At 42.7% G+C, this 71,875-nt stretch overlaps 3 protein-coding genes across 13 annotated transcripts in view; all 3 read left to right on the top strand.

The window, feature by feature from the left end:
- LOC309377677 (C-type lectin domain family 4 member G-like) overlaps positions 1-12,435 on the top strand; it is a 69,740-nt gene extending 57,305 nt beyond the window's left edge. For 8 of the 11 annotated variants that reach the window (XM_081925296.1, XM_081925299.1, XM_081925298.1 and 5 more), the window contains exons 6-9: positions 5,355-5,474; positions 8,728-8,885; positions 9,945-10,054; positions 12,064-12,435. In XM_081925296.1, coding sequence (XP_081781422.1) covers positions 5,355-5,474; positions 8,728-8,885; positions 9,945-10,054; positions 12,064-12,214 — 539 coding nt within the window. In that variant the 3' untranslated portion in view covers positions 12,215-12,435. Of the gene's footprint in view, positions 1-1,339; positions 1,482-2,177; positions 2,289-3,491; positions 3,591-5,354; positions 5,475-8,727; positions 8,886-9,944; positions 10,055-12,063 lie in introns of those variants that run through there. The other 3 variants (XM_081925292.1, XM_081925300.1, XM_081925291.1) reach the window with 3 other exon arrangements.
- LOC309377675 (uncharacterized protein) overlaps positions 1-33,061 on the top strand; it is a 36,070-nt gene extending 3,009 nt beyond the window's left edge. The window contains exons 2-9 of the mRNA XM_081925288.1: positions 18,485-18,631; positions 19,089-19,199; positions 19,850-19,960; positions 21,060-21,158; positions 22,788-22,907; positions 26,495-26,646; positions 27,724-27,833; positions 32,690-33,061. Of these exons, the coding sequence (XP_081781414.1) occupies positions 18,514-18,631; positions 19,089-19,199; positions 19,850-19,960; positions 21,060-21,158; positions 22,788-22,907; positions 26,495-26,646; positions 27,724-27,833; positions 32,690-32,840 (972 nt within the window). The 5' untranslated portion in view covers positions 18,485-18,513 and the 3' untranslated portion in view covers positions 32,841-33,061. The remainder of the gene's footprint in view (positions 1-18,484; positions 18,632-19,088; positions 19,200-19,849; positions 19,961-21,059; positions 21,159-22,787; positions 22,908-26,494; positions 26,647-27,723; positions 27,834-32,689) is intronic.
- A 7,251-nt stretch (positions 33,062-40,312) lies between these two features.
- On the top strand, positions 40,313-69,263 carry LOC309377700 (CD209 antigen-like protein D). Its single transcript, XM_081925368.1, has 9 exons — positions 40,313-40,336; positions 41,258-41,341; positions 45,983-46,060; positions 46,898-47,008; positions 48,121-48,219; positions 49,091-49,177; positions 64,943-65,094; positions 66,136-66,245; positions 68,892-69,263. The coding sequence occupies exons 2-9, from the start codon at positions 41,287-41,289 to the stop codon at positions 69,040-69,042; spliced, it is 843 nt and encodes a 280-aa protein (XP_081781494.1). The 5' UTR covers positions 40,313-40,336; positions 41,258-41,286; the 3' UTR covers positions 69,043-69,263.
- Positions 69,264-71,875: the final 2,612 nt, after the last annotated feature.

The raw sequence follows: 71,875 nt of genomic DNA, 5'->3' as shown, positions 1-71,875 counted from the left end.
GCCCATTTGCCTTCCATATTTTTCTTTTTAACAGATAGTACTTCTAATGGTGATATTCACCATGGTGTTTTGGGCTCTAACAGTCTTCAATGTCTTTCCCAGACTTTAGATAATGACCTTCTAATTACATGGTTTAAAAATTATTTGTGTACAGCTACTTTGTGATAAGCTAAATAGGCATTCCAGCCAAATCTATTATTCCATCCCTCCAGGTCCAAAACATCAGTGTTTTCTAGCATGATCCATTCTCTGATCCAACACAAACCTGCAGCTTCGTAATAAATTCTCAAATCAGGGAGCCCAAACCCACCTCTTTCTTATCTGTTAACAGTTTGTATTTGTTGCATGGCTTTTTGCCCTGCCATATAAATTTCATCAAGTCTGATTTCCATATGTTGAAACATTATAGTTTGCCTATTATGGGAATCATTTAAAACAGAAATAGTAGTTTTGGTAGGCTATTCATTTTTATTACTGATATTCTACCCCATAGTGTTAATTGCAATTTTGACCAAATTTCCATATCTCTTTTTACTTCAGTCCAGATTTTTTTATAATTATCCTCAAACAGGTTTATGTTTTTCATTGTGATCTCTATTCTCAAATAAACGTTTTATTACTATTTCGAAGCCAAATTTTCTTACTATTTGTTTTCTCCTGATTTCCCATACTCTTAACCATTATCTTTGTTTTGTCTTTATTAAGCTTAAATCCAGATACTTGACCAAAATTTAACTTTTCCCCCAGTATAATCTCATATAATCTCAATACTTTCTATTGGGTTCTCAACCATTGAGACGAGATCGTCTGCATACAGCACAATCATATGGGCTGAGGTTTCTCATAAAGTAGAGGAATGCACCGGAAAAGCACAGCTTCCGTCTGATTCTTTTCCAGGTCCAACTCATGGTCTCCAAAGTGGTGGTAGTTATAAATTTATTTAGTTTTTCAAATTAAATTTTTACAATCACATATGCAGCACTATTATGAATAGGAAAAGAGTGCTGGAGATACTTAACCAAGACATAAGAATGGATCAAAATATAAAAAGACTTCCCTCCTCCCCTTTGTGGGTCCTGTTATTAGTCATGGATGTTCTAATACTGATAGACGCCAAAGTGTAATGTTGGAAATGCCTCATTGAGTCATATTTTTGGCCTGATGTTTTTGACCATTTCAACTTTATTCCAATGAAATCCTTGAAATTTGTAGATGTGCATCTACTTTAAAAATTATGTTTCTGTAATAGGGAGATTAAGTGCAGGACAACAAAAGTGAATTCTGTGAACTTTCATGCTTGACGAGAGACTTATACTCCAACCAATGTGTTCATAGTCTTATTCTCCATGTTAAAATGGCTTGCTGTTTCACAGACAAAACTAAGAGGATGGAAAAGCCAAGACCTGCAAAGAGAGCAAAGTCCATAAATAATGAAGCATCCAGAAAGGATTCAGCAGCAGCAACAGCAAATGAAACTGGTGGTCTGTATCACAGTCATATTGGACGAGGTCTCTCATAAAGTAGAGGAATGCATGGGAAAGGGAAGTTGATGGAGAGACAGGCAGGGAGTGGAACCAGTCATGTTGTGCTTGGGAGGAGTGCAAAGAGTAGCACACACAGCTCTTTGGGTGCCAGAGATCCACGAAGCCCCATAGAAACCCCAGGATTCAGCCCACTCTTTGCTGCTGGCTGTTGTGTTCCTTTACTGTATGGAGTCCAGAATGGCTCTACCATTAGGCAGAATGAGGCAGTTGACTCAGGTAGCAGGTGCTGTGGTGGGCAGAGATATGTAGACCACTCAAGCTGCGCTGCACCTCCTCAGTTACTCTGCTGTCCCATCAGCAGCATCGAAATAAGAGCCAATGGCCAGTCCAGCTCAACTTCTGTATGTGGCGTTTTATGTACAGAGGGAGCATCTTGTCATTTGTTTGGGGAGCAGAAAGTCATTTAGTATCAGGCACTATTGTTTTCTGATCCAGACATTGGTCAGAAAAGTTCCCTCAAGCAGCAAGCCATCTCGCTTTGCTTCCTCCACCTACTTATGCTCCCAAGTGCCCACCCCCTGAATAATTGACTGTCTCTGGCTGATGGCTGCCACAGCATATGGAACCCCTTTTCCTGGGCTGGGAATGGTATGTTGGCTCCTGATGGTTAAAGCAGAATTTTCTTTCTTCAAGCATCTGGTTTTCAGAACGTGGTTGCTTTCATCACATCTCCAACGGGTGAAAGATTTGTCATACTTGAGATTTTCATCCTCACTTCCATGACACTTCTGATTTTCCTTCTATGTAAGTACATAATTAGCATACTTTGCAACTAATGTCACGGGCTTTCCTTCAATGCCAATAGCATTTCCAAAAAGAGATGGCAGGATCCACCTTCCATTTATCCCTTTCATCCCTCTTTGATTTCACGGAGGGAGTTACAGCTGTCACCCAGTGAGAGCAATGACACTGTTTTGTTCTCCCTGAATAAGTGAGTTCCAGCACTTCGAACAGAAGCACAGGCTAACACAAGTCTCTGGGACACCCTGGACAATTCCCTTTCCCAGTTGCCATTCTCTGCTCCTTTCCCAACTAATCCTCATTTGCTGGAGGAGAGCCCCCATTAATGGTCCTCACCACCCTGCCCTCTGCCAGGGCTCCAGTCCCCTGAAGGAAAGTGTTGGGGAAAACAGGCTGCAGAGGATAAGGCCATGGCCAAAGTGGGTGGGTCCAGAGCCTACCTAAATATCGAGATATATGCAGGGCCTTTTTCAGCCGGAATTCATCAGTTCCAGCCCCTCTCCGGTGGGCTCCGTTGCCAGTCTAAGAGAAGAAGGGAGGCCTTCATGCTGAGTTCCAGTGCCTCTTTTTCTAGAAAAATAGCACTGGATACATGAAGAAATTGCCTATTTTCATAACTAATTCATTTTTAAAGGGCACTCCAAAATAAGCAAAGCTCAGGGGGGAGGAAACCAAATGATCCAAGAATTTACATATTCTGACCCCCTCCTCTGGCAACCTGCACAGAAGTTTGCTTGATGGTTGCCATTAATTTGATTTTAATTAATTTTATAATGAATGTTTTTAGAATGTTGAATTATTTTGATTGTTGTTAGCCGCCCTGAGCCCAGCTTCGGCTGGGGAGGGCGGGATATAAATAAAATTTATTATTATTATTATTATTTAAGCATACGGCAGGGCATGAGGCAGCTTGGCAAATGGAAGTGTGTAGGACAAAGAGGACAGGTGCATCTAGACAACCAAAAATCTAAAGCTCTCAAAGGAAGGCCAACCATCTGATGAAAGTAGCAACAGCCGCCTGAACAGGACTTCAGAGCACCAGGGCAGCCACAATCAAGGCATAGGAAACCAATATAAGGGCTGGGAGCAGAAAATATAAAAAGTATTAAAAGCAGTTTGGAACCAAATATCCCCTCCCCTAGCTCATCAGACTAGTGAGCTAGAACACAATTTCTTCATTTTTTTTTCTACCTACCTCCTCCTTAGACCAGAAGGAAATGAAAAAGAGAGGGGAGATTCAGGAGGCAATGAATATGATTCGGAACTTTGTTGTTGGAATTGAACCATTCTATCTGGAGAAGGATGGTAAGCATTTTATTTCCACATCCTGACTTTTGCTAGAACATGTTTAATTTATAGAGACTGCAATTCCTGTAGTTCAATTTGGGATTCGTATTTTGTGAGCAATACATATATTCAGTGAAACTCATCACTTTTTTCCCATTGCTCAGCAGGAAGAAAAGCACATGGTTGTGATTCTCACATCTCCCCACTAGAAATGCTGTCCTTCCCCATCAAACTGTAATTCACAATGTTTGTGCTAGTGCAAGATTTGTGCTACTGCAAGCTTTTAGCACTAGCACAAGGGAACTTTGCCCCCTCCCCCTTCTCCCTGCATGCCATCACGAAAGCTGCTCTGCAGGGTGGGGAAAAACTTTGGGTTCCTGTATTTTTTATATCTGACAAAGCATAATTGAAAACTGCAAAGTATTCTTTGTATATTTGGCTTTACTGTGTGACTCAGTGGGAAATTGGTTTGTAACTTTGTGATTCCCAACAGAAAAGGAGGACATAGGAGGGGAACATAAGAGATACTTCATGAGTCACTTTCAATATCATCATCTTATCTGTATGCCGCCTTTCCACAGTTAAAAAACAATTCTCAAGCAGCATAATGCTCAGTGCCTACAGCATAACAAGATTTACATAATTAAAATAGTCATAAACAAATAAACCACATAAAAATACACAACCAAATGGGAAACAATTTCCACATAAATCAAAGTCTAAAACTATGAATATAGCATTCATATCACAGTTTAAAATGACATAGGTAAAAAATAACAGCAGTTTAAAGAAAAAAACAAAACGGAGTCCTCTCTGCCCAGCAGCAGCAGAGGCAGCCGTCCTTTAGACAGCATATCAGACCCTGCCCTAGGCCAGGAGGTGAGTGGCAGGTCTGGAGCCCTCAGGAGCAGTGATTAGGAGAGTGGATTGCAGCGGCGTAGCGTGGGTTGTCAGCACCCGGGGCAAGGCTAGTAATTTGCGCCCCCTAACCCAGGGCAAGGCAAGTAATTTGCGCCCCCTAACCCAGGGCAAGGCAAGTAATTTGCGCCCCCTAACCCAGGGCAAGGCAAGTAATTTGCGCCCCCTAACCCAGGGCAAGGCAAGTAATTTGCGCCCCCTAACCTGCCGCCGCTGCCAGCTTCTTCTTGCTGCTGCCTGGGCTGGGGTATTTATGGTAAGGTAGCCACGGCGGCGGGTCCGTGTCAGGTGATCTGAGGCGAGTTTCCGCTGGCGCTGGCGCTGAAACAACGCTGCTTGCCCGGAGGAGGAGGGCAGAGAGGCAAGGAAAATGCAACATGGCCCAGCAGCTGCAGCAGCGGTGGTGGCGGCGGGGCTGCGAGGAGGGGCTGCCTGGCGCGCCCTCCGCGGCCCTGACGTGCGGGGACCGTGGCGAGTGCTGAGAGCCGCTGCCTGCCGGACGCCTTCAGCCCGGACACGCGCACAGCTCGTCGGTTCCGCAAGACATGGGGCTCTGCTACAGCCTGCGCCCGAGGCTCTTCGACGACTCCGGAGGCGGTGAGCGCGCCCCCCCAGATGTTGCGCCCGGTGCGGCCAGCCCCCCTGCACCCCCACCCTACGCCACTGGTGGATTGCATGGCTGTTTGGTCTGATCCAGCTGCAGGATTCTTCTGAGGCTTTTCATTGGTGATCTCAGCCACGGAGAATCAAGTCTGCCCTCATATTCATAAGAACCCCATCCTGGAGCTCTGCTTCTTGTTTCAGGCTAGATTGTTTGAAAATGTTTGAAAATGGTTTCTTAATATTCGCAGATTGTTATTTCAGATACTCCTGCCTTAAACTGTTTCAAACCTTTAGACTTCCAAATACTCGCTGCAGCTCAAAACTTATCAGAGAAAGTGCGGTATCTTGAAAACAGAAATGATCAACTGCAAAAGGAAATTGGTAAGCTACCCTATGATGCTGAAGAATTGTAGCACAGTGAGAACCTGCACTGAGTCTGCGCCAGTTGAATGCCCCTCCTCTAGCTGAATACTCTTAGAGCCAGAGCAGAGTGCTGCCTTTCTTTGCACCCAGCCAACCTAGGGAAACATCAGAGATATTCGGTTCAGCTATCCTGATCTGCTGAAATGATTTAGCTTCTATGGTGAGGAAAGAAAAGACTTCATCATTTTTGCTGTAGCAGAGACAATCAAAACAAGTCAGCTAAAAGACCTGTCCTTTATTATATTCACCCATGGGAGAGAGATTCTTGAATAGCACTTCCGAGGCAACTTCCACCAACTTGGTCAGAGAGACTGCTGAGCAGTGGGGTGGTTGGTGCAACAGCAAAATCTTTCTCCTGTTTCACAACCCATCATCAGAAAGGAGCCCTCAAGCCCCCTCACATAGTGAATTGGCCCATTGACATATGGGTTTAAATACTTGTGGACCATAGCAACCCTCTCTCTACCCGCGGGCCTGTTCTGGTGCCACAGCAAGTACCCAGACCACAAAGCTAGGTCACAATAGGGTCCTCCATTTATCTGCACAGGTCTCTAAGGTGGGCTCTCCTTCACTGGAAACACTTCCTAAATAGGTAATGAATTTTAGGTGGGTTCCCACCAAGCAAGACCCAGTGATAACAGCAAGAACCTTTATTGAACTAATGGAACTGGACAACAGGGGCAAAGCAAATGCTTACAGACATTTCTGAAGGCCTAGGCCACTCCTACTCTCATTGTGCTTGTCTGCCTAAACTCCCAAGCTGAGAATCATAAATGAGAGTTTAAGGGGCAATGGCAATAGCCCAAATCCTGAAATGCCCTGTGATTAGATATCATGTATCTAATCAGAACCCAGGGGTTCGCAATCCTTAGTGCAGACTCAAGCTCAGGCAAACACAGACCACTGGATACATAACACCCCTCCCTCTTAGGCACAAAACCACATCCCGGTCAACACACCTAGCCATAAAGGGGAGAGGGCAGTGCCTCACCTTCTGGGAGTGGTGAAGCTCGTTGCTAAAAACATGGTAGAGGAAGGGGAAAAAAATATTTACAACAGAAAACAGATTTTGTTATACATAAAAAAAGGAAAATATCTAGGAGTTTTGTTAACAGCTAAGAATATTAATTTATATACTGCCAAGAATGTTGTTCTTATTTCAATCAGTCCCGGTAATAGGCAGTGTTGGATGCTTTGAGCAATGGCAAAAGGACATTTCCAGGTTTATCTGGCAGGGGAAGAAACCAAGGATAAAATATAAATTACTAACAGATGCAAGAAAGAGAGGTAATTTCTCCTTGCCGGATCTGAAATTCTATTACGAAGCATCCTGTTTCTGCTGGCTCCAGGATGCTGGATCACGCTGAAAAGTGCAGACATTCTAGATGTAGAGTTATTATCTATTCTAGATAATAGATTTGGATGGCATGCTTACATATGGTACGAAAAAGCAAAGGTACATAAAGCATTTCAGAATCATATGATAAGAAAATTGATTTTCAGCATATAGGAAAAAGTATAAAAATCTCTATTTGAGGGGGTGGGACCCCTGGTGGATTTTCCCTTTGGAAGCAATATCTTTGAGAAAAGTGAACATAAGAGGTATAGATACTATTAACTGAAGTAGAAAATCGGTTATTTTTTTTAAAAAAATAAGAGATAAGAGAACTAGCAACAGATTGCCTACAGAATTTTCAGTTGAATGGTATCTTCAAGATAGACACAAAGAGAGCTTTTAGTCATGAGATATCAAGATTCCAAAAAGAACTTTTGGAAAATAGTACTAAAACATCTTTCCAAAATGTATAACCTGCTCCTAGAATGGCATACAAAGGATGAACAGGTTAAATCGGTTATGATAAACTGGGCAAAGGACTTAGGACATAACATACAAATAGCAGATTGGGAGAGGCTATGGAAAACAGATTTGAAATTCACAGCATGTTGTACGCTGTAAGAAAATTAAATGAAAATGATGTATTGGTGGTATCTAACTCCTACTAAGTTATCCAAAATGGATAGAACAACCTCTAAAATTTGTTGGAAATGTAAAGAGAAGGAGGGTAGCTTTTATCATATGTGGTGGTCATGCAAGATAACAAAGTCTTTCTGGGAATTAATAAATAATGAATTGAAAAAAATGTTTAAAGTTACATTTGTTAGAAAACCAGAAGCATTTCTGTTAGGAATCTGTTAGGAATCACAGGTTCTGATATTCCAAAAGACCAGAAAGGACTGTTTATGTATGCGACAACTGCTGCAAGGATGCTACTAGCCCAGAGATGGAAAGAAGCAACAATTCCGAGCAAGGAAGAATCACAAACTATGCTGGACTATCCTGAAAAGGCAAAAGTGACTGGCAGACTCAGGAATCAAGATGACAGTGACTTTAAAAAAGCTCTCCCCTCGCTGCTAGTTTGTATCAGCCACAAGGGGCAGGGGCCAGAGTGCAAGAGGTTTTCCTGACCGATCCAACGAATTATTTTATGATTTATATACAATTGTGTACAATTGTGATTTAATTTGTTGGAAGCCACCCAGAGTGGCTTGGGGAAACATAAATAAGAGAATATAGATAAAGTATTATGTTGTTGTTGTTGTTGTTGTTGTTGTTGTTGTTGTTGTTGTTGTTGTTGTAGTTGTTGTAGAGCTTGGCCAAAGCTCAGCAGGAGCACCTGTCATATTAGCTGGAATATCCCCCAGAGCCATTTCGAAGCCCACTGGATTCATCCTGTCAGCTCAGGCAGGGAGACTGCTTGGCAGCAAAGTGGGTGGTAAACCAGCAGAATCCCTCATCTGTCCCAGTTGCCCTATGCCAGGAACCTACATTCTAGATTCCCCTCTCCCCTCCACAACTCAACAGAGGGCCTGGAAAGAGAAAGAGAATTTTGATGAACCACAACTACTCCCCCTTCCCAACCTTCAAGTCTGCCCTGATTCTGCCCTAAGTATCCAGGTGGAAACAAGTAGGTGAGGTTCTTCTGTGCTCCCTGTTCCACCTATGCCCACCCAGGGCATCAACATGGGTTGAAGAGTTAATGTTTTTCTTGTTTCAAGATTTCTGAGCTTCCTAGATGAATATATGTTATCATGTGGTGACAGAAATGAACTTAACAAAAATAATTGAAATCTGCACAGACGTACAAGGTGTCTCCCCTTAAATTTCCTATCTTGTTTTCTTTTTCTCTTCTTCCTCTGGCTTGACTCAAAGACATCCTCACTAGAAACTTGAAAGATGGTTGGATTATATTTTCAAGTTCGTTCTATCTGTTTTCTCCTGAGCTACGCTCATGGGTGGATTCCAAGGACAAGTGTGAGAGGGAAGGTGCCCAGCTTGTTTCTGCAGATACAGATACAGAAGAAGAACAGGTGAGCATCAAAGCCGAGTATCTCCTTGAGTCAAAGGGTTCTTATCATCACTATCCATTTAAGAAGGTCCTAACCACCTGCATGCAACCAAGGCAGCAACTCCATCAGTCAAGCCAAGGGGTGGGTGGGGCAGGGAGCAGCTGCTACCATCTGGGACTCAATGAGGTTTGTTAAAGCCGCTGAACTTGAATAGCCTGAAACTGGCAGTCATGAAGGAGGTCTTGGAGGAGGAGGAGCAGTAGGAGGAGTAGATACTTGAGGGGAATCTATCCCTTGGATTTCCTGTAGATTCTTCCTCTGCTCTTTGAGATGTATTGAGTGCTTAGAAAAAAGGTTTCCCTCACCACCCTAACCCTTTGGCATGAGAGTATCATAGGAGCTTGCAAGGTATATCCTTCTCCCAGCCCCTTAGCCCGGGTAGAGGAGCTACTGGGGTGCTGCAGGGCACAGACATGGGTGAGACCCCATCAATCATACCACAACCAGATTGATTGCAGTGTCTCTGGAACCAACAAACAAGCATAGATACAGAAAATGGAGTATTTGCTACACAGGTCACTGTCCCGCTAGATGGTTCCAAGATGAACTGTTTTATGGCACAGTCATTTATAGTATCTGGGAATTTTAACTCTGTGTCATGACTGGAACACATATGTAAACAGTCTCGGTGAGGGCAGGTGAAGTTACCCTTCATTGCAATATTTCCTAATTGGGATTCTTCCTTGATTCCAATGATCATCACCCATCATCATCATAATTTGGATCAGGGGGACAATATCATATCCTCAGCACACAATTATTCTTGGTGCTTGATGCAACCATACATGGAATAGTGTATATTATTTTGACCACTGCTTTCCAAGACAATGTGGATTGGATCTTCAATGGTGACACCTCCTCCTTTTGAAATGTTTTTGTTTTATGCCAATTGAATGTCTGTAAAGGGTTATTGTCTCCCCGAGAAAGGGACATTGTCAAGAAAGGCTTTGAGAGAAGTGCCTTGCTCCTCATCCCTACTGAAGATTTTCCGTTTTTTCTTTCTCTCCACCCCCACCATAGTTTTTTATAGACCAGCAAGTAAAAGATCGTAGAAAGTTTTTTTGGATTGGACTCTTTAAAGACAAGGAAGGGAACTGGAAATGGGTGTCAGGGAGGCTACCTGAAGCAGAGTAAGTTTTTGAAGTAACATATGTTAATGGCATTAATTACAAAAACTTGCAGATTCTGTTTACATAATTGATACTTTCCCTCTCCAAATATATTTTGCCATGCAATTTTCTCTACTACCAAAGATCTACATATATACCCCTCCATGTAATTGTCCAGGTGAGTGACTGCTGCTTCTCACTAGATTGGAAAGGCAGAAAGGCTTATCTAACCTAGTGAATGTGGTGATTTGGAAGAGGATGAAGGCATCCTTTTAAATGGTTTGTGGTGATTAGCTCAGCTTCAATAGGACTTGCAGGGACCTAAAGCTGAGCAACACTGTCTTTAGGAAAGTATTTCTACAGTTATCTGCTAAGCAATCTGAATAACCAGCAATCTCTAACCTAAAATGATAGCAGCAGATGAAGTAAGTGTGTAAGAGAGGGTAGTTCATGTCACTCTCTTGGATAGAATCATAGACACACAGAAATTTAGAGTTGGATGAGACACCAAGGGTCATCTAGTCCAACCTCCTGCAAAGCAGGAATCACAACTGAAGAATCCTTGACAGATTCCTAATAGTTTTTGCTGTCAGCTGGCAGTTTAAGACAGTTCATGGTTCCCTTTAAGTATCTAACAACTCTTTTCAGCTTGTGTGGATGGATGTACAAGGTCAGAGTAAGATCTCACTCATCCACAGCTTGGTAGTAGAACAGAGAACTGGACTGGCATTTATTACCAAGGCTGCATTAACAGAGGGCTGCTTTCAATTTTGCAAGGTCTCCTGCAACAAAATCCAATGACATTCATCTCTGTTGATGCACCCGATACCAACCACGAATCCTTTTTGACAAAGGTATTGAGTAAACTTTACAAACGGACAGTGGGGTTGTATAATACTAGCTGGGAACTTAAATGCTGTATGCCAGCGGTTCCCAGTTAGCTAACTACTGCAGACCCCTTGTTTTTCAAAAGCCAAGCCAAAAGCCAATTGGGAACCACTTCTGTATGTGAACTTAGACTTTATCAAAGGTCAGATCCAACCAGAGGTGGAGCTAGGTGCTCCGGCATCTGGAGTGGTGTGTACCTGGGGGCGGGGCGAGTGTCCCAGGGGACTGGGCGCATGTCTCGGGGGGGGGCACCGGCTGCTGTGAGCCTCCTTGCAGGTGCAGCCTGTGACGAGTGTTGGGGGCAGCGCAGCAATGCCACACCCCCTCAGGGATGGCACCCAGGGCAAGCTGCACCCACCCCATTCAACTTTTTCTGCCTCTGGATGCAACCCAAACATCTCATGGAAGTAAAAAGGACCCATTTCACCATTGTTACTAGTATCAATAGATTCATGGAGAGCTAAAAATGAGTTATACAATACATTTACAACATTTTTGTGTACTGTGTAGTTCAACTTGATTGAATATAAAATGGACACTGAAGAATGTAAGGCCTTATTGTTAGTTTACAAGCCCCCTCCATAGAGGCTGGCCCCTCTCACTGTCCTCGGAGCTTGCTTACCAGTAACCTCCTCTGGCTGATATCTCGGACAGACCAGGGAGATTTTGATAGGCGACATTTTCCCAAGCGTGGGTAAAATGCACAACCCCTCTTTCCTGCTTCCGCAGGGGAAAGAAAATAAGTCAGAAATCTATTTACATGATGTTTATTTCTGACATTACAGCACTAGAGAAAAACACGTCCTTTCAGTTCAGTTCTTCTAGCAAGTCTGACAAACTTCCTGAACATGCACACACAGAAGGTTTCAAGTTACACTCTTCACAAAGACTTATCCAGCCTGTGAACGTCCTGGGAAATTCTTCTTTCCCACAGATAGGCACATCACGTGATGTCAGCAATCTGTCTGTCTGCAGCGGTGATGTTTCCATATACTGACACTTATCAGAAGTGACGATAAACGGGATGGATGTTAAGACAGAAATAACTAAGCATATTTTTAATGGTAGAAGGCACGGGGAGCAGGTGAGGAAATAGACCTCCAATCTTGATTGATCAGTGCTGCTCTTTCTTTTCTTTTCAGGTACTGGAATTTCTATGAGCCAAATATTGAAAGGCACCACGACTGCGCTGCAGCTACCTTTGATTGCTACAAAGGTTGCTGGATAGCATTAGAATGTCATCTACAAATACCATATATTTGTAAGAAGGTGCCTGATGATGCTTGGCTCTAAGAAGACACTTTAAGATGAATGAAACTGGATCTCATGATCACTACACAAAAGCAAAACCAAGAGATCGTCCCACCCTGCTGTTTTAATGCACAATCAACACTCTGCCATCTAGATTATGGGACTCTCTGGCATCAGCCCTCAAAAACACCTTGAAAAGACCTTCTTCCGAAAGCTCAGATGTAGATGGCTACAAAAATAGAGAATGGAAGGGTCCAATCATATTCTGTTTTCTGTTTAATGTATTTATTTGCAATGCATACCAATATCTCTCTCCTTACTCTGTGTGTTTGATGCCCCATTGCCCCTTCTGATCTCCATCGCCACTACCTTACAAAGTACATAAGGACAACCCTGCATGCCAGGCAATGAGCATGGGGGCCACCCAGCTCCTGGTGTCTCATTCTACCAGACTAATCACAAATACAACTTTGGCTTCATCACTGGGAAATTCTGATGCCCTTATTCTCATGTAGAGTTAACATTGGGCAACAAACACAGTGAACTGCTCTCGATTTCTTCAGAACTTGGCAGGGGGCAAGACTGGGGCCTACACCAGTGTGGGCACAGCACTGGCAGCATGTGCTGCTCTTTTCATGGCGTTCATATGGCAGGGGTGCCAACTTGAATAAAATATTGGGGGTGGAGCAGGTAAGCTCCCCCCTGCATAATCGATCACAAGACAGTGCACTCACAACATTTGAATGGCAATGCCCATGAACTTGGGGGAGGGGGCCCCCTAAAATATTTTATTGGGTCCTCTACCCCTAGTAGGTGGCTCCTATGCAAAGTGTCCTTCAACTGAGTTAAGTAACCAATTAGATTCTGCTGTTCAGAATCACACCTTTACAAGGTGTAAATAGCTTGGTCTATGCTGAGGACTAGCATCCCAGGAGCCAAGCCAGGGACCTCTCCTGCCACGTCTTGCATGACTGATGGCTGGAAGTGGTTGTGGTTGCTTCAATCTGTCCTGCATATCCAACCAAGGAGAACTGATATTTTAATCATTTATTGACAAAAGGATAGCACCTTTGTGGTATATATGATACTTGTGCCATGTATCCTTGTTCCTAACTCTGAAAGAGAAAGTCGTGGGGGTGTTTCATGAGGGAAGAACTGAAGCCGGCTTTCAGAACTTCTGGGTGGATTCCATCCTGTCTTGTGTCTTTACCACATGCTTGAGGGTTAGAATCACTGAATCATGGGATTGTAGAGTTGGATGGGACTCACAGGGACATCTAGTCCAACCCGCTGCAATGCAGGAATCTCAAACTGAAGCCTCCATGACAGATTGCCATCTAACTTCTGCTTTAAAAGCTCCATTAAAGGAGTCCACAACCTCCTGAGGGAGACTGTTCCACTGTTGAACCGCTCCTAGTGTCAGAAGGATGTTTAGTTGGAATCTCCTTTCTTGTAATTTGAAACCATGGGTCTGGACTTCTGGGTGCCATAGGAATGGCAGTTGGAGTGCAAGCTTGATTGTTGCAACAGGCTCGGTCTTCGCGAGGGGTTAGGGGAAGTACTAAGGCTATGTGCACCCCTAAAAAACCTAAAGAGATCTCTTTAGGCTCTGAAACGTGAGCGCTCTCTCTCTCTCCTGAGTTGCTTTGAAAGGAGCGGGGGGGGGGGAGATTGAGTCGCTGAGTAAGTGCTCCAACTCAACCCAGCAAAGAAAAGCCTAAAGTTCCAGCTGACAGTGTTTACTTTTCCAAAAAAACTACAAAGCTGAAGAAATTCTTTGAACTCATTTGGATTGATCTGGCGATCTGATGCAAGGTAGAAACAGAACTCCATCCCAACTGCAGATGATTTTACTCTGAATGGGAATATTCTACAAGTGTAAGAAGATGTCTTTTTTCTTGCTTTCCTGCTTATGACTGCTTATGACTAAATACCAAAGGATTATATTCCTAAGAAAACTTGCATAGAATATTTTATTTTGACGTTATTTAACATATGCCAGGAATTTTGGTGGCCAAGAATGCAGGAAGAAATCAAGGAATATGTCAAGGCGTGAGAAGTTTGCCAGTGAATCAAGAGGCCCTGGGAATCACCAGCAGGGTTGCTTCAACCACTTCCCATCCTCCCAAGGGCCATGGGAAGCAATATCGATGGACTTTATCGCCTGCCTACCAGAGTCACGGAAACAGACAGTCATATGGGTAGTGTTCTCTAAGATGGGGCACTTCATGCCCTCCAAGAAACTGCCACTGATGCAGGGGACGGTGCAACTCTTTGTAGAGCATGTGTACGAGCTGCATGGGTTGCTGCAAAGGATCATATCGGATAGGGGAACGCAATTTACCTCCCAGTTCTGGAGGAAACTGATGCAACTACTGAAGGTAGAAGTATGTCTTTCATCGGCTAGGCACCCACAGAGAAACGGAGAGCCAGAGAGAATGAATGCCACCTTACAACAGTACCTATGCTGCTATATGAATTAACAGCAAGATGACTGGGTGGAGAAATTGGCACTCGCCAAGTTTGCCTTCAACAACACAGTACACTTGTCTACACAACAGACTCTGTTCTTTGCCATTAGAACCCTGCTGGATCAAGCCAAAGGCCTATCTAGTTCAGCATTCTGTTCTCACAGTGCCCAGCCAAGTGCCTAATTTTATGGTCCTTGTGAGGTTATCCAACAGCCATAGGTTTTTGTGGACTTTCCTCTCCATGAACACCTTGTTGCATCTGCAGGAACTTTAGCCGCTGTCCTTCCTTTGAGGTAAAAGGGATATAAAGGAACAGGTCAGGGGATGGTGAGATAGAACAAGCTAAATCTCTATCTCTATCTGTATCTCTATATCTATCTATCTATCTATCTATCTATCTATCTATCTATCTATCTATCTATCTATCTCTATCATCTATCTACCTATCTATCTATCTATCTATCATCTATCTATCTATATCTATCTATCATCTATCTATCTATCTCTATCTCTATCTCTATCTCTATCTCTATCTCTATCTCTATCATCTATCTATCTATCTATCTATCTATCTATCTATCTATCACCTATCTATCATCTATCTATCTATCATCTATCTATCTATCTATCTCTCTCTTATCTATCTATATCATCTATATCTATCTATCACTGAGACTTGGGATCCTCTTGATCCAAAAAAAATTCCCTTCTTCCAACACACCGATTCTACAATCATATCAATGGGAGGCTTAAAAAAAAATGCCTATGGGTGCCTTCCAGCAGAATATAAAAATATAATAAAAGTCAAGTGTTAAAAACTTCCTGATACAGGATGTCTTCTTTTGTAGTATGCCAGCATGAATGGCATACGGAGGACCGTGACGAGTGCCAGAGCACACGGAAACACCATTTACCTTCCAGCCACAGCGGAACCTATTTATCTATTTGCACTGGCATGATTTTGAACTGCTAGATTGGCAGGAGCTAGGACAGAGCAATGGGAGCTCACCCCATCACAGGGGTTCAAGCCACTGACCTTCTGATCAGCAAGCCCAAGAGGCTCAAACAAAAAACACAACAAACAACAAAAGAAACAAGTGTACGTAGTTATGAGGGGTTTCTAGCATATGAAGCTTATCAGAGTCCAATTCAGAGTTTGTGCAGATCTAGCTTTCTTTCCAAATACAGTTCTCGATGAGTTGCCATTGGTTGAAGGTCAGTTGCATGCAGGGCTTTTTTGCATCTGGAACTCACTGGAACTCAGTTCTGACACCTCACAGGTGGACACCATTGTAAGAGAGCAAGGGAGGTGTTCATGGTAGGTTGCAGTACCTTTTGAATGTGGAAAAATAGTACTGGTGGCATGTATGTATTGATGATGATACATTCAATAAATATAGACCAAACATATTGAAATTTGACTGCTTCTGTTCCTTGTCTTTGTGCTTTAACTTTTCAAATGAAGATTTACACTAAAGCGCTTTGCCATGTTTCCTGGTACAAGTGTTGAGACAGGAAGCTTTCCAATATTACTAGCAGAGTTTATGAGGAGTAAGGATTCTTTTGGGGGATATAAAAAGTAAAGGTAAAGTATGTACCTGGCCTAAATAAAAAATAAAACTAATAACTGGGGGGGGGGAGTAGGATATCAACTCTGAAACCAACATTTGGCTGGGTTTATGCTTTATGTGGAATGCTGATTGGATAAAATGAGCAGCCAATCAGGAAATGGTATAGCCTAAAGGGGAAGAGTTCTGGAATGCCTGACATCACAAGGGAGGTGGTTCTTAGCCAGTGGGAGGATGAAAAACCCTTAGGAAGAAATTAGAGAAAAGATTGTTTCATGACAACACCAAGGTATCCAAACAGAAAGAGGTCTGAGGGGTGGAACACTTTACTTACAAGCTTTGATTTTTGCAGGACCGAAAGGTCACCAAGAGGGAAAATGATAGGGAGCGCTTATAAACTACAGGTGGTCTTTCTCTTTTAAATACTAGAACACAGGGTCATCCAATGAAACAGAGTGGTGGAACATTCGAGGGCTGTGTACAGGTGCTGTATTACCAGTTGTATTACTGTTTTACTGGCTGTTTGGCCAATAGCAACCACCAGGCAAACAAGAGGTCCTTTGCATTCCACTGGACGGAGACTCTTTTTTATATATAAATATTTTTTATTATTTTCCAACACAAATATACAATTCTGTCAAATTTTCACAAATTTTCACAAATTTGATTCTTTTTAGACTTCCTTCGGCTTCTCTGACAATCATCCATAAATGTATATTTTAACATCTTTTTCATTTTGTTATAGATCATCTCCCAGAAGCCCTTCACTTTCTTACATTCCCACCACGTATGATAAAACGTACCTTCTTTTTCTTTACATTTCCAACATTTGTTACACGTCTTATACATTTTTGATAATTTTACCGGTGTAATGTACCATCTGTAAAACATTTTCATGACGTTTTCGTACTGGACGGAGACTCTTAGGTAGGGAAAACGTCAATTAATTGGTAAACATTAGCAAAAAAATTGATCAGCAACGTAGAATAGAGTCTAATATAAAGCCAACAGTGACTGGAATAAACTATAAAGCTAGCAATATAACCAATAAGCAGAATGTCTTAGGCAACAATAATGATATTACAGATAGCATAGGTTCAGTTCTTTGTGTCTCCCCAGCCAATGGAGATCTGGAAGGCTTATCTGGGACACTTCAGACTGGCAGGTGGTCATTCTCTTCACATTCCGGCATGGAGTATAGAACAATGTATCAAGATCTCCCTCTCCCCTTCAGCTGCTGGCCCTTATATAGTCCAGAGTGTAGGTCTCATGCCAAGCTGACAACAGATGTAATTCATGATGTTAATTCCATTCTCATCCTCCCGGCCTGGGAGTCAACACACGTGATCATGATAGCCTTCATTTGCATTCTTTATCTCTGTGGTTCGGTCAAAATAAGGTTACTTTCCTTGTTCCAGACAACTGCTTCCTCCTTCCTTCCCCTATGTAGTCAAGTGTTTGATAGCTGGCTAAGCCATGAAGTTCCTTTCACTTCTTCTCCAACAGCCATGTTCCTTATATTAAAGCTCCAGCTACATTGCAAAACAGGAGCACCACATTCTTTTCCAGGTCCAACTCATGGTCTCCAAAGTCTTGCTAGATTCAGTTGGATTTATAGGCATCCGACTGAGACCAGATCTAGTACTCCATCTTTTCTGATGATCAGGAGGTAGTTATATAATTAAATGCATACACCTTACATCAAGGATGGGGAGCATGTTATTGGTCTACAACTTCTGTCATCCCCAACCATTGACCATGATGCCTGTGATGGAGGGAATTGGCACCCAGGAACATCTGAAGATCTCAAATGATAATGATAATGATAACAATTTACTATTTGTACCCCGCCCATCTGGCTGGGCTTCCCCAGCAACTTTCTGGGTGGCTGCCAGGAGATTAAAAACAAAATAAACAAAATAAAACACCAAAAATAAAAACTTCCCTAATAGATCCCACACTATCTATTAAATGGTGAACATCTTACTGGAGCCCTGTAAACTAGATGTCCAGGAGTTTAGAGAGGAATAGGATGCAAAATGAGAATGTGCTATATTACTTTTTAAAAAAATTAAAATGCCTTGGAATCCAGGTGGAACATTCTTTTGGTTTAAAACTGAGATTGATCCAGCAAAAAGAAAAGAGAGAGACAATTCAATTATGTTGGACTCAACAATTCCTTTATGGGAAAGGATAGTCTAATACTGATAGAGGCCGCTTTCTACCTAATGTGCTCATAGACTTATTCTCCATTTGTTTTTATCTGATTCTAGATTGTTGCTTCACAGACAAAACTGAGAGGATGGAGAAGCCAGCACCCGCGAAGTCTGCGAAGCCCACAAAGCCCAAAAAATCCACAAAGCGTACAGCACCAGCAGAAGCCCCAGCAGAGGCAGAACAACCTGCAACTATAACTGATGGTCTGTATACAGCACATTCATATGGGATGAGGTTTCTCATAAAGTAGAGGAATGCGCAAGAAATGCACAGCTTCCGTCTGCTTCTTTTCCAGGTCCAACTTGTGGTCTCCAAAGTCTTTTTGGGGTTTTTAAAAATTTATTTATTTGGTTTTGCAAATTATAATTTTACAGTCAACATACAATATAAAAACAAGATTCCAGAGAATTTCCTGGACTTTCCCCTCCCCTTTGTGGGTCCTATTGTTGGTCATTTCCTCCTGCGTCTTTTATAATATTGCAAACATTTACATTTCTACATGTGTATCTACTTTAAAAATTATGTTCTTGTAATAGGGAGATTAAGTGCAGGACAACAAAAGTGAATTCTGTGAACTCTCATTCTTGACAAGAGACTTATACTCCAACCAATGGGTTCATAGACTTATCCTCCATGTTATAATGGCTTCTTGTTTCGCAGAAAAAGCTGAAAGGGTGGAGACGCCAGCATCTGAAAAGCGTGCAGAGTCCATAGATAATGAAGCACCCAGAAAGGATTCAGCAACAGCAGCAACAGCAGATGAAACTGGTGGTCTGTATACAGCACAGTCATATGGAATGAGGTTTCTCATAAAGTAGAGGAATGCATGGGAAAGGGAAGTTGATGGAGAGACAGGCAGGGAGTGGAACCAGTCATGTTGTGCTAGGGAGGAGTGCAGAGAAAAGCCCACACAGCTCTTTGGGTGCCGGAGATCCTTTAATCCCCACAGAAACCCCAGGATTCAGCCCACTCTTTGCTTAGGCAGAATGAGGCAGTTGCCTCAGGTAGCAGGTGCTGGGGTGGGCAGAGATGGGTAGACCACACAAGCTGCGCTGCACCTCCTCAGTTAATCTGCTGCCCCAATAGCCACATCCAAATAAGAACCAATGTCTAGTCCAGCCCAGCTTTTGTATGTGGAATTATGTGTACAGAGGGAGCATCTTGTCATTTGTTTGGGGAGCAGAAAGTCATTTAGTAACAAAGGCTCCTGTTTTCTGATCCAGAAATTGGTCAGAAAAGTTCCCTCAAGCAGCAAGGCATCTCGCTTTGCTTCCTCCAACTACTTATCCTCCCAAGTGCCCACCCCCTGAATAATTGACTGTCTCTAGCTGATGGTTGCCACAGCATATGGAAACCCTTTTCCTGGGCTGGGAATGGTATGTTGGCTCCTGATGGCTAAAGTAGAATTGTCTTTCTTCAAGCATCTGGTCTTCAGAGCATGGTTGCTTTCATCACATCTCCAACGGGTGAAAGATTTGTCATACTTGAGATTTTCATCCTCACTGCCATGACACTGCTGATTTTCCTTCTATGTAAGTACATAATTAGCATACTTTGAAATTAATATCACGGGCTTTCCTTCAATGCCAACAGCATTTCCAAAAAGAGATGGCAGGATCCACCTTCATCCCTCTTTGATTTCACGGAGGGAGTTACAGCTGTCACCCAGTGAGAGCAATGACACTGTTTTGTTCTCCCTGAATAAGTGAGTTCCAGCACTTGGAACAGAAGCATAGGCTAACACAAGTCCCTGGAACACCCTGGGCAATTCGTTTTCCCAGTTGCAATTCTCTCCTCCTTTCCCAACTACCGGTAATCCTCATTTGCTGAGGGAGATCCCCCGTTCCTGATCCTCTCCACCCTGCCCTCTGCCAGGGCTCCAGTTCCTTGAAGGAAAGTGCTTGGGGAAAACAGGCTGCAGAGGATAAGGCCATGGCCAAAGTGGGTGGGTCCAGAGCCTACCTAAATATCTATGCAGCTGAAATTCATCAGGACTCAGTTCCAGCCCCTCTCAGGTGGGCTCTGTTGTTCTCTGTCTAAGAGAACAAGGGAGGCATTCAAGGTGAGTTTGCCACCTCTTTCTCCAGAAAAACAGCACTGGATAAATGAACACCTGACCTATTTGCCAAGCTAATTCATTTTTGAAGGGCACTCCAAAGTAAGCAAAGCTCGGAGCGGAGTGAACCAAATTATCTAAGAATTTGCATATTTTGAGCATATGGCAGGGCATGAGGCAGCTTGTCGAATGCAAGTGTGTAGGACAAAGAGGACAGGTGTATCTAGAAAACAAAAAAATCTAAAGCTTTCAATGGAAGGCCAACCATCAGATGACAGAAGCAACAGGCCAAATAGAAACAGGACTTCAGACCAGTAGGGCAGCCACAATCAAGGCATAGGAAACACCACTATAAGGGCTGTGAGCAGAAAATATTAATAGAACTCGGATTTATGTTTTTGTTGATTTGATTTTTTATTTAGCCTTCGCCCTAAGGTCCTGGAACATGTTACAAGTCAGTATTTAAAATTCAATATTAAAAGCAGTTTGATACCAAGTATCCCCTCCCCCAGCTCATCAGACTAGTAAGCTAGAAAACAGTTTCTTCATTTTGTTTCTACCTACCTCCTCCTTAGATCAGAAGGAAATGAAAAAAAGAATGGAGATTGAAATGGCAATGAACATGATTCGAAACATTGTTGTTGGGATTGATTCAAACTATAAGGACAAGGATGGTAAGCATTTTATATACAAATCCTCACTTTTGCTAGAACATGTTTAGTTTAAACAAACTTCAATTCCTTTAGAATCATAGAATCATAGAGTTGGAAGAGACCACAAGGGCCATCGAGTCCAATCCCCTGCCAAGCAGGAAACACCATCAGAGCACTCCTGACATATGGTTGTCAAGCCTCTGCTTCAAGACCTCCAAAGAAGGAGACTCCACCACACTCCCTGACAGCAAATTCCACTGTCAAACAGCTCTTACTGTCAGGAAGTTCTTCCTAATGTTTAGGTGGAATCTTCTTTCTTGTAGTTTGGATCCATTGCTCCATGTCCGCTTCTCTGGAGCAGCAGAAAACAACCTTTCTCCCTCCTCTATGTGACATCCGTTTATATATTGGAACATGGCTATCATATCACCCCTTAACCTCCTCTTCTCCAGGCTAAACATGCCCAGCTCCCTTAGCCGTTCCTCATAAGGCATCGTTTCCAGGCCTTTGACCATTTTGGTTGCCCTCCTCTGGACACGTTCCAGTTTGTCAGTGTCCTTCTTGAACTGTGGTGCCCAGAACTGGACACAGTACTCCAGGTGAGGTCTGACCAGAGCAGAATACAGTGGCACTATTACTTCCCTTGATCTAGATGCTATACTCCTATTGATGCAGCCCAGAATTGCATTGGCTGCCGCGTCACTTTAGTTCACTTTGGGATTCATATTGTGTGAGCAAAACACATATTCAATGAAACTCATCACGCAATAGAGTTTATCACGGTTTCATTGCTCAGCAGGAAGAAAAGCAGATGGTTGTGATTCTCACATCCCCCCACTAGAAATGCTGTCTTCCCCCATCACACTGTAATTCACAATGTTTGTGCTAGTGCTAGATTTTAGCACTGGCACAAGGGAACTTTGCCCCTACTTCTCCCTGCATGACATCACCAAAGCTGCTCCCCAGGGTGGGGAGAAACTTCAGAACAGATGCGAAGAGAGGGAAAGGGACTGAAGATTGCATTGCACAAGGAGAAATCCCTGCAGTGACATAACATCCTGCTTAGTTCTCTGTGGAATGCAATCCAATATTCATCAGGAAAAGAGTGGGTGCCTGCATTTTCTTAGATTTCATAAAGCATAACTGAAAACCGTAAAGTAATCTTTGTATATTTGGTTTTACTGTGGGACTCGAGGCGGGAATAATAATAATAATAATAATAATAATAATAATAATAATAATAATAACAACAACAACAACAACAACAACAACAACAACAACAACAAGAATTTATTATTTATACCCCGCCCATCTGGCTGAGTCTCCCCAGCCACTCTGGGCGGCTCCAGCCCGGAGTTTTGGAATTGTTTTGTGACCCTGTGATTCCCAACAGAAAAGGAGGACAAAGGAGGGGAATATAAAAGATACTTCATGAGCCACTTTTAATGTAAGAGTATAGGAGAGTGGATTGCATGGGTCTTTGGTCTGATCCAGCTGCAGGGGTCTTCTGAGGCTTTCCATTGGTGATCTCAGCCAAAGAGAATCAAGTCTGTCCTCATATTCATAAGAACCCAATCCTGGAGCTCTGCTTCTTGATTCAGGCTAGAGTGTTCCAAAATGTTTCTTAATATTTGCAGATTGTTATTTCAGATACTCCTGCCTTAAACTGTTTCAAACCTTTAGACTTCCAAATACTCGCTGCAGCTCAAAACCTATCACAGGAAGTGCGGTATCTTGCCAACAGAAATGATCGACTGCAAAAGGAAATTGGTAAGCTACCCTATGATGCTGAAGAATTGTAGCACAGTGAGAACCTGCCCTGAGTCTGCACCAGCTGAAAGTGGTGAAAACTCTTACTACCAGAGCAGAGTGCTGCCCTCCTTGGCACCCAGCCACCCTAGGGAAACACCAGAGAAATTCAGTTCAACTCTCCTGATCTGCTGAATTGATTTAGCTTCTATGGTGAGGAAAGAAAAGACTGCCATTCTTTGCTACAGAAGAGACAATCAAAACAGGTCATCTAAAAGACCTGTCCTTTATTATATTCACCCATGGGAGAGAGATTCTTGAATAGCACTGCTGGGCAGTGGGGTGGTTGGTGCAACAGCAAAATCTCTCTCCTGTTTCACAACCCATCATCAGAAAGGAGCCCTCAAGCCCCCTCACATAGTCAATTGGCTCATTGGCATATGGGTTAGAATACCTGTGGACAATAGCAACCCTCTCTCTACCCACGGGCCTGATCTGTTGCCACAGCAAGTACCCAGACCACAAAGCTAGGTCACAATAGGGTCCTCCATTTATCTGCACAGGTCTCTAAGGTGGGCTCTCCTTCACTGGAAACACTTCCTAAATAGGTAATGAATTTTAGGTGGGTTCCCACCAAGCAAGACCCAGTGATCACAGCAAGAACCTTTTATTGAACTAACAGAACTGGACAACAGGGGCTAAGCAAATGCTTACAGACATTTCTGAAGTCCTGGACCACTTTCACTCTCAATATGATTGGCTGTCTGAACTCCCAAGCTGAGAATCATAACTGAGAGTTTAAGGGCCAATGGCAATAGCCCAAATCCTGAAATTTCCTGTGATTGGATATCATGTATCAAATCAGAACACAGGGGTTCAGAATCCTTAGTCCAGACTCAAGTTCATGCAAACACAGACCACTGGATACATAACACCCCTCCCTCTTAGGCACAAAACCACATCCCCGTCAACACACATAGTCATCAAAGTGGTGAGGGCAGTGCCTCACCCTCTGGGAGTGGTGAAGCTCGTTGCCTTGGGTCCTTGGGGATGCCCATGGAGCTGCAGCTGGTGTCATGGGTGTCACTGGTGTCATTGACTCTGCACTGTCTGGTTTTGCAGTGTTGGGGCCCCATTCTTCAGCCTTACCCTGGGCCGCAGGGTTCTCATCGGGTGCATCAGTCTGTGAGCCAGGCTGATCGTTCACCTTGTCCCTGTTCTTGGGTGTGGTAGCAGTGACTGGAGCTGGGGCATCAAACAGACGGTGGGGTGTTTGGTCCACATGCCGACAGTGGACCTGAACATCTGGTATGGCAGCCTTGTAGGAGCCTAGCCCAGTGCCCTGGTAACAGAGGTGGAGAGCAAGGCAGGACAATTCTGGATGTGGACAGGGTCATCAGAGGCGAAGGAACTGGGGGCCACTGGAGCCTCCCAGCCAAGAGGTCAATCAGATGCCAGATTAGGGTGCAACCAGTCCAGGAGTAATGCCAGTTTCCAGTTCATAAGGAGCTCTGCTGGGCTTCAACTAGTGGCAGTGCAGAGTTTGAATATGCTGCTGTAGCAGGAAATCCACTAGGCAATTGTTCCAGCCCCTTGGGCTCCATGATCACTGCAGATGGTGACAGCAGTAATGAAATTAAAAGATGCCTGCTTCTTAGGAGAAAAGGAATGACAAACCTAGACAACATCTTAGAAAGCAGAGACATCACGTTGCCAACAAAGTTCCGTATAGTTATAGCTACGGTTTTCCCAGTAGCGATGTATGGAAGTGAGAGCTGGACCACAAAGAAGGCTGATCGCCAAAGAATTGATGCTTTTGAATTATGGTGCTGGAGGAGACTCTTGAGAGTCCCATGGACTGCAAGAAGATCAAACCTATCTGTAATGGTTCTAGGGGTTGCTCGTGCGTAAATCGTGGCCGCACCTGGCTGGGCTACCTGGGTGATCCCTTTCTGTCTGGACAGCCACTCACCCGTGGCTGTCTCAATCACTGGCAGAATCCGTCAGTGGGCATTTCTTGAACTTCTTCCAGCAAAGAAGCTCTTTGACGCCTAGTTGCCGCCTACTCCCCCTGCGTGGAAGCCTTCTGCGCAGGGAGGGTGTGGGCAGCAGAGGACCCGTGCTCTCCCCGCTGGTCTCTGGCGAGGAGTCATGGAGCCACCTCGCCGCTTCCCCCATCTGCCCCCCTTCTCCACTGGTGCTATGCTGAATTCCTTCCCCAGGAGATGGGCTGCTTCTCTCCCTCCCAGGAGGCTCTTCGGAACCCCTCTGGAGCCCTCCCTCTCCCTCTGGCTCCAATTGTAGTTCCTTGACACTATCCATTCTGAACGAAATCAGCCCTGAGTGCTCACTGGAAGGAGAGATCCTGAAGCTGAGACTCCAATACTTTGGCCACCTCAAGAGAAGAGAAGACTCCCTGGAAAAGACCCTGATGTTGGGAGAGATGGAGGGCACAAGGAGAAGGGGACGACAGAGGACGAGATGGTTGGACAGTGTTCTCGAAGCTACGAACATGTGTTTGACCAAACTGCGGGAGGCACATGACTAAACGACTAAACAAAAACAACCACAGTAGTAGTAGTAGTAGTAGCAGCAGTAGTAGTAGTCAGTTGTGCCAGAGCTTGGGCAAAGCTCACCAGGAGCCCCAGTCATATCAGCTGGAAAATCCACCAGAGCCATTTGGAAGCTCACTGGAATAAACCTGCAAGCTCAGGCAGGGAGACAGCTAGGCAGAAAAGCGGGTGGTAAAGCAGCAGAATTCCTCATCTGTCCCAGTTGCCCAATGCCAGGAATACACACTCTAGATTCCCCTCCCCACCTCCGCAACTGGACAGTTAGCCTGGAGAATGAAAGAGAATTTTGACAAACCACAGCTACTCCCTCTTCCCAACCTTCACGTTTGCCCTGATGTTGCCCTAGGTATCCAGGTGGAAGCAAGTAGGTGAGGCCCCTGGGGTTCAGATAAGGCCTGTGAGGGGACTTGCATCTTTTGTCTATTCCCTCAAATAAAAGGTTCTTGACTGTGCTCCCTGTTCCAACTATGCGCCCCTCCCCCTGCATGAAGGGGTTGAAGAGTTAATGTTGTTCTTATTTTAATCTTTTTGAGCTTCCTAGATGAATATATGTTATCAGGTGGTCGCAGAAATGAACTTAACAAAAATAATTGAAATCTGCACAGAAATACAGTGGTGCCTCGCAAGACGAAAAGAATCCATTCCGCGATTCTCTTCGTCTAGCGGTTTTTTCGTCTTGCAAAGCAAGACCATTGACAGCTTAGTGGATTAGCACTACAGCGGTCTAGCGGCTTCTAGCGATCAGCTGTTAAGCGGCTTATCAGCGGATCAGCTGTTAAGCGGCTTAGCGGCTTAGGAAAAGGGCGGAAAAAGCGGGGGGAAACTGCGGGGACTCGCAATATTTTTTCGTCTTGCGAAGCAACCCCATAGGGAAATTCATTTTGCGAAGCGCCTCCAAAACGGAAAACCGTTTCGTCTAGCGGGTTTTCCGTCTTGCGAGGCGTTCGTCTTGCGGGGCACCACTGTACAAGTTTGTTCCCCTTAAATTCCCTATCTTGTTTTCTTTTTCTCTTCTCCCTCTGCCTTGACTCAAAGACATCCTTACTAGAAACTTGAAAGAAGGTTGGGTTATATTTTCAAATGCTTTCTATCTGTTTTCTGCTGAGCTACGCTCATGGATGGATTCACAAAAAAAGTGTGAGAGGGAAGGCGCCAAACTCATTTCTGTAGAAACAGTGGAAGAACAGGTGAGCATCAAAGCCGAGTATTGAAAAAGGTAGGGGATCTTCTTGAGTCAAAGTGCTCCTATCATCACTATCCAATTAAGAAGTTCCAATCCACCTATATGGAGCCAAGACAGTAATGCCATCAGTCAAGCTAAGGGGTGGGTGGGGCAGGGACCAGCTGCTACCATCTGGGGCTAACTAAGGTTTCTTAGAGCCGCTGAACTCTCATAGCTTGAACCTGGCATTCAGGAAGGAGGCCTTGAAGGAGGAGGAGGAGATACCTGAGGGGAATCTATCCCTTGGATTTCCTGTAGATTCTTCCTCTGCTCTTTGAGATATACTGAGTGCTTAGGAAAAAGGCTTCCCTCACCACTCTAACCTTCTGACATGAGAGTATCATGGAAATTACAAGAGCTTGCAAGGTATCTCCCTCTCCCAGCCCCTTAGCCCAGGCAGAGGGGCTACTGGGGTGCTGCAGAGCACAGACATGGCTGAGCCCCCACCATCAGCCCACTAAGCATACCACAACTAGACTGATTCCAGTGTCTCTGGAACCAACAAACAAGCATGAGTCCCAAAATTAGAGTAATTGCTACACAGGTCACCACTGTCGCGCTGGTTTCAAGACCAACTGTTCTATGGCAAAGTCATTTATAGTATCTGGAAATTTTAACTCTGTGTCATGACTGGAAGACATATGTAGCCAGTCTTGGTGAGGGCAGGTGAAGTTACCCTTCACTACAATATTTCATCTTTGGAATACATCCTTGATTTCATCATCATCAATCATAAGCATCATCATAATTTGGATCAGGGGGACAATAGCACATCCTCCATACGAAATTATTCTTGGTGCTTGATGCAACCATACTTGGAATACTATGTATAATTTTGATCATTGTTTCCCAAAAAAATATGAATTGGGTCTTCAGTTGTGACACCTGCTCCTTTTGAAATGTATTTGTTCTATGTCTGTTCAATGTCTGCAAAGGATTATAGTCTCTCCAAGAAAGGGAAATTGTCTAGAAAGGTTTTGGGATGATCCTCATTCCTACTGAAGATTTTCTGTTTTTTTCTTTCTCTCCACCCCTACCATAGTTTTTTATAAACCATCAAGTAAAAAGCCGTAGAAAGTTTTTTTGGATTGGACTCTTTAAAGACAAGAATATGGAATGGAAATGGCTGTCAGGGAGGCTACCTGAAGACGAGTAAGTTTTTGAAGAAATATTTGCTAATGGCATGCATTCCCAAAAGTTGCAGATTCTGTTTATGTAATTGATCCTTTCCCTCTCCAAATATATTATGTCATGTAATATTCTCTACTACCAAAGATCTGCATATGTACTCCTCCACATCATTGTCCAGGTGAGTGACTGCTGCTTCTCACTAGGTTGGAGAGGCGGGAAGGCTCCTCTTCCTGCTTCTCTAACCTAATGAATGTGGTAATTCAGAAGAGGATGAAGGCATTTTTTAAACTGGTTTGTGCTGATTAGCTCAGCTTCAAAAGGACTTGTAGGGACCTAAAGCTGAGCTACCCTCTCTTTAGGAAAGTATTTCTGCTGTTATCTGCTAAACAATCTGAATAACCAGCATTCTCAAACCTAAAATAATAGTGGCAGATGAAGTAAGTGTGTAAGAGAGGGTAGTTCATGTTACTCTCTTGGATAGAATCATAGACACATAGAAATTTAGAGTTGGATGAGACACCAAGGGTCATCTAGTCCAACCCCTGCAGAGCAGGGATCACAACTGAAGAAGCCCTGACAGATTCCTAATTGTTTTTGCTGTCAGCTGGCAGTTTAAGACAGTTCATGGTTTCCTTTAAGTATCTAACAACTCTTTTCAGCTTGTGTTGATGGATGTACAAGGTCAGAGTAAGATCTCTCATCCACAGCTTGGTAGTAGAAGAGCGAACTGGTCTGGCATTTTTTACCAAGAATGGATGAACAGAGGGCTGCTTTAAATTTGGCAATGTCTCCTAGATCAAAATCTCCCAATGTTGTTGTTGTTTAGTCGTTTAGTCGTGTCCGACTCTTCATGACCCCATGGACCAGAGCACGCCAGGCACTCCTGTATTCCACTGCCTCCTGCAGTTTGGTCAAACTCATATAAGTAGCATCAAGAAAACTGTCCAACCATCTCATCCTCTGTCGTCCCCTTTTCCTTGTGCCCTCCATCTTTCCCAACATCAGGATCTTTTCCAGGGAGTCTTCTCTTCTCATGAGGTGGCCTCAGCTTCACAATCTGTCCTTCCAGTGAGCACTCAGGGCTGATTTCCTTCAGAATGGATAGGTTTGATCTTCTTGCAGTCCATGGGACTCTCAAGAGTCTCCTCCAATACCATAATTCAAAAGCATCAATTCTTCAGCGATCAGCCTTCTTTATGGACCAGCTCTCACTTCCATACATCACTATTGAGAAAACCATAGCTTTAACTACACAGACCTTTGTCAGCAGGTGATGTCTCTTCTTTTTAAGATGCTGTCTAGGTTTGTCATCGCTTTTCTCCCAAGAAGCAGGCCTCTTTTAATTTTGTTACTGCTGTCACCATCTGCAATGATCATGGAGCCCAAGAAAGTAAAATCTCTCACTGCCTCCATTTCTTCCCTTTCTACTTGCCAGGAGGTGATGGGACCAGTGACCATGATCTTCGGTTTTTTTATGTTGAGCTTCAGACCATATTTTGTGCTCTCCTCTTTCACCCTCATTAAGATGTTCTTTAATTCCTCCTCATTTCTGTCATCAGAGTTGTGTCATCTGCATATCTGAGATTGTTGATATTTCTTCCAGCAATCTTAATTCCGGCTTGGGATTCATCCAGTCCAGCCTTTCACATGATGAATTCTGCATATAAGTTAAATAAACAGGGAGACAATATACAGCCTTGTCATACTCCTTTCCCAATTTTGAAGCAATCAGTTGTTCCATGTTCAGTTCTAAATGTAGCTTCTTGTCCCACATAGAAATTCTCCAACTTTGCCTGCAAAGAATATGTTATGTACTGAGTTGAATAGGATCCAAACTGCAGCAGTCTGATTGGTCCTAGAACAATAGACTCCAAAAGGCTGCAGTCTGATTGGTCCTAGAACAATAGGATTCAGAATGCAGCAGTCTGATTGGTCCTAGAACAATGCAGCAGTATGATTGGTTAGCAGGAACCACCCAATCATGCTCCAGATAGCAGTGAATCCACAACCTGATTGGCTTACAGTAGAATTCCAGAATTAGCCAATCATGTGCAGCCTATTGTGTAAATAATGTATATAAAGCAGATACTTTGAGGGGACATTTATTCATTCCTCCTCACCACTATGAGCTGAATAAAGAGCATGAAATCACTTTGCGACTCTGAGTATATTTCAGAATATGATCAATCTGATTTCAATGCTGCCCATCTGGTAATGTCCATGTGTAGAGTCGTCTCTTGTGTTGTTGGAAAAGAGTGTTTGTGATGACCAGCTTGTTCTCTTGATGGAACTCTATTAGTCTTTGCCCTGTTTCGTTTTGAACTCCAAGGCCAAACTTGTCAGTTGTTCCTTTTATCTCTTGACTCCCTACTTTAGCATTCCAATTCCCTATAATAAGAACATCCTTCTTTGATGTCATTTCTAGAAGGTGTTATAAGTCTTCATAGAAATGATCAGTTTCAGTTTCTTCAGCACCGGTAGTTGGTGCATAAACTTGGATTACTGTGATGTTAAAAGGTGTGCCTTGGATTTGTATCAAGATCATTCTATCATTTTTGAGATTGAATCCCAGTACAGCTTTTGCCACTCTTTTGTTGACTATCAGGGCCACTCATAGAGCCACTTCTATGGGAGTTTTGTCCACACTAGTAGATATGATGGTCATCCGAACTGAATTCGCCCTTTCCTGTCCATTTTAGTTCACTGATGCCCAGGATGTCAATATTTATTCTTGCCATCTCATTTTTGACCACATCCAACTTACCATGGTTCATGGATCTTACATTCCAGGTTCCTATGCAATATTTTTCTTTACAGCATTCTTTACTTTCCTTTCACTTCCAGGCACATCCACAACTGAGTGGCATTTTGGCTTTGGCCCAGCTGCTTCATCAACTCTGAATCTACTTGTACTTGTCCTCCACTCTTCCTCAGTAGCATGTTGGACCCCTTCTGACCTGAGGGGATCACCTTCCAGTGTCATAACTTTTATATGCCTGTTGTTTTTGTCCATGGAGTTTTCTTGGCAGGGATACTGGAGTGGCTTGCCGGTTCTTGCTCCAGGTGGATCACGTTTAGTCAAAACTCTCCACTATGACCTGTCCGTCTTTGGTGGCACTGCATGGAATGGCTCATACCTTCACTGAGTTATTCAAGCCCCTTTTCCACAACAAGGCAATGACCCATGAAGAAGGTTCCACCCGATACCAACCACTAATCCTTTTTGGCAAAAGTATTGAGTAAACTTTACAAAGTGGCAGTGGGCTTGTATAATACTAGCTGGGAACTTAAACCCTGTATGCCAGTGGTTCCCAGTTAGCTAAATACTGCAGACCCTTGTTTTTCGAAAGCCAAGCCATGGGCCACCCTACCTTTGAACATGTTAATACCTCTGTGGTAGTTTTTGTTATTTGAATGGCACCAAGAAGCCCCTGGGTGGGTGGTCCATGGACCACCAATTGGGAACCACTGCTGTATGTGATCTTAGACTTGATCAAAGGGTAGATCTCACCCAAACATCTCGTGGGAGTAAAAAAAAAACTACTACACCATTACCAGTAATTTCAATTTAATAGATTCATAGAGAGCTTTAAAAAAGAGGGATTTATAGAATACATTTATCACAGAATTTTAGTGCTGTGTAGTGCGACTTGATTCAGTATACAATGGACACTGGAGAATGCAAGGCCTTACCAGAATTGACAATAAGTGTGGGGCTAGGGTGATATCTTTATCAACTATGGATAATTGATTAGAGTAAACATAGAATCAGCATGTAAGATTTAGATAAGATATATATGTGAGAGATATCATATAATTTCAGGCAACTGTATAATGGCTTTGTGGTTATAGATTATATTTTGTATTTCATTTGTAGACATAGCTATTTTTGTTTCTGTATAGTGTTATTGCTCTCCTCATGCATGGGGTGGGTGATGGATGTGAGATGAGGTGGATGAAGGCGGATGCCAATCTAACATGGTTTTAATATGCTCAGAACAATCACTACTGTGCTAACTCTGCTACGAGAGAGTAAGGATCTCTCAACACCCACAACGGTCCAGAGCAGATCTGAGGAGGATGTGGGTGCATATGGAAAGGAGAGAGGGCCAGTTCTGTTGCAGAAATGGAAACCCTGGCAATAGCAGGAGTACTGTATTGGATACTGCCCAAACTAAATTGACTGACAGTTCTTGAGTGTACCTTCTGAGCCTTCCAAAGTGACACCCTCACTATTTTGTAGTTTCCTATGAGAAATCCTATGTAGTTTCCTATGAGAAATTATAGGGACGCAGGTGGCGCTGTGGGTTAAAGCCTCAGCGCCTAGGACTTGCCGATTGAAAGGTCGGCGGTTCGAATCCCTGCGGCGGGGTGCGCTCCCGCTGCTCGGTCCCAGTGCCTGCCAACCTAGCAGTTCGAAAGCACCTCCGGGTGCAAGTAGATAAATAGGGACCGCTTACCAGCGGGAAGGTAAACGGCGTTTCCGTGTGCGGCTCTGGCTCGCCAGAGCAGCGATGTCACGCTGGCCATGTGACCCGGAAGTGTCTCCGGACAGCGCTGGCCCCTGGCCTCTTAAGTGAGATGGGCGCACAACCCCAGAGTCTGTCAAGACTGGCCCGTACGGGCAGGGGTACCTTTACCTTTACCTTTACTATGAGAAATCAATTCATATAAAAAGAGAAGAGACAGTCTTGACCCACAGATTTTTCAAAAAATTGGTTAAAATTCTAAAATCTGGGGAGAAAATTCCATCACACTTGTGGGTGGATGTTAAGAGAGAAAGAGCTGAACCTCTTTTTAATGGTAGAAGGCATGGGGAGCACGTGAGGAAGTAGACATCCAATCTTGATTGATCAGTGCTGCTCTTTTCTTTTCAGGTACTGGATTTATTATTCGCTACATGATGAATTGAACCATGACTGCACTGCAATGACCTTTGATTGCATTGATACTTGCTGGATAGCATTAGAATGTCATCTACAAATGCCCTATATTTGTAAGAAGGTGCCAGATGATGCTTGGCTCTAAGAAGACACTTTAAGATGAATGAAACTGGATCTCATGATCACTACACAAAAGCAAAACCAAGAGATCATCCCACCCTGCTGTTTTAATGCACAATCAACACCCTGCCATCTAGATTATGGGACTCTCTGGCATCAGCCCTCAAAAACACCTTGAAAAGACCTTATTCTGCAAACTCAAATGTAGATGGCTACAAAAATAAAGAATGGAAGGGTCCAGTCATAGCCTGTTTTCTGCTTCATGTATTTATTTGCAATGCATACCAATATTTGTTTCCTTATTCTGTGTGTTTGATGCCCCATTGCCCCTTCTGATCTCCATCGCCACTACCTTACAAGGCACATAAGGACAACCCTGCAGGCCAGGCAATGAGAATGGGGGCCACCCAGCGTTTGGTGTCCACATCTAGCAGACTAATCACAAATACAACTTTGGCTTCATCACTGGAAATTCTGGCACCCTTACTCTCATACAGAGCTAACATTACTCACATATAGAGCTATCAGCGTTTATTTACTGCAGTAATAAATCAGCCGGTGTCTGGCACAAAAAACATCCTCTGGGCCAGACAAAACCGAAAGTAAGACGGAACAAAGAAACCAGGTTCTCCAGAAGTGGAGAAAGCTCCTCCCCAGAAGACGCAGGATGACACTAGGAGTCTGAGTTGTTAACCCTGTAAGCTCTGATTCCCCTCACACTCCCTCTTGTCCTGCACTGCTGGGGGCTTGTAAGTATCACCACTTACCCCAAAACCAAACCTTCACAGAACTCCCCATGACGCTGGAAGCTCAAAGGTTTTGTGAACCCATCTGCCAGGTTCTTCTGGCTTGGGAAGTACTGCAACTTCACCAAGCCTGCCTGGACACTCTGACACACATTCTGGAAACGTATGTCCAGATGTAATGGTGTCTGGCACAGTTCCCTGTGCCAAATGTGAGCCTTAAGCTTTCTTCCTGGCTCCAAGCAGAGTTTCGCAGCAGCGGTTAGTGCCTTGTGTGGGTGATAAATCAAAGTCTGTTCGCAGGCTTCTTGCTATCTAAGAAGGCTTTAATTAGGTACAGAAAAACATCATAAATCAGCCCGGAGGACTAGCGGACATCCTCTCCGGCTCAACAGCTAAAAGCGAAAGTAACTCACACACAAAGAAAGATTCCTGTATGTGAACTAAATCACGCCTCAGAATGTGAGACTTCACACAGAACTGTTTAACCCTGTAAGTTCTGATTCTCCTCACAGTTTGGTTCTGGCCTTAAACTGCCCAGACTCTGCTAACTTCAGACAGGGTTGATTGTCCTCCCAAACAGTGATGGGCAAGCAACACTCCCCGCAGATTTCTTGAAGCAGACATCTGTAGAACTCCTGTTCCCAGCACAGCTCTGACATTGCGCTGAACTCAGCTTCAGTAGAGGACAGCGCAATGAGACTCTGTTTCCGGGACTTCCTCCCAACTAGATATTCCCCAAACTTTATGACCATCCCAGATACAGACTTCCTGTCATCCAGATTCGCCCAGTCACTATGTATCCAGGACGTGAGTTTGGCATCACCTGTAGCTGACAGTTTGAGACAGAGGTCCTTGGTATCCTGCAGGTATCTCAGCACCTGTTTAATACCATTCCAGGCACTTACACTGGGCTTTGTACCTTCCCTGCTGAGCCGATTGGTAGCAAAAGCAATGTCCAGCCTGCTCCACTGGGAAAGATACAGCAGACTACCCAGAGCTGACTGAAAGATCTCAGCATTCTCAAACTCAGTGTGTTCCGCTAGCTGACTGTCTTTCACGTAGCTTGTCTCCATGGGTGTTCTAACCCCTGAACAATCAGACATTCTGAACTTCTCAAGCAACTGCTCAATTTTGCCTTTCTGACTGAGCAAGAAGCTTCCATCTTCAGACCTGTCTATCTGTACCCCTAGGTAAACTCACTGAACCCAGGTTCTTGAGTTGGAAACATTTTCCAAGCTCTTTGGCAAATGTCTGCACCTGATTGTCTGCCCTTGAGACATGAATTATGTCATCCACAAAAACCAAAACCAGTTCTTGTGACTCTCCTGACCCTTTCAGGTACAGACAGTTGTAAATAAATACTTCTAGAGTAGAAGAGAAGGATGCGGGTGGCGCTGTGGGTAAAACCTCAGTGCCTAGGACTTGTTGATCGTAAGGTCGGTGGTTCGAATCCCCACAACGGGGTGAGCTTCCGTCGTTCGGTCCCAGCTCCTGTCAACCTAACAGTTCGAAAGCACCCCTAAGTGCAAGTAGATAAATAGGGACCACTTTTATAGCAGGAAGGTAAACGGCGTTTCCGTGTGCGGCGCTGGTGCTGGTAACCTTCTAAGCTCTGATTCCCCTCACAGACCTCTCTGGCACATCTTGCATGATTGACAGCTGGAAATGGTTGTGGTTGCTTCAATCTGTCCTGTATACCCAGCCAAGGAGAACGGATATTTTAATTAATTATTGACAAAAGTATATCATCTTGATGGTATATATGATACTTGTGTCTTGTGCCACGGATCCTTTTTCCTAACTCTGAAAGAGGAGGTCGTGGGGGTGTTTCATGTGGGAAGAACTGAAGCTGGCTTTCAGAACTGCTGGGTGGATTCCATCCTGTCATGTGGCTTTACCACATGCTTGAAAGTTAGAATCATTGAATCATGGGATTGTAGAGTTGGAAGGGACTCAGAGGGTCATCTAGTCCAACCCTCTGCAACGCAGGAACCTCAGACTGAAGCCTCCATGACGCGTATCTGAAGAAGTGTGCATGCACACGAAAGCTCATACCAAGAACTAACTTAGTTGGTCTTTAAGGTGCTACTGGAAGGAATTTTTTTTTTGTTTTGCCTCCATGACAGATTGACATCTAACCTCTGCTTTAAAAGCTCCATTAAAGGAGTCCACAACCTCCGGGGGGGGGGGGAGAGATTGTTGCACTCTTGAACTGCTCCTAGTGTCAGAAATATGTTTAGTTGGAATCTCCTTTCTTGTAACTTGAAACCATGGGTCTGGACTTCCAGGTGCCATGGGAATGGCAGACAGAGTGTGAGCCTGATCGGTCTGATGGACTCGGTCTTCGCAAGGGGGTAGGGGAAGCGCTAAGGCAGTGTGCACACCTAAAAAACTAAAGGGATCTCTTTAGACTCTTCAGGGTCCTGTAACCTGAAATGTGGAAAGGGATTCGGGAAGAATTTTTGGAGAATTCGAAAGATAAAATGTTTAAGATAAAATCAAGTTTTGCAAAAACCAAAACACTACCAAGAGATTGCCTAGTAGTTTCCAATTCACGTTTGATAAAAGACACAATATTACAAACGAATTACCAAAAAAGATTACAAATAGAACAGAATATAATCATTTCGAAGGAAATTCCTAGTAGATTACTTAGAAAACCAAATAACTAAATTACTGACAGACGCATTGAAAAATAAAATTCCATATAGAAGAAAGGCACAGGCAGAGGGGAAAGACCCAAAAAAAGGATTTGGGGCTTCTAGATTTCATGGTCCCGCGCCCATTACCATTTGTTGATTGCCATGAAATTTTTTTGGTTGGGGTTTGAGATGGGTTTTTGGAAGACATCTGTGCGTGAATTTGTTTTGTGTGTGTAGATCAGTGCACCCTGACCAATGCACAGTCTTCGCAGTAAGGCTCTATTCTGATGGCAAGAGTATCATGATGACTGGCTGATTATTTTCTGCTCCAGCCTTCATCTGCCTTCACAGCCATTGTATTATTATTATTTTAATGTTTATTTTTTTTTATTTTTTACCAACAACCAAAACACAGTGAAACCCCCCAGGTGGCTGATACATTGGGTTTACATAATCAATAATAGCATATTCAAATCAACCATATGTACAATTTTATATACATTAACACTCCTCCATCCACAAGGTTTATTTAACATTTAACATTTTAATTGCCCCAAATTGTTCAAATCTACCCTTCACAGCCACTGTAACATACCACTTGTTATCATCCACCTGTCCTGCGATTGAGAACTTCTTGGATCATTCTTTGTCTAGCTCCTCTCCTTTGACCTTACCGCCTTGGTGGCCCTGCTGGGAGTATGAGACTCCCGACAGCTTGACTCACAAAGGTCATAGTACAGTGGTGCCCTGCAAGACGAACGCCTCGCAAGACGAAAAACCCGCTAGACGAAAGGGTTTTCCGTTTTGGAGGCGCTTCGTAAAACGAATTCCCCTATGGGGTTGCTTCGCAAGACGAAAAAAATCTTGCATCCCCCCGTAGTTTTTTTTTGCTTTTTTCACCCTTTTCTTAAGCCGCTAAGCCACTTATCAGCTGTTCCGCTGATAAGCCGCTTAACAGCTGATCGCTGGAAGCCGCTTGACAGCTGTAGCGCTAATCCGCTAAACTGTCAATGGGCTTGCTTCGCAAGACGAAAAAACCGCTATACAAAGAGCCTCACGGAACGGATTAATTTCGTCTTGCGAGGCACCACTGTAATTATAAGCCCACTCACCACAACAAGGGTATGATCCAGTGAGTGAGCTATAAATAATACAACAGCGGCATCAAATGGTGGGAAACTAGCAACAAGCACTTGGAATTGTGAGATAAATTGAAGTATAAATAATACAACACTAACACACAGGGGTAAATGTACAAAATGACAGTAACAGGATATAAAAAACCAACTTCAACAAGAAGGAGATTTAAGTGATATTTTTACAGTAATGAGAGTATCACTAAGCCAGCAACACTTGCAGAAATTGCAAGGGATTAAAGGGATTGCTCCAAAGAAATAAGTGATCTGTTTTAAAGGCCTAGCTCTCTGGAAGAAACTGAAAAAACAACAACACACTATTGGTCAATGAAATCTGAGACATGAAATCAAGTGAAGGAGATGCAGGAACAAATCACATAAATCCAAGAACAGGTGATTGCAACACAGCAGAAACCCAGAAATACTGGATGAACCAGTCGCTCTCCTAGAAATACAGCACAAGGAAATGTATTTGAGATGTTGATTGATTCCAGAATAAAGAGAGAAAGGTTTTTAACAACCGCTGATTAAAGAATTGGAGAAATTTCTGGATACCAAGGAAGATGAGATGGAGAAACAATTTGAGTGGGCACACAGCACTAAATCAGCATCTGCAAGAGCAAAGAAAGTACCAGGAGATTGCTTAGTTCAATTCTCTACAAGAACCATACAGGGCAAGATTTTGCAAACTCAGGACAACCTACAGACTGACATCCAAAGGATTACAAGTGAAGGAAATCCCAACTAGACTCCTAAATAAAAGGAAAGACTACAAATTCCGAGCAGATGCTTTGAGAAAACCCAGCGTGTTGGGAGTTCAGTCTAGGACTGAACTTTCAATTCAGAATGAAATTATTTTGAGCAACAGAAGAACAAGAATGTGTTAGCTTCAGGTTTATATTTTATACTTTGTGTAATGTTAGAAACAAATGAGCAGTTCAGAGACTGAATATATAACGTCTTATAAAAGCAATATGGGAAGCCACAGAAAAATAAGAATGGTAACATATGATGTTCTTAACATGCGTTAACTGGGGGGGGGGGTTAATAGAATTGTTTTTATGCATACATGAAATGTTGTTGTTGTTTAGTCGTTTAGTCATGTCCGACTCTTCGTGACCCCGTGGACCAGAGAACGCCAGGCACCTCTGTCCTCCACTGCCTCCCGCAGTTTGGTCAAACTCATGCTGGTAACCTCGAAAACACTATCCAACCATCTTGTCCTCTGTCGCCCCCTTCTCCTTGTGCCCTCCATCTTTCCCAACATCAGGGTCTTTTCCAGGGAGTCTTCTCTTCTCATGAGGTGGCCAAAGTACTGGAGCCTCAGCTTCACAATCTGTCCTTCCAGTGAGCACTCAGGGTTGATTTCCTTCAGTATGGAGAGGTTTGATCTTCTTGCAGTCCATGGGACTCTCAAGAGTCTCCTCCAGCACCATAATTCAAAAGCATCAATTCTTCGGCAATCAGCCTTCTTTATGGTCCAGCTCTCACTTCCATACATCACTACTGGGAAAACCATAGCTTTAACTATACGGACTTGGGGGGGGGGGATTAATAGAATTAGTTTTATGCATACATGAAATAGACCATCCAAATAGGCAAAGGCACTTCTACAGAGGATGTTCCATCTTTCTCCAAATCCTGCCTTAGCCCTACTATCTTTGAACATACACTTGGGCTCCACCCTGTGGTAGGGTTGCCATACATCTGGGTTTTCCCAGACACACCTCCTTTTTCAGGGTCTACATCCCCATCATCAAGGATTTTTAGAATTTGCCAAAATTTTCTTCCTTTGGTACCAAGACAAGCCCCAAAGGAGCATATTTGTGCTTGGGAACTCCCACTCCAGGAGTGTGACATAGAACACCTGTGCCCCGGGAAGTGGTGTGTCTGGGAGCTTTCCTTCCCAGCCAGAGAGTGTGCATGTGCAAGGCAAGTCCAATGTGCCCCCATCCCACAACCCTGCCAGAACCATCGCTCTCTCTCCTGGCTCCCTTGGACCTGACATGGGAAGCGAGAGAAGGCAGAAGCACAGTCGGCCTCAATCTTTTGTTTCATGTTTCTGTGTACATAGTTATGAGGGGTTTCTAGCATATGAAGCTTATCAGAGTCCAATTCAGAGTTTGTGCAGATCTATCTTTCTTTCCAAGTACAGTTCTCGATGAGTTGCCATTGGTTGAAGCTCAGTTGCATGCAGGGCTTCTTTGCATCTGGAACTCACTTGACCTGAGCTGTTTGACAGTGGAATTTGCTGCCAAGGAGTGTGGTGGAGTCTCCTTCTTTGGAGGTCTTTAAGCAGAGGCTTGACAACCATATGTCAGGAGTGCTCTGATGGTGTTTCCTGCTTGGCAGGGGGGTGGGACTCGATGGCCCTTATGGTCTCTTCCAACTCTATGATTCTATGACCTCAGTTCTGACACCTCTCAGGTGGACACCATCATAAGAGAGCAAAGGAAGTGTTCATGGTCAGTTCTGGTGCCCTTTTTTCTGGAAAAATAGCACTGGTGGCATGTATGTTTTCATGATGACACATTCATTAAATGTAGACCAAAAATGTTGAAATTTGAATATTTTTGTTCCTGGTCTTTCTGCTTTAACTTTGCAAATGAAGATTTACACTAATGCACTTTGCCATATTTCCTGGTACAAGTGTTGAGATAGGAAGTATGTACCCAGCCTAAATAAAAAATAAAACTAATAACTAAAATAAAAAATAATAACTAATAATAATAACTAATAATAATAATAACTAAAACTAATAAGTAGTATATCAAATCTGAAACCAACATTTCCCTAGGTTTATGCTTTATGTGGAATGCTGATTGGATGTGAAGAGCAGCCAATCAGGAAATGGTATAGCCTAAATGGGAGGAGTTCTGGAATGCCTGACATCACAAGGGAGGTGGTTCTTAGCCAGGGGAAGGATGAAAATCCCTTAGGAGGAAATTAGGGAAAAGATTGTTCCATGGCAACACCAAGGTATCCAAACAGAAAGAGGTCTGAGGGGTGTAACACTTTCCTTACAAGCTATGATATTTGCAGGGACTCATTCCAGGGACGAAAGATCACCAAGAGGGAAAATGATAGGGAGCTTTTATAAACTACAGATGGTTTTTCTTATACATGAGGGCATCTTATAGACGGAAAAATATGGTAGTCTGTAGCATAGGTCTCACGCCAAGCTGGCAACAGATGTAATTCATGATGTAATTCCGTTCCCATCCTTTGATCTGGCCTGGGAGTCGACACATGTGGGCATGAGAGCCTTCATTTGCATTCTTTATCTGTGCAGTTCAGTCAAAGTAAGGTTACTTTCCTTGTTCCCAGTCAACTGCTTCCTCCTTCCTTCCCCCATGAAGTCAGGTGTTTGATAGCTGGCCAAGCCATGAAGTTCCTTTCGCTTCTTCTCAAACAGCCAGGTTCCTTATATTAAAGCTCCAGCTACATTGCAAACCAGGAGACCACATTCTGTTTTATTCCCTGGCAATACAGGTTCCCTGCTCTGATTCATGGGCCCAGTTTGTAAATCCAGATCTAGAGCATGATCCAGAAAATATAAGTCTTTGGGAAACCCATTTACTTGCATATCAAGGGCTGCTAGATCAGATGGCTTTGAAATGGGATTAGACAACAGTCCTTTCTTTAAGCCACAGCATCAGATGTCAAGCTGGGTCTTTGCAAAAAGAAAACAAAATGGCACACTTGGAGAGCCTGGGTAACAGTTTCCCCTCTACTTCTTTTCCAGGTCCAACTCATGGTGTCCAAAGTCTTGCTAGATTCAATTGGATTTATAGAGTGAAAAATACTGTATATTGGACTCAACAACGTCTTTACGGAAAAGGATGGTCTAATACTGGTGACACTTTCTACCTAATGTGCTCATAATCTTATTCTCCATTTGTTGTTGTCTTATTCTAGCTTGTTGTTTCCTAAACACAACTGAGAGGATGGAGCAGCCAGCGCCCACAGCGCCTCCAACACTATCGGCAACTATAACTGATGGTCTGTATCCTGCACAGTCATATGGGATGAGGTTTCTCATAAAGTAGAGGGATGCATGGGAATTGCACAGGTTCTGTCTGCTTCTTTTCCAGGTCCAAACTCCAAAGTTTATTTTCTGTTTCTTTTGTAAATTTATTTATTTGGTTTTTCAAAGTAAAATTTTACAATCACATATCAACATACAATATAGAAACAAGATTCCAAAGAATCTCCTGGACTTCCCTCCTCCCCTTTGTGGGTCATTTCCTCCTGCATCTTTTATAATAATCAAAATCTTTTACATTTCTATTATGTCCAAAATTCTCCATTAAACTACAAGTGGTATTCCAACCAGACTATAGATTATAAACTTTCCCCATTCCTTAAAATTTTCCTGATTTCTGATTTATTTTTGCCATTTCGGCATAATCTACCAACTTTATCTGCCATTCTTCTCTGGTAGGGAATTCATCTTATTTCCATCTCTGTCTTTATCTTTCATTTACTTGTTTCATCGACCTCCTCACACCTCCCTTTTTGTATTCTAGTTTAATTATTTATTTCAGCAAATTCTTTCCATCTTTCTCAATTTTTATTAAGTAATTTATCTTAACAGTCTAACCTATTAATTGACTCAGCAAATCCTTTCCATCTTTCACTATATTCTGTCAGTTACAGATACTTGCTACTGGAAGGAATTTTTTTATATTCTGTCATTCACTTTACTTTAGTTTATTTTAACCTTATCTTACCATAAAATACCTTAAAGCTTAAAACTTAATATTTGTTTGTACATAATTCCTTATATCATTTCTACCAAAGCCAAATATTTTCATTCCAACATTTTCCCTAATACTCATTACTTTTACACTAATTCCCAAAATAAATTTTTAATAATTTTCTTCCAATCTTCCTCCAGAGTCTCTTCTTCCTGGTCTTGGGTTATGTCAGTCCTTACTATCCATTCCATCTAGTCCATCAACCTGGTAATCTTATGTCCAAGGCTCTTAAGTCTTTTCCATGTCCCTTCTGCAGATATTCTTCTTGTTTGTACTTGCACTTTACCTTGTCTTTTGTTAATCTCTTTCTTAATTTCTTTCCTTTCTCATTGAGGAGTAGGTCTCGGGGATGTTCCAACTCGAAAATATCTCCGTCTCTCCTCAGCAGATCGGCCCATTCCCCACAGTCCCATTCCCCACAGTCAACAGTGTAGTCCAGAAAATATTTAAAGGTATGTTTCAAAGCCCTCCAAACTTAAGGGCCCCCACAACTCCCGGCCCCCCTGGTCCACTCCAAATTCAGCCTTCAACAACAATGGCTTATGCTCCTGTAGGGCCTCGGGCCTCTCCATTTGTGTTACTTGAGGTTCAACAGCAGCCTCCTCCATTATCTTCTGCGTTTGCACTTGCTCTATCAGAACACATTCCTGGGTTGGCTCCTGGATGGTTTCTGTATAAATATTCACTGTTTGTCCAAAGTTTTTGACTGCAACAGTCATCAAATCCATCTTCTCATGCATCTGCTCCAACAAAGTGCTTGTCTTGCAAAAAGCAAGCACCAAGACTTCTTCCGAAAACATTTTTATTCAAGGCCACAGTCTGGTCCCACGATCCTAATCTCCACAGCTGTAAAGTCCCCTGATCGACTCCAGCAACAATTTAACAAGCTCCCTCTAGAGGAGACAATTTCTATTTGTATCCATCTTTTGAAAGCAGGTCCAATGAAAGAAAATTACTTTCCTTTTCCGAATTTTTTGTTTCTTTTAAATGTAAAAGGCAACATTGGAATCAATTTGTTTCTCTTCTTTAACTATCCATCAAAAGATGTTCCATTCACAGTCAATGAACTTCACCAAAAATCTCTGTCTCTGACACCCCGTTCCCAGGTTTGAGACGGTGGAAATTTATCTTTCTTTACTCTCTCTCTCTTGCAGGCTTGAACAGTCAAAGTTCCCCCTCTTTACTCCTGCTTCCAAGAGGGGTTTAGATGGTTAAAACAGGAGGAATTTTAAACATTTATGTACAACTTTCCAGACTTTAGCTTGCACAATTTTTGCTTCAGACTATTTACAAAAGCAGAAGGTGGACTTCCTGTTTAGGACCTTCCCGCTTGAGTGCCAAATTAAAATGTTTCTTAGCCCAATTTTCCGTTCTACTCACGGGTACTTGTTTAGAGTCCAATTGTCCAGAGGAAAAAGTCAGCGCTCTCCGGCAACGGCTGTGCGGCTTCACTCCATAAAAAAAGCGGTCAATTCAAAACACCGCGCCGCTCACCCCATGTCGCTTCGGATCCTCGAAAAAGGGGTTTCCTTGTGTGTAGGGGGGGCGCTCCTGGTGTCAGCCGAATCCCACATTCCCAGGCTTCCTCCGCCTGGGATTTTTAAAGGGTCTCCGCCTTCGCCGCGGAGGCAAGACCCGATTTTTGTGGAGCGGGTTCCTCTTGATCAGAGGAATTCCGCCATTGCCAATGGCGCTAACCCGGAAGTCCCATCTTATTTCCATCTCTGGGCCAATAACATCTGTGCAGCCGTGGTCATGTACATTGTCTTTTCTGCTCCTTTGGGATTTTGGCGCCTAGAATTCCTAACAGAAAGTATTTTAAGTTTTTTAGGGGGGGATTAAACTTTCCCCCCAATTTATTAAATAACATTTTCCAAAATTCTTTTACTACCTTACATGCCCACCACATTTGATAATAGGTGCCTTCTTTTTCCTTATATTTCCAACATATATTTGACCCTGTTTTATACATTTTTGCTAATTGACTGGGAGTTAAATATCAACTATATATCATTTTTGTATAATTTCCTTTCAGCGTGCAACATGCTGTGAATTTTAAATTCCAATTCCCTAAGTTCTCCCATGCTGCAAGTTGTATATTATACCCAAAATCTTTCACCCAGTGTATCATTGGCTGATTAGGGCATGCCCAGGTGTCCCCTGGTTGAAATTATCAATTTGTCCCTTGGCATGGGGACATTCCCAGGGGAGCTGAAGGAAGCAGTGGTTTGTCTGCTCTTAAAGAAAACTTCACTAGATCCTTTAGATCTATCCAATTACTGCCCAGATTCAAATCTTCCATGTCTGGATAAGGTAATTGAGAGAGCGGTTGCTGAACAGCTTGGTAAGTTTCTGGAGGAAACATCGGCTTTAGATCCATTTCAGTCTGCGTTCCGTCCTGGTTTCAGGACCGAGACAGATCTGGTTGCCCTAACAGATGATTTCTGTAGACAACTAGGGGATGAGGGAACAGTTTGGGAATATATACACGGTAACTTATTAAAAATTAGGCAATAAGTAAAGGATAATACAATATTATTGATGTCCACAGCTGAAGAAAGGAAAAATTACTGTAATTTAATTGGCTGCTCCTCTTAACATCAGTTCATAACTGTTGTTTGCAAATGCTTACTGAAGTCCTATAAACTAGATATCCAGGAGCTTAGAGAGAATAGAATGCAAATGAGAATGCTATATTATCAGTAAATATATGAATTATTTGAAAAGCAATTGTAATTGTCAGGGAACTGCCATCAGTGCCGGAGGGAGAGAGCAAAAGCCAGAGTGATTATAGAGAGCCTCCAGGGATCGGGAGAAGCAGCTCCTCTTCTGGGGAAGAGAATAAACGCAGCTCCAGTGGAGAGGGGGTGCAGGAGTCAGATGTGGCGAGGCGGTCCCACGACTCCTTGCCTGGTGCAAGCAGGGAAGGAAGGGGTCCTCCGCTGCCCACGCCCTCTCTGCACAGAAGGCTTTCACGCAGAGAGGGAAGGCGGAGACTGGGTGTCAAGGAGTTTCTTTGCTGGAAGAAGTTTAAGAAATGCCCACTCACAGATTCTGCCAGCTATTGAGTCGGCCACGGGTGAGTGGCTCTCTGGACAGATAAAGTTTACATTAGCAGCCAGCCAGGGAGAGATTTGCCTGCTTGCGCACGAGCAACCCCTTGGAAACCTAACAGTAACGAACAGATTATGTTTGTAGGACTGCAAGAAGTTCTGTAAGGAGGATTATTTGAAATGCAATAAAAACTATGAAAAGAATTATTAGTTAATGATAATTAAGAGTAATAGAGAAATTAAGAAATGCAGAACAAGTGATAAATAACGGAAAATCATCAGAGGTTGTTGATGGAAGTCTAAAACTTTGTATAAGATAAGAATTTATGTTAAATGATTGTTGGAAATGATATGTTAAAAAAACTAATAAAAATGTGGAGAGAGAGAGAATGCTATATTATCTAAAACATTTTTCAATACCTTTGAATCCATATGGAACATCGTTTTGGTATAAGATGGAGACTAATCCAGCAAAAGAAAAAGAAAGACATTTCAGTTATATTGGACTCAACAATGTCTTTACAGGAAATGATTGTCTAATACTGATAGACGCCAAAGTTTAATGTTGGAAATGCCTCATTGAGACATATTTTTGGCCTGATGTTGTTGTCCATTTCAACTTTGTACCGATGAAATCCTTGACATTTGTAGATGTGCATCTATTTTTAAAATTATGCTCCTGTAATCGGGAGATTAAGTGCAGGACAACAAAAGCAAATTTTGTGAGCTTTAATGCTTGACAAGAGACTAATACTCTGAGCTTGGAAGGGAAAACACCCACCATCCAACCAATGTGTTCATAGTCGTTATAATAGCTTGTTGTTTCACAGATGCAACTGAGAGGATGGAAAAGTCCAGAACTGATGGAGCATCCAGAACTGATTCAGCAGCAGCAAAAGAAACTCGTGGTCTGTATACAGCACAGTTATATTGGATGAAGTTTCTCATAAAGTAGAGGAATGCATGGGAAAGGGAAGTTGATGGAGAGACAGGCAGGGAGTGGAACCACTCATGTTGTGCTAGGGAGGAGTGCAGAAAAAAGCACACACAGCTCTTTGGGTGCCAGAGATCCACAAGGCCCCATAGAAACCCCAGGATTCAGCCCACTCTTTGCTCCTGGCTGTGGTGTTCCTTTACTCTGTGCAGCCAGGAATTGCTCTACCATTAGGCAGAATAAGGCAGTTGCCTCAGGTAGCAGGTGCTGTGGTGGGCAGAGATATGTAGACCACACAAGCTGCACTGCACCTCCTCAGTTACTCTGCTGTCCCATCAGCAGCATCAAAATAAGAGCCAATGGCCAGTCCAGCCCAGCTTCTTTATGTGGCATTATGTGTACAGAGGGAGCATCTTGTCATTTGTTTGGGGAGCAGAAAGTCCTTTAGTATCAAAGGCTACTGTCTTCTGATCCAGACATTGATCAGAAAAGCTTCCTCAAACAGCAAGGTATCCCCGCTTTCTTCCTCCACCTGCTTACCCACCCAGATTACCACCCCTTGAACAGTTGACTGTCTCTGGCTGATGGCTACCACAGCATATGGAAACCCTTTTTCCTGGAGTAGCAATGGTATGTTGGCTTGTTGCTATTTAGTCATTGAGTTGTGTCTGACTCTTTGTGACCCCCTGGACCAAAGCACGCCAGGCACTCCTGTCTCCCACTGCCTCCCGTAATTTGGTCAAACTCATGTTGGTAGCTTCGAGGATACTGTTGGCTACTGATGGCTAAATCAGAATTTTCTTTCTTCAAGCATCTACTTTTCAGGACATGGTTACCTTCTTAAAATCTCCAACGGGTGAAAGATTTATCATACTTGAGATTTTTATCCTTAATGCCATGACACTGCTGCTTTTCCTTCTATGTAAGTACATAATTAGCATACTTTGCAATTAATATCACAGGCTTTCCTTCAATGCCAACAGCATTTCCAAAAAGAGATGGCAGGATCCACCTTCCATTTATCCCTTTCATCTCTCTTTGATATCAGGGGTTGAGTTACAGCTGTCACCCAGAGAGCAATGACACTGTTTTGTTCTCCCTGAATAAGTGAGTTCCAGCTCTTGGAACAGAAGCACAGACTGACACAAGTCCCTGGAACACCCTGGACAATTCCCTATGCCAGTTGCAATTCTCTGCTCCTTTCCCAACTAATCCTCATCTGCTGGGGGAGTGCCCCCATTCCTGATCCTCTCCACCCTGCCCTCTGCTAGGGCTCCAGTCCCCTGAAGGAAAGTGCTTGGGGAAAACAGGCTGCAGAGGATAAGGCCATGGCCAAAGTGGGTGGGTCCAGAGCCTACCTAAATATCGAGATATATGCAGGACCTTTTTCAGCCAAAATTCATCAGGACCAGGCCCTCTCAGGTGGGCTCTGTTGCTAATCTAAGAGAACAAGGGAGATATGCAAGGTGAGTTTGGCACCTCTTTCTCCAGAAAAATAGCACTGGATAAATGAACACGTGACCTATTTGTAAACCTAGTTCATTTTTCAATGGCACTCCAAAGTAAGCAAAGCTCAGGGGGAGGGAACCAAATGATCCAAGACTTTACATATTTTAAGCATACGGCAGGGCATGAGGCAGCTTGGCGAATGCAAGTCTCTAGGACAAAGAGGACAGGTGTATCTAGACACCAAAAAATCTAAAGCTCTCAAAGGAAGGCCAACCATCTGATGACAGAAGCAACAGGCCAAATGGAAACAGGACTTCAGACCAGCAGGGCAGCCACAATCAAGGGACAGGAAACATCAATATAAGGCCTGAGAGGAGAAAATATTAATAGAAGTCATATTCATGTTTTTGTTGATTTTATTTTTTATTCACTCTTCTCCCTAAGCTCCCTGGGCACGTTACAAGTCAGCACTTAAAATTAAATGTTAAAAGCAGTTTGAAACCAAGTATCCCCCTCCCCCAGGTCACCAGACTAGTAAGCTAGAACAGAATTTCTTCATTTCTTTTCTACCTACCTCCTCCTTAGATCAGAAGGAAATGAAAAAAAGAGCTGATTTTCAAGTGGGATTGGGAATGATTCGAAACATTGTTGTTGGGATTGATTCAAACTATACGGACAAGGATGGTAAGCATTTTATATACAAATCCTCACTTTTGCTAAAACGTGTTTAATTTAAACAGACTTCAATTCCTGTAGTTCCCTTTGGGATTCATATTGTGTGAGCAAAACATTCAGTGAAACTCATCACCCAATAGAGTTTATCACTTTTTCACTGCTCAGCATAAAGAAAAGCACATGGTTGTGATTCTCACATCTCCCCACTAGAAATGCTGTCCTTCCCCATCACACTGTAATTCACAATGTTTGTGCTAGTGCTAGATTTTAGCACTAGTGCAAAGGAACTTTGCCCCCACTTCTCCCTGCATGCCATCACCAAAGCTGCTCCCCAGCGTGGGGAGAAACTTCAGAACAGAATGGAGGGAAAGGGGCTGAAGATTGCATTGCACAAGGAGAAATTCCTGAGCTTACAAAACGCCCTCTTTAGAACTATGTGGAATGCAACCCAATATTCATTAGGAAAAGAGTTTGGGTGCCTGTATTTTCTTAGATTTTAGAAAGCATAATAGAAAACTGTAAAGTAATCTTTGCAAATTTGGCTTTACTGTGTGACTCAGTGGGGTATTGTTTTGTGACCCTGTGATTCCCAGCAGAAAAGGAGGACAAAGGAGGGGAACATTAGAGATACTTCATGAGAATAGGATAGTGGATTGCATGGGTCTTTGGTCTGATCCAGCTGCAGGATTCTTCTGAGGCCTTTCATTGGTGATCTCAGCCACAGAGAATCAAGTTTGTCCTCATATTCATAAGAACCCCATCCTGGATGTCTGCTTCGTGTTTCACACTAGAGTGTTTTTAAATGTTTGAAAATGGTTTATTAATATTTGCAGATTGTTATTTCAGATACTCCTGCCTTAAACTGTTTCAAATCTTTTAGACTTCCAAATACTCGCTGTAGTTCAGAACTTATCAGAGGAAGTGCGGCAGTTTGCCATAAAAAATGATCAACTGCAAAAGGAAATTGGTAAGCTACCCTATGATGCTGAAGAATTGTAGTGCAGTGGGATCCTGCCAATTTACAAATTTTTGACTTCCACCAGCTCCTCCCACAATCCTCATGTTTTATATTTATTACGCATTTCCTTTATAATATATTGCCAGTTAATAATATCCTTTCATCTCATTTTCTTTTACAATACCCTTTCTCATCACAAAGCCTCTTTAAAACCGACTAGCGTTGTCTGTTCATCACATATATTTTCCAGATAAATCGTAAACTTTCTCCAGTCCTCATTGAACTTGTAATCTTTCTGGTATCTAATTTTCCCAGCCATTTTATCTAATTCTGCAAAATCCATAAGTTTCATTCTCCACTCTTCCACTGTCGGTAGTTCCTCTTGTTTCCATTTTTGGGCCATTAAATTCTTGCCGCAGTCACTGCATATTGAAAAAGTTTATAATCACTTCTGTTAATTTCTCTTCCTTTAATTCCTAACAAAAAAGCTTCTGGTTTCTTTACAAATGTATATTTAAATATCTTTTTCAACTCATTATATATCATTTCCCAGAAGCCCTTCACCTTCCTGCACTCCCACCACATATGGAAAAATGACCCTTCCTTTTCTTTACACTTCCAACACTTATTACATGTTTTAAACATTTTTGCAAGCTTAACCGGGGTGATATACCATCTATATACCATTTTCATAATGTTTTCCTTTATCGTCATACAGGCAGTGAATTTCATATTTTCATTCCATACTTTTTCCCAGTCTGCTAATTGTATATTATAACCAAAATCCCTGGCCCAATGTATGATAACCAATTTGATCTCTTCATCCTTTGTTTGCCATTCCAATAACATTTTGTACATTTTTGACATTATTTTACAATCATTATTTATTATCTCTGTTTGAAATCTGGACTCTCTTTCAATATATCCCCTCTCTTTAAGATCCTTTTTAAACATTTCGTTTATTTGAAGATAATGCAACCAATCATATACATAATCATTAACTTGTTCATATGGCTTCATTTTCCATTTCCCCCCTTCTTTGATGACTATATCTCCATAAGTGAACAAGTGCCCTCTCATATTTGTTTTCTTTACACTCATAATCTCCAGTGGGGACAACCAATGTGGTACTTTAGGTTCCAAAATGTTTTGATACCTATCCCATATTTCTATTAGGGAACCCCTGAAAATATGATTCTCAAAACCTTTATGGACTTTCTTCTTCCCCAACCATAAATAGGCGTGCCAACCAAATCTGTTATCAAAACCTTCAAGGTCCAACAACTTATTGTTTTTTAATGTTATCCAGTCCTTTAACCAACAGAGACAAGATGCTTCATAATATAATTTCAAATCTGGCAGGGCAAAACCACCTCTTTCCTTTGCATCAGTTAATAACTTAAATTGTATTCTTGGCTTTTTGCCCTGCCAGATGTATCTTGATATTATTCTTTGCCACTCTCTGAAGATCTTTGTCCCCTTAATTATTGGAATCATTTGAAATAAGAATAACATCTTTGGAAGCACACTCATTTTGATCGTTGAAATTCTGCCCCAAAAGGATAGTTTCATCCTACTCCAAACTTCGAGGTCTTTCTTAATGCCATTCCAAATCGTTAAATAGTTGTTTTGATATAAATCAATGTTCTTTGGGGTTAACCATATTCCTAAATATTTTACCTTCTTAGCCACCTCCATCTCTGTTTCCTTTTGCAATTCTTCTATTAAACTCTGATCCATATTCTTTACCATTACTTTGGTTTTTCTTTTGTTTAATATAAACCCGGCCACCCTGCCAAATTGGTCAATTTCCTTTAAAACCTCATTTAAACTGTTTGCCAGGTCTTCTATCGTAATTACCAGGTCATCGGCAAAGGCTTTTACCTTATATTCATTTCGACCTACAGTGACCCCCATTATTAGTTCGTTTCGTCTAATTGAACTCAAAAGGACCTCCAGGACCGTTATAAATAACAATGGTGAGAGAGGGCATCCCTGTCTTGTACCTTTCTTTATCTTCACTTCTTCTGTGATTACATTGTTTACAATCAGTTTTGCACTTTGCTCTGAATAAATTGCCTTTATACCATTGAAAAAATCCTTTCCCACTTCCATCATTTCCAAATTTTTCAACATAAATTCCCATGATATATTGTCGAACGATTTCTCTGCATCTACAAACATTAAAATGGCTTGTTTCTCATTCCTGGCAGTCAAATATTCCAAAATATTTATTATATTCCTCACATTATCTTTCATTTGTCTGCCAGGAAGGAGACCTGCCTGATCTCCATGGATAAATTCTTGCAATGTCTTTTTTAATCTTTTTGCTAAAATACCCGAAAAGATCTTATAGTCTGTGTTCAACAAAGATATCGGTCTATAATTCTTTACTTGTGTAAGATCAGAATCTTGCTTCGGTATGAGTGTGATAAAGGCTTCTTTCCATGTTTCTGGTATTTCCTGTTGTTTCATGATATTATTCATGACTTCTTTAACTTAAAGAAGCTGCTCAGAATCCTTAGTCTGGACTCAAGCTCAGGAAAACACAGACCACTGAATACATAACACCCTTCTCCCTTAGACATGAACACTCATCCCTGTCAACACAAATATTCATCAAAGGGTTGTGGGCAGTGCCTCACCCACTGAGATGGGTGAAGCTCATCCCCTTGGGTTGTTGGGGATCCTGATGGAGCTGGAGCTGGTGTCATGGGTGAAACTGGTGTCATTGCCTCCACACTGTTTGGTGTTGAAGTGTTGGGGCCCCATTCCTCAGCTCTACCCTGGGCTGCAGGTTCTCATCAGGTACATCAGCCTGTAAGTCAGGCTGATCATTCACCTTGTGTTCTGGCATGGTAGCAGTGGCTGGCGCTGGGGCATCGGACAGGCGTCAACGTATTTAGTCCACATGCCGGCAGTGGACCTGAACATCTGGTGTGGCAAGCTTGTCACCCCAGTAACAGCAGTGGAGATAAACGCAGGGTGATCTCTGTAGTTTGGGATGTAGACAGGGTCAACAGGTGTGAAGGACCTGGGGGCCGCTGGAGCCCCTTGGCCAGGAGGCCGATCAGATGAAAGATTTGGGTGCAGCCAATCCAGGAGTGATGCCAGCTTCTGGTTTATAAGGAGCTCTGCTGCGCTTCAACCTGTGGCAATGCAGGGTTTGATGTGCTGCTGCAGCAGGAAATCAACTAGGCTCTTGTTCCAGTCCCCCTGGGCAATTCGGGTGAGGGATTCCTTGGTGGTCCTCACCATTCTCTAAGCCTGTCCATTCGTTGATGGGTGGAACGGTGCTGCTGGGACATGCTGGATGAGGTTGTTGGCCATGAACTTCTGTAACTCGGCTGACATGAACTGTACTCCATTATCAGACATGATGGTGTCTGGCCAGCCATGTATGGTGAAGAAAGACCCGCAGCAGGGCATAGATGACGATCCTGGAGGTCATTGCTGAGACTGGCACCACCTCGAGCCACTTTGACAAGGAGTCCACATTGGTCAAGAATGTCTGACCTTGGCATAGACCAGCAAAATTGATTTGGAGTCTTAACCATGGTGTGCGTGTCATCTACCTTTGGATTGGGGCCTGAGGCATGGCTGTTCAGGACTCTTGTCAGGCCTGTCAGTGCTGGACCCACTCTTCTACTGCTGCATTACTGCCTGGCCACCAGATGTAGCTACTGGCCAGAGTTTCCATATGGACAATGCCTGGGTGACTGACATGGAGAGCCTCCAGCACTCTGGTCTACAGCTTAGCAGGGATCATGACCCAGTTTCCCCAAAGAAGGCATCCCTTGTGAACTGACAGCTCATGTTGCTGGGAGACAAATGGGGAGAATTCTGCATCAAGGTGATCCGCTGGGCACCCCCTCCACACCCAGTTGAGGACTCGAGAGATGGTGCGACGCTTCACCAAGTGTGTGGTGACATCCATGGCATGGAGCGGCAGCTAGGGAAGTCTCTACAGCAGCATCACACTGTGGGCTGGGGACAGGTCAACGTCTGTGTCTGGTAATGGCAGGTAGCTTAGGGCATCTGTGTGGCCCTGGCTCTTGCCAGGAATGTTGTGCAGCATGTAGTCATATGCATTGAGAAAGATGGACCACCTTAGCATCCTCAAGGACAGGACCTGGGGCGTCTTCTAATCAGCAGCAAAAAGGCCCAGCAGAGGCATGTGGTCACTTATGATAATGAAGTGGTGGCCATAGATGTAGTCATGCAACTTCTTTACTTCTGCTACGATAGCAAGGGCCTCCGTGTCAATCTGGACATAATAGCATCCCGTAGATGACAAAGTTCTGGAGTAGAATGCATTGGGGGCCTATCACCCATCGGGCTACTGGTGGCTGAGGACTGTGCCAATTTCATATGGGGAGGTGTGACAGGCAAGCACAACAAGCTTGGTCTCATCAAAATGGGTTAGGACTCATTCAGGGGAGAGCAGCCTTTTGAGCATGGCCCCAGATCCAAGGAGATTTCTTGTCCAAAGGCCAGTGCAGGTCCTCCACGATTGCAGCCTTGTATGGAAGAAAGGAATGGTGCGAATGGATAGCATGTATTGAATCAGAATCCAGGGGTTCAGAATCCTTCGTTCAGACTGAAGGCAGGCAAACACAAAGCACAGAATACATATTAGCTAAAGTGATTGTAAAATTGTGTATAAAGCTTTAGATACGAACGCAGAGACGGGGAACGAATGCAAATTGCATCACTTGTGCATAAAAACAAGCGAAGGATGGTCAGCACGAAAACACACATTTTGTGGAAGTTGTATAATGCCATTTCCCCTCTTTTTCTTTGAAGGAAAATATGTTTGCCTTTAAAGACATTATGCCAAAACCAGGGAATAATAATAATAATAATAATAATAATAATAATAATAATAATAATAATAATTTATATTCTGCCCATCAGGCTGGGTTTCTTAAGGAGTGATTTTACCACTGCCTCTGCTCTGGACACCCTTTAAGATTTATCTGCTGTAACAGAAGGGTCATGAAGGGTCAATTTTATCCTCATATACTTTGCAAACAAATCACAGAAAGCTGCTTTCAGTTCTACCATCTCCTTCAGGCCAGACTGTAGCAGGCCCTACTCTACCCAGGAAAGCTCTGCTGGATGGCACAATGGAGGAAGCTAAGCAACACTTCTTTGTAGCCTTCACTGCCACTTGGTAGGCTCGAGGATGAGCCCTCACCAGTGTTCAATTGCATTCAACCAGATTTTACCTCCACACACGTTCAAGCCATTTCCCAGCTTCTTTCTTTGCCCTAACCTCTGCAGTATACCAGGGGGCCAAACAGGCTGAATGAAGCGGGAGAGAGGGGGACTTCCGGTTGACAGCGATCCGAGTGCAAGCGGGGATTCTTCCCTCTTGGGGAATCCCGGGTTTTTCGGAGGATTGGGGGTGTCACAGGGCACAGTGACCCCCCGAAGTAGTGTCAGGAGGGTGTTCTGACACTCAGGTTCCCACAGGCAGCCGAAACGCGAACCTCCCGGCCGTCAGGTAGCTCCCAAAAGGAGCGACGAGAACGGCGGGGGGGAGAGCGGGTTGCAGGGAGGCCATAGCTACCTCCGAGAAACGAAGCCCCGGGCTTGCACGGAGAGCTCTCAATTTTCGATTTGGAATAAATTCGGACTTAATTGGATATAAAGAAGAATTCTAAGCTAAGGAAAGAAACCGGATGGAAAAATTGGAAGGTACGAGACCAGCTTTTTCGTTCGCAATCAGCTCAGACGCATTGAAACAACAAAGCGATCAAAAGTGAAAGTAAGTTACCGCTCGCGGCTGTTGTTTCTTCCCCTCTTTAACTGAATAAAAATAACCCCTTGGGGAAGATACAATATATCAAGGAAGATTTAAAGGAAAAGGGGGGACAGAGAAACAAGATGGAGCTGTTTAAGTCCTTTACGAAGCTTGTGAATTTGATTTGGCAACTAGTTTTGGATGCTGTCGTGAAATAAAAACTGCGCAACAACGGGGGATTTCCAGACTCCATTGTTGAAGTTTTCATGAGACTGTCTGATGTTTGCCGAGGAAATTAAATATATTTGATTTGGACTGACTTGGACTGGCATCAAACACAATTTGGCACATCCTTCTGACGCATATTTTTTCTTTTTGGGGGTGAAAGTTTCTTCTTATTGAAACATTTAAATATTTGAGCAAATTTAAAACGGTTTGGACACTTTGCCCCTAGTGGCTAGAAGATATATAACAACTTGTTTTTGTCGGGTCTTTATTTTATTTTTATTTTTTTCTTTGACAAATAACTCTTGGCTTTGGATTAAAAGATTTATTGATTTACATAAAATTGGATTAGCCTAATTGGTGGCAGAAGAAATCGTTTATTCATATCGATTTAAGGATTAGCCTAATTGGTGGCAGAAGATTTTTGGATATTAATATTTAAAGAATTTTCTTTGGGTTTCCTCTAGCCTCAGCAATTTCGTAAGAACTGGATTACATTTAAAACATACATTGGTATTTATGGATTAGCCTAATTGGTGGCAAGAAGATATTTACAGATAAATTTTAACTTTGGGATTTAATTTGAATATATCTGATTACATTGAGATTTGGACTGGATTGGACAGACTATGAATGGATGAAAGTGTTATTTATATTTGATAAAAGTCTTAATTTATATGTTTGGGGTTTGGATCCAATTGAATTAGGGAAGTGGGACTGATTTATTAAAAAAGGGAATAGGTTAGAAAATAAGGAGAAGGAGAAATGTCTCACACACAGAAGAAAGCTGGGGAAGGAGGAACACCGGGAGAAAGAAGAGGTTCAAAACCTGAGGCGGATTTTAAAGCCGAAATTTTAAAAATGTTTGCAGAAATTAGACAAAGTGAAAAGAATTTGGAGAATAAATTAGAACATGTAGACACTAGAATTGAGCAGGTGGATAATAAAATAGGTAAAATGGACCAGAAGATAGACGATACAGTAAAAGAGTTGAAAGGCCAAATAAAAGAAGTCTCCAAGAGAATACAATCTGTTGAGGAAGGATTAAAAAGGACAAAAGTGGAGATAAAAGAAATTTAAAAAGAAGAGGAAAAGATGAAAGCAGGAATTTCAAAAATGAGCAAAACGCAGGAGGAGGTATGGGATGCAATCTCCATGAATGAATTGAGGCAACGGGAGGTGAATTTCAGACTGAGAGCAGTTCCAGAGGTCCAAGGAGAAGACATCAAAGATAAATTAATAACGGAAATTGCTCAATGGTTGGAGTTACCAAAAGAAGATGTAGAGAAGAGAGTTCAAAATGCATTCAGGATGCGAGTAAGGACAACTAAGACAAGAAAGGTTACAGGAGATTGCCTGATCACCTTTAAAGACAAAGATATGAGGAATCTTATACTTCAAAAAAACAGAGAGAAGCGATTGAACATTGATGGGAGTTATATAATTATCTTTAAAGACATACCGGTCAGATTGTTGAAAAGAAGAGACCCATATAAACCACTGGTCCAAATTCTGAAGAAAAACAAGATTGAATTCAAATGGGAATTCCCTCAGGGGATTTCTTTTGTGTACAAAGCCAAGAGACATAGACTTACAAGTCCCGAAGAAGCAAGCAAGTTTCAGAGACGTTATAAAGAATTGATCGTAGAAGAAGAAGAGGAAGAAGGTGCGGTAGGAGGAATCGACCGGACGGGAGGGAAATTTTTAAGAGGAAAGTATAAAAAGAACAGAGAGACGGAAGAAGAGGAGGAGCAGAAAGAAGAAGAGGAAGAAGAAGAAGAGGAGGAAGAAGAAAAAGAGGAGGAATTATAAAGAGAAAATTCAGAACAAAATTTTTTTAATTAATTACCAGAAAATGTGGCACTGAAATTATGGAATTGGAACATTAATGGAATGAATGATAAGAAGAAAAGAAACAGTACTGAACAATATTTAAAAAGGAAAAATTTGGACATCATCTGTCTCCAGGAAACACATGTGGCAAGGAAACACAGAAAAATTTTGATCAACAATAGATTGGGAAACGAATTTATATCCTCAGATAAAGAAAAGAAGAGAGGCATAGTCTTATATGTAAGGAAAAATATAGAAGCTCAACAGATCTTCAAGGATGAAGAAGGAAGAATAATTGCAATACAGATCAATTGGCAAGGCGAAAGATTAATAATTGTCGGGATCTACGCACCTAATGGAAATAAGACTGATTTTTATAAGAAATTGGAAGAAAGGCTTTTTGAATATATGGATCAAAAAATTATAATAATGGGAGACATGAATGGAGTTGTATCAACAGAAATGGATAGACTAAGAGAAAAAAGTGATAGCAAAGAAGGGAAACTACCGAAGACCTTTTTTGAAATGGTGCAAAATCTCAATTTAATAGACATTTGGAGACTCAGACACCCATTAGGAAAAGAGTTTACATTTTACTCGGAACCGAATCAGTCAATGTCAAGAATAGATCAAATTTGGATCTCGAATGAACTTACTACTAGAATCCAACAAATAAAAATCCAACCCAGAGTAATTTCGGATCACAATCTGATAAAAATGGAAATAAAGGTGTATGAATAAAAAACATTTAGATGGAGATTGAAGGACTACCTTTTGGAAGATGAAAGAATTATTCAAGAGGCCCGGAAAAAACTGACGGAATATTTTGCAGACAATATGAATAAAAGTACAAAGATTAGTACAGTTTGGGATGCAAGCAAGGCGGTAATGAGGGGGTTCTTTATTCAACAGAATGCGATCAAAAACAAAAATAGAGAGAAAGGGAAGAAGGAAATCTTAAAACAAATAATGGACAATGAACAAAAGTTAATCAAAAAGCCAAATAACATCAAGATAAGACAGAACATTAAAGTGTTGCAAACACAGTTTGCCATGATCATAAATAAAGAAGTGGAATGGAATATCAAAAGACTCAGACAAAGGAACTTTGAATTTGCAAATAAACCTGGAAAATGGCTCGCATGGCAAATTAAAAAAAGGAAAGAGCAAAATACAATTAACAAAATCATTGTGCCAGTTACAGATAGGTAGCCGTGTTGGTCTGCCATAGTCAAAACAAAAAAAATTCCTTCCAGTAGCACCTTAAAGACCAACTAAGTTAGTTCTTGGTATGAGCTTTCGTGTGCATGCACACTTCTTCAGATACCTTCAGATACAGAAAATCATTGTGGACGGCGAGGAAATAGAAAACCCAAAAGGTATCAGAAAAGGTTTTTTGGATTTCTACAAGCATTTATGCTACTGGGGAAGAGCGGAGGGCAAGTACAAGTAGATCCAGAGCTGATGAAGCGGCTGGGCCAAAGCCGAAAGGACGCTCAGTTGCAGATATGCCTGGAAGCGAAAGGAAAGTCCAATGCTGTAAAGAAAAATATTGCATAGGAACCTGGAATGTAAGAACCATGAACCTGGGTAAGTTGGAGGTGGTCAAAAATGAGATGGCAAGAATAAATATTGACATCCTGGGCATCAGTGAACTAAAATGGACGGGAATGGGTGAATTCAGTTCGGATGACCATCATATCTACTACTGTGGGCAAGAAACCCGTAAAAGAAATGGAGTGGCCCTCATAGTCAACAAAAGAGTGGCAAAGGCTGTACTGGGATGCAATCTCAAAAATGATAGAATGATCTCGATACGAATCCAAGGCAGACCTTTTAACATCACAGTAATCCAAGTTTATGCACCAACTACTGGTGCTGAAGAAACTGAAATTGACCAATTCTATGAAGACTTACAACACCTTATAAAAGTGACACCAAAGAAGGATGTTCTTCTCATCATAGGGGATTGGAATGCTAAAGTAGGGAGTCAAGAGATAAAAGGAACAACTGGCAAGTTTGGCCTTGGAGATCAAAACGAAGCAGGGCAAAGGCTAATAGAGTTCTGTCAAGAGAACAAGCTGGTCATCACAAACACACTTTTCCAACAACACAAGAGACGACTCTACACATGGACATCACCAGATGGGCAGCATCGAAATCAGATTGATTATATTCTCTGCAGCCAAAGATGGAGAAGCTCTATACAGTCAGCAAAAACAAGACCTGGAGCTGACTGTGGCTCAGATCATCAGCTTCTTATAGCAAAATTCAAGCTTAAACTGAAGAAAGTAGGAAAAACCACTGGGCCGGTAAGATACAATCTAAGTCAAATCCCTTATGAATACACAGTGGAAGTGAGGAACAGGTTTAAGGATTTAGATTTGGTGGACAGAGTGCCTGAAGAACTATGGATGGAGGCTCGTAACATTATACAGGAGGCAGCAACGAAAACCATCCCAATGAAAAGGAAATGCAAGAAAGCAAAGTGGCTGTCCAATGAGGCCTTACAAATAGCGGGGGAGAGAAGGCAAGCAAAATGCGAGGGAGATGGTGAAAGAAACAGGAAATTGAATGCAGATTTCCAAAGAATAGCAAGGAGAGACAAGAAGACCTTCTTAAACGAGCAATGCAAAGAAATAGAGGAAAGCAATAGAATGGGAAGAACCAGAGATCTGTTCAAGAAAATTGGAGATATGAAAGGAACATTTCGTACAAAGATTTCCATAATAAAGGACAAAAGTGGAAAGGACCTAACAGAAGCAGAAGACATCAAGAAGAGGTGGCAAGAATACACAGAGGAATTATACCAGAAAGAAATGGATGTCCCGTATACCCCAGGTAGTGTGGTTGCTGACCTTGAGCCAGACATCCTGGAGAGTGAAGTCAAATGGGCCTTAGAAAGCACTGCAAATAACAAGGCCAGTGGAAGTGATGGTATTCCAGCTGAACTATTTAAAATTTTAAAAGATGATGCTGTTAAGGTGCTACACTCAATATGCCAGCAAGTTTGGAAAACTCAGCAGTGGCCAGAAGATTGGAGAAGATCAGTCTACATCCCAATCCCAAAGAAGGGCAGTGCCAAAGAATGCTCCAACTACCGCACAATTGCACTCATTTCACACGCTGGCAAGGTTATGCTTAAAATTCTACAAGGAAGGCTCAAGCAGTATGTGGACCGAGAACTCCCAGAAGTGCAAGCTGGATTTAGAAGAGGCAGAGGAACCAGAGACCAAATTGCAAACATGCGCTGGATTATGGAGAAAGCTAGAGAGTTCCAGAAAGACATCTACTTCTGCTTCATTGACTATGCAAAAGCCTTTGACTGTGTCGACCACGGCAAACTATGGCAAGTTCTTAAAGAAATGGGAGTGCCAGATCACCTCATCTGTCTCCTGAGAAATCTCTATGTGGGACAAGAAGCTACAGTTAGAACAGGATATGGAACAACTGATTGGTTCAAAATTGGGAAAGGAGTACGACAAGGCTGTATTTTGTCTCCCTGCTTATTTAACTTATATGCAGAATTCATAATGCGAAAGGCTGGGCTGGATGAATCCCAAGCCGGAATTAAGATTGCCGGAAGAAATATCAACAACCTCAGATATGCAGATGACACAACCTTGATGGCAGAAAGTGAGGAGGAATTAAAGAACCTTTTAATGAGGGTGAAAGAGGAGAGCGCAAAATATGGTCTGAAGCTCAACATCAAAAAAACGAAGATCATGGCCACTGGTCCCATCACCTCCTGGCAAATAGAAGGGGAAGAAATGGAGGTAGTGAGAGATTTTACTTTCTTGGGCTCAATGATCACTGCAGATGGTGACAGCAGCCACGAAATTAAAAGACGCCTGCTTCTTGGGAGAAGGGCAATGACAGGCCTAGACAGCATCTTGAGAAGTAGAGACATCACCTTGCCAACAAAGGTTCGTATAGTTAAAGCTATGGTTTTCCCAGTAGTGATGTATGGAAGTGAGAGCTGGACCATAAAGAAGGCTGATCGCCGAAGAATTGATGCTTTTGAATTATGGTGCTGGAGGAGACTCTTGAGAGTCCCATGGACTGCAAGAAGATCAAACCTCTCCATACTGAAGGAAATCAACCCTGAGTGCTCACTGGAAGGACAGATTGTGAAGCTGAGGCTCCAGTACTTTGGCCACCTCATGAGAAGAGAAGACTCCCTGGAGAAGACCCTGATGTTGGGAAAGATGGAGGGCACAAGGAGAAGGGGATGACAGAGGATGAGATGGTTGGACAGTGTTCTCGAAGCTACCAGCATGAGTTTGACCAAACTGCGGGAGGCAGTAGAGGACAGAGGTGCCTGGCGTTCTCTGGTCCATGGGGTCACGAAGAGTCGGACACGACTAAACGACTAAACAACAACAACAACAAGCATTTATATGCAAAACGAGAGAAAAAACAACATAAAGAAAATAGAGAAATTTTTGAAAGGAAAAAAGGTGCAAAAGATCCCGACAGAAATGAAAGACAGACTGAATGCCCCAATAGAAAATGAGGAGATAACAGAAACTATAAAACAGATGAAAAAAGGGAAGGCACCAGGACCAGACGGATTCACAGCAACTTACTACAAAGAAATGAGGGACACCCTGATGGTACCACTTAAAGAAGTTATGAATAATATTTTGAAACAACAGGATATACCAGAAACATGGAAAGAAGCCTTCATAACGCTTATACCAAAACAAGACTCCGATCTCACACAAGTAAAGAACTACAGACCGATATCTCTGCTAAACACAGATTATAAGATTTTTTCGGGTATTTTGGCAACAAGATTTAAGAAGATATTGCAACAATATATCCATAGGGATCAGGCAGGTTTCCTTCCTGGCAGACATATGAAGGACAATGTAAGAAATATAGTAAATATTCTGGAATATTTGACTGCCAGTAATGAGAGACAAGCTGTGTTAATGTTTGTGGATGCAGAGAAAGCGTTTGATAATGTTTCATGGGAATTTATGTTGAAAAATCTGGAATTGATGGAGGTAGGAGAAGACTTTTATAATGGTATAAAGGCAATATACTCAGAACAAAGAGCAAAATTGATCGTAAATAATGTAATTACGGAGGATGTGAATATAAAGAAAGGTACAAGACAGGGATGCCCCCTATCACCTTTGTTATTCATCATGGTCCTGGAGGTCCTGCTTAATTCTATTAGGCAAAATGAACTAATAAAGGGGGTAACAGTAGGTCAAAACCAATATAAAGTTAAAGCCTTTGCCGATGACCTGGTAATTACGGTGGAAGATCCGATAAGTAGCTTAAAAGAAGTTATAAAAGAAATTGACCAATTCAGAAGAGTGGCTGGATTTGTATTAAATAAGAGGAAAACTAAACTTATGGTGAAGAATGTGGACCAAAGTATGACAGAAGAAATGCAAAGAGAAACAGAGATGGTAGTGGCGAAGAAGGTAAAATATTTAGGAATATGGTTAACCCAAAAAAATATTGATCTATTTCAAAATAATTATGTGACAACTTGGAATACTATTAAGAGAGACCTCGAAGTGTGGAGTAGGATGAAACTATCCTTTTGGGGCAGAATCTCTTCAATCAAGATGAGCGTGCTCCCAAAGATGTTGTTTCTATTTCAAATGATACCAATAATCAAAGGGACAAAGATCTTCAAAGAGTGGCAAAGAACGATTTCAAAATATATCTGGCAGGGCAAAAAGCCACGAATACAATTTAAGTTACTAACAGATGCGAAAGAAAGAGGTGGCTTCGCCCTGCCAGATCTGAAACTTTATTATGAAGCATCTTGTCTCTGCTGGATAAAGGATTGGATAATATTAAAAAATAATAAGTTACTGGACTTGGAAGGGTTTGACAACAGGTTTGGTTGGCACGCCTACCTATGGTTGGGGAAAAAGAAAGCTCATAAAAGTTTTGCTAATCATATTTTTAGAGGTGCTCTAATAGAAACATGGGACAGGTACCAAAATATTTTGGAACCTAATGTACCTCATTGGTTATCCCCACTGGAGGTCATGAGTGTTAAAAAGATAAATATGAGAGAGGATTGGATGACTTATGGAGAAATTGTAATTAAAGAAGGGGGGAAATGGAAATTGAAGCCATATGAACAAATTAAAAAACATGTATATGACTGGTTGCACTACTTCCAAACAAATGAGATGTTTAAAAAGGATTGTAAAGAGAGGAGATATATTGAAGGAGAGTCTAGATTTCAGAAAGAGATAATAAATAATGATTATAAGGTATTGTCAAAAATGTATAAAATGCTATTGGAATGGCAAACAAAAGACGAAGAAGTTAAATCAGTTATGATACATTGGGCCAGGGATTTTGGTTACAACATACAGCTAGCGGATTGGGAGAAGGTGTGGAAGGAAAATATGAAATTCACTGCATGTACGACGATAAAGGAAAATATCATGAAAATGGTATATAGATGGTATATCACTCCTGTTAAATTAGCAAAAATGTATAAGACATGTAATAAATGTTGGAAATGTAAGGAAAGGGAAGGGACGTTCTACCATATGTGGTGGGAGTGCAAGAAAGTAAAATGCTTCTGGGAAATGATATATAATGAGTTGAAAAAAATGTTTAAATACACTTTTGTGAAAAAACCAGAAGCCTTTTTGTTAGGAATTACAGGAAGAGAAGTTAATAGAACTGATTATAAACTTTTCCAATATGCAGTGACTGCGGCAAGAATTTTAATGGCTCAAAAATGGAAACAAGAAGAACTACCAACACTGGAAGAATGGAGACGGAAATTGACGGACTTTGCTGAATTAGACAAATTGACAGGGAAAATTAGACACCAAAAGGATCACAAGTTCATACAGGACTGGAGAAAGTTTACGATTTATCTGGAAAATATTTGTGATGAACAGACAACGCTAGTCGGATTTAAAGAGGCTTTGTGAGGAGAAAGGGTATTGTAACAGGGAAAAGAGCTGTAAAGACTTATAAAATGGCAATACAATTATAAAGGAAATGCAAACTAAATATAAAAATATGAGGATTGCGGAGGGAGCTGGGGGAAGTCAAAAAGAATTATGTATTATGTTGGATATGAAGATGTTTATTTAAATTTGTAAAAGAAATTTTTCTTAAAAAATTAATAAAATAAAAAAAGAATGAAGCGGGAGAGGGAGCTCAGGACCAATCGTGTCAATGGCCCAAGCCAAAATGTCAAGGAAAAAAACAACTATCTGACTTTCAGAAGACATCTGTTCAGGGAAGTTTTTAATGGTTGGACTCCAGTTGTGTTTTATTTTGTTGGAATTCACCCAGAGTAGCTGAGGAAAAACCAGTTAGATGGGCAGTATATTATAAAGTATCATTGTCGTCGTCATTGTCGTCGTCATCATCTTTATTCAGTTGTTCCACAGCTTGGCCAAAACTTGGCAGGAGCACCACCCACTTTCAGATGAGCTGGAGAATCCCCCAGAGGCATTTGGAAGCTCACTGGAACCATCCTGTCAGCTCAGGCAGGGAGACTGCTGGGCAGCAAACCAGGTGGTAAACCAGCAGAATCCCTCATCTGTCCCAGTTGCCCACTCTAGATTGCCCTCCTCAACTCTGCAACTGGACACTTAGCCTAGAGAGAGAAAGAGAATTTTGATAAACCACAGCTACTCCCCCTCTCCATCCTTCAAGTCTGCCCTAATGCTGCCCGAAGTATCCAGGTGGAAACAAGTTGGTGAGGTTCTTGACTGTGCTCCCTGGTCCAGCTATGCCCACCCAGCTATTTACTGCAGCATCAGCATGGGTTGATGAGTTAATGTTGTTCTTTTTTTAAGATTTGTGAGCTTCCTAGATTAATATATGTTATCATGTGGCCAGAGAAATGAACTTCACAAAAGTAATTGAAATCTGCACAGGCATACAAGGTGGTTCCCCTTAAACTCCTTATCTTGTTTTCTTTTTCTCTTCTTCCTCCATACCTGGCTGACTCAAAGACATCATCTCTAAAAATGTGGATGATGGTTGGGTTTTATTTGCAACAGCATACTATTGGTTTTCTCATCGGCCACAATCATGGATGAATTCCCAAAAAGTGTGTGAGAGGGAAGGCGCCAAGCTAATTTCTCTGGAAACAGCAGTAGAACAGGTGAGCATCAAAGACGAGTACTGAAAAGGTAGGGGATCTCCTTGAGTCAAAGGGCTCCTATCATCACTATCCATTTAAGAAGGTACAATCCACCTGTATGCAGGCAATACAGCAAACTCCATCAGCCAAACCAAGGGGTGGGTGGAGCAGGGAGCAGCTGCTACCATCTGGGGCTAACTAAGGTTTCTTGGAGATGCTGAGCTCCAATAGAATAAAGCTGGCAGTCAGGAAGGAGGTCTTGAAGGAGGAGGAGTAGATACTTGAGGGAAATCTTGTAGATTCTTCTTCTGCTCTTTGAGATGTACTGAGTGCTCAGAAAAAAGGCTTCCCTAACCACCCTAACACTCTGGCATGAGGGTATCATGGAGATGACTCTAGAGGAGCTTGCAAGGTATATCCATCTCCCAGCCCCTTAACCCTGGCAGAGGGGCTACTGGGATGCTGCAGGGCACAGACATAGGTGAGTCCCCATTGTCATCTCATCAAGCATACCACAACCAGACTGATTCCAATAGCTCTGGAACCAACAAACAAACATGGATACAGATATTGGAGTATTTGCCACACAGGGTCACTGTCCCGCTAGATGGTTCCAAGATGAACTGTTTTATGGCACAGTCATTTACAGTATCTAGAAATTTTAACTCTGTGTCACGAGTGGAACACACATGTAGTCAGTCTTGGTGAGGGCAGGTGAAGTTACCCTTCACTACAATATTTTCTCTTTGGGATGCTTCCTTGATTCCAGCAGCAGCAGCATCATAACTTGGATCAGGGGGACAATAGCACGTCCTCAGTATAAAATTATTCTTGGTGCTTGATGCAACCATACTTGGAATACCATAGTTTTGATCACGGCTTCCTCCAAAAATATGAATTTGGCTTTCAAAGGTGACACCTGTGTCTTTTGAAATGTGTTTGTTTTATGCCTGTTGGATGTTTGTAAAGGGACATTGTCTAGAAAGGCTTTGAGAGAACTGCCTTGCTCCTCATTCCTACTGAAAATTTTCTTGTTTTTCTTTCTCCCCACCCCTACCCCAGCAATTTGTGGTGAATCATGTAAAAACCCGAAGAAACCTTTTTTGGATTGGACTCTTTAAAGACAACAAAGCGAAATGGAGATGGCTGTCAGGAGTAGAGGCTTTAGTCACGTATGTTTTTGAAGAAATATTTGCTAATGGCATGCATTCCAAGAAGTTGCAGATTCTGTTTACGTAATTGAGCCTTTACCTCTCCAAATATATTTTGCCATGCACTTTTCTCTACTACCAAAGATCTCCATATGTACTTCTCCACATCATTGTCCAGGGGAGCGGCTGCTGCTTCTCACTAGGTTGGAGAGGCAGGAAGGCTACTCTTCCTGCTTCTCTAACCTAATGAATGTGGTGATTCGGAAGAGGCTGAAGGCATGCTTTTAAATGCTTTGTGCTCCTTAGTTCAGCTTCAAAAGGACTTGCAGGAACCTAAAGCCAAGCAACACTGTCAGCTAGCAGTTTAAGACAGTTCATGGTTCCCTTTAAGTATCTAACAACTCTTTTCAGCTTGTGTGGATGGATGTACAAGGTCAAAGTAAGATCTCTCATCCACAGCTTGGTAGTAGAACAGAGAACTGGACTGGCATTTATAACCAAGGCTGCATTAACAGAGGGCTGCTTTCAATTTTGCAAGGTCTCCTGGAACAAAATCCAATGACATTCATCTTCATTGATGCACCAAATACCAACCACGAATCCTTTTGGGCAAAGGTATTGAGTAAACTTTATAAATGGGCAATGGGGTTGTATAATACTAGCTGGGAACTTAAACGCTGTATGCCAGTGGTTCCCAGTTAGCTAAGTACTGCAGACCCCTTGTTTTTCAAAAGCCACACCATGGGCCACCCTACCTTTGAACATGTTAATATATCTGTGGCAGTTTTTGTTATGTGAATGACACCATGGAGTCCCTGGGTGGGTGGTCTGTGGACCACCAATTGGGAACCTCTGCTGTTTGTGATCTTAGACTTGATCAAAGGGCAGATCTCACCCGAACATCTCATGGGAGTAAAAAATCCACCTACTGCACCATTACTAGTAATATCAATTTAATAGATTCATAGAGAGCTAAAAATGAGGGAGTTATAGAATACATTTATCACAGAATTTTAGTGCTGTGTAGTGGGACTTGATTCAGTACACAATGGACACTGGAAAATGCAAGTGACAATAAGAGTGAGGCTAGGGTGATACCTTTGTCAACTATGGATAATTGATTAAAGTAAACTTAGAACCATCATGTTAGATTTAGATAAGATATATATGTGAGAAATATCATATCATTTCAATCAACGCTATAATGGCTTTGTGGTTATAGATTATATTTTGCAATTCATTTGAGGACATAGCTATGTTTGTTTCGGTATAGTGTCGTTGCTCTCCTCATGCATGGGGTGGGTGATGGATGTGAGATGAGGTGGATGAAGGTGGATGCAAATCTAAGATGGTTTTAATATGCTCAGAACAATCACTACTGTGCTAACTCTGCTATGAGAGAGTAAGGATCTCTCTTCCAACACTCTTTCTCCAACACCCACAACGGTCCAGAGCAGATCTGAGGAGGATGTGGGTGTATATGGACGGGAGAGAGGGCCAGTTCTGTTGCAGAAATTGAAATCTTGGCAATAGCAGAAGTACGGCATTGGATGCTGCCCAAACTAAATTGACTGAAAGTTCTTGTGTGCACCACTGAGCCTTCCAAAGTCACACCCTCAGTTTTTTGTAGGTTACTATGAGAAATCACTTCAAGTGAAAAGAAAAGAGACAGTCTTGACCCACAGTTGTTGTTGGGATTTTGAATACGTGCAGCTTCACACAGAGTCAATTAGAAGTTGGCCAACAGCCAAGGCAATGTAAAGGAGTAAAATCTGCCTGGAGATATAGAGGCCTGGAGACAGCTCCCTCATTGGTCAAGCTCACTCATGGGAATAGTGATTTATGGCCTATTGACTGGAATGTGTTAGTAGAGCGTTGAGAGTTGACTGTTAGTGTAAGAGTCGTGTGGTGAGGGAGCTAAAGATCCATGTTGTGCTCTGTTCCTGTAAATAGTAACTTGAAGCCCACTGTACATAATAAACACCTATAAGTAACAAGTAACTGATTCCTGCTTTGTCCATCCTGCCTGTAACCGATTGCTTTCGTGAACTCTTTGTATACTCTGCAAAGGTCCTGCAACAAGTTAGAAAGTTGTGAAACACCAATAGTTGTTGTTGTTGTTTTCCTTACATGGTTAAACGTAAAGGTACCCCTGCCCGTACGGGCCAGTCGTGTCCGACTCTAGGGTTGTGCGCCCATCTCACTTAAGAGGACGGGGGCCAGCGCTGTCCAGAGACACTTCCGGGTCACGTGGCCAGCGGGACGAAGCTGCTCTGGCGAGCCAGCGCAGCACACGGAAACGCCGTTTACCTTCCCGATATAAAGCGGTACCTATTTATCTACTTGCACTTAAGAGTGCTTTCGAACTGCTAGGTGGACAGGAGCTGGGACCGAACCACGGGAGCTCACCCCGTCGCGGGAATTCGAACCGCCGACCATGCGATCGGCAAATCCTAGGTGCTGAGGTTTTACCCTCAGCGCCACCCGCGTCCCACCTTTACATGGTTAGAATTCTAAAATATGGGGAGAAAAATCCATCACACTTGTGAGTGGATGTTAAGAGAGAAAGAGCTGAACATCTTTTTAATGATAGAAGGCAAGGGGAGCGGGTGAAGAAGTAGACATCCAATCTTGATTGATCAAGGCTGCTATTTCTCTTCTTTTCAGCTTCTGGAAATGGGGTGAGCCAAATAGAGCCGCGAAGCACGACTGTGGTGTATTGGCCTTTAATTGCCGCGGAAGTTGCTGGGCAGCATTAAACTGTGAGCAAATGACACAGTATATTTGCAAGAAGGTGCCGAATAATGCTTGGCTCTAAGAAGACACTTTCAAGATGAACAAACTGGATCTCATGATCACTACACAAAAACAAAACCAAGAGATCATCCCACCCTGCTGTTTTAATGCACAATCCACACTCTGCCATCTAGATTATGGGACTCTCTGGCATCAGCCCTCAAAAACACCATGAAAAGACCTTATTCTGCAAGCTCAAAAGTAGATGGCTACGAAAATAAAGAATGGAAGGGTCCCATCATAGCCTGTTTTCTGTTTCATGTATTTATTTGCAATGCATACCAATATTTGTTTCCTTATTCTGTGTGTTTGATGCCCCATTGCCCCTTCTGATCTCCATCGCCACTACCTTACAAGGCACATAAGGACAACCCTGCATGCCAGGCAATGAGAATGGGGGCCACCCAGCGTTTGGTGTCCACATCTAGCAGACTAATCACAAATACAACTTTGGCTTCATCACTGGAAATTCTGGCACCCTTACTTTCATATACAGCTAAGATTACTCTCATATAGAGCTAACATTCTACTCTATCAGCGTTTATTTACAGCAGTAATAAATCAGCCAGTGTCCGGCACGAAAAACATCCTCTGCACCAGACATAACCGAAAGTCAGAAAGAACAAAGAAACCAGGTTCTCCAGAAGTGGAGAAAGCTCCTTCCCAGAAGAGGCAGGATGACACTAGGACTCTGAGCTGTTAACCCTGTAAGCTCTGATTCCCCTCACACTCCCTCTTGTCCTGCGCTGCTGGGGGTTGTAAGTATCACCACTTACCCCAAAACCAAACCTTCACAGAACTCCCCATGATGCTGGAACCCATCTGCCAGGTTCTTCTGGCTTGGGAAGTACTGCAACTTCACCAAGCCTGCCTGGACACTCTGACACACATTCTGGAAACGTATGTCCAGATGTAATGGTGTCTGGCACAGTTCCCTGTGCCAAATGTGAGCCTTAAGCTTTCTTCCTGGCTCCAAGCAGAGTTTCGCAGCAGCGGTTAGTGCCTTGTGTGGGTGATAAATCAAAGTCTGTTCGCAGGCTTCTTGCTATCTAAGAAGGCTTTAATTAGGTACAGAAAAACATCATAAATCAGCCCGGAGGACTAGCAGACATCCTCTCTGGCTCAACAGCTAAAAGCGAAAGTAACTCACAGACAAAGTTTCCTGTATGTGAACTAAACCACGCCTCAGAATGTGAGACTTCACACAGAACTGTTTAACCCTGTAAGTTCTGATTCTCCTCACAGTTTGGTTCTGGCCTTAAACTGCCCAGACTCTGCCGACTTCAGACAGGGTTGATTGTCCTCCCAAACAGTGATGGGCAAGCAACACTCCCCGCAGATTTCTTGAAGCAGACATCTGTAGAACTCCTGTTCCCAGCACAGCTCTGACATTGCGCTGAACTCAGCTTCAGTAGAGGACAGCGCAATGAGATTCTGCTTCCGGGACTTCCTCCCTACTAGATATTCCCCAAACTTTATGACCATCCCAGATACAGACTTCCTGTCATCCAGATTCGCCCAGTCACTATCTGTTCAGCACGTGAGTTTGACATCACCTGTAGCTGACAGTTTGAGACAGAAGTCCTTGGTATCCTGCAGGTATCTCAGCACCCGCTTAATACCATTCCAGGCACTTACACTGGGCTTTGTAGCTTCCCTGATGAGCCGATTGGTAGCAAAAGCAATGTCCAGCCTGCTCCACTGGGAAAGATACAGCAGACTACCCAGAGCTGACTGAAAGATCTCAGCATTATCAAACTCAGTGTGTTCCGCTAGCTGACTGTCTTTCACGTAGCTTGTCTCCATGGGTGTTCTAACCCCTGCACAATCAGACATTCTGAACTTCTCAAGCAACTGCTCAATCTTGCCTTTCTGACTGAGCAAGAAGCTTCCATCTTCAGACCTGTCTATCTGTACCCCTAGGTAAACTCACTGAACCCAGGTTCTTGAGTTGGAAACATTTTCCAAGCTCTTTTGCAAACGTCTGCACCTGATTGTCTGCCCTTGAGACATGAATTATGTCATCCACAAAAACCCAAACCAGTTCTTGTGACTCTCCTGACCCTTTCAGGTACAGACAGCTGTAAATAAATACTTCAAGAGTAGAAGACAGGGACGCGGGTGGCACTGTGGGTAAAACCTCAGTGCCTAGGACTTGTTGATTGTAAGGTCGGTGGTTTGAATCCCCGCGACGGGGTGAGCTCCCATCGTTCAGTACCAGCTCCTGCCAACCTAGCAGTTCGAAAGCACCCCTAAGTGCAAGTAGATAAATGGGGACCGCTTTATAGCGGGAAAATAAACGGCGTTTCCGTGTGCGGCGCTGGTGCTGGCTCACCAGATACAGCTTCGTCACGCTGGCCACGTGACCCGTTAGTGTCTTCGGACAGTGCTGGCTCCCGGCCTCTTGAGCGAGATGAGAGCGCAACCCTAGGGTTGGTCACGATTGGCCCTAACGGGCAGGTGTACCTTTACCTTTACCTTTAGAGTAGAAGAGAAGCTGAGTGCAGTCTCTGATTTACACACACTTTGCACGCACAGAAGGTCACTTTGCTGTGTTTTACTCTGCAGTGCTCAGAGGTCTGAAGGAGCAGAAATGTGCAATGGAAGCCTCCATGACAGATTGCCAAACTGAAGCCTCCATGACAGATTGCCATCTAACCTCTGCTTTAAAAGCTCCATTAAAGGAGTCCACAAACTCAGAGGGGGGCAGAGACTGTTGCACTCTTGAACCGCTCCTAGTGTCAGAAATATGTTTAGTTGGAATCTCCTTTCTTGTAACTTGAAACCATGGGTCTGGACTTCCAGGTGCCATGGGAATGGCAGACAGAGCACGAGCCTGATCGGTCTGATGGGCT

Source organism: Podarcis melisellensis (assembly GCF_964234715.1).
Source record: "Podarcis melisellensis genome assembly, chromosome: 9".
Lineage (NCBI taxonomy): Eukaryota > Metazoa > Chordata > Lepidosauria > Squamata > Lacertidae > Podarcis > Podarcis melisellensis.
This window is presented reverse-complemented; position numbering and strand designations above follow the sequence as displayed.

What these genes read in the sequence shown, in the direction of transcription:
- LOC309377700 (XM_081925368.1), top strand. Translation starts at nt 41,287, where the DNA reads ATGGAGCAGCCAGCGCCCACAGCGCCTCCAACACTATCGGCAACTATA. An exon ending in ACTGCTGCTTTTCCTTCTAT is followed by an intron (nt 47,009 to 48,120) that starts GTAAGTACATAA and finishes CCTCCTCCTTAG; the next exon opens with ATCAGAAGGAAATGAAAAAA. An exon ending in AAACTATACGGACAAGGATG is followed by an intron (nt 48,220 to 49,090) that starts GTAAGCATTTTA and finishes CAAATCTTTTAG; the next exon opens with ACTTCCAAATACTCGCTGTA.